Source organism: Curcuma longa, chromosome 5 (genome assembly GCF_044706935.1).
Source record: "Curcuma longa cultivar G26 ecotype Majalengka, Jawa Barat chromosome 5, ITB_CL_G26_1.1, whole genome shotgun sequence".
NCBI lineage: Eukaryota > Viridiplantae > Streptophyta > Magnoliopsida > Zingiberales > Zingiberaceae > Curcuma > Curcuma longa.
In genome coordinates, this window is record NC_133865.1 from 2,679,029 (window position 1) to 2,751,117 (window position 72,089).

General features: G+C 38.0%; 3 protein-coding genes, 1 long non-coding RNA gene and 1 pseudogene across 4 annotated transcripts in view; all 5 read right to left on the bottom strand.

The window, feature by feature from the left end:
• Window positions 1–17,993: 17,993 nt before the first annotated feature.
• Window positions 17,994–19,106, bottom strand: LOC141829158 (uncharacterized). Its single transcript, XM_074716573.1, has 3 exons — window positions 19,032–19,106; window positions 18,761–18,896; window positions 17,994–18,145 (listed from the first exon to the last, which is right to left on the bottom strand). Exons 1-3 carry the CDS (start codon window positions 19,104–19,106, stop codon window positions 17,994–17,996), a joined length of 363 nt encoding a protein of 120 aa, XP_074572674.1.
• A 9,849-nt stretch (window positions 19,107–28,955) lies between these two features.
• On the bottom strand, window positions 28,956–29,449 carry LOC141829161 (agamous-like MADS-box protein AGL62; annotated as a pseudogene).
• Window positions 29,450–39,967: 10,518 nt separating this feature from the next.
• LOC141829162 (oxysterol-binding protein-related protein 1C-like) lies at window positions 39,968–44,772 on the bottom strand. The gene is made up of 5 exons (XM_074716579.1): window positions 44,620–44,772; window positions 42,308–42,475; window positions 42,092–42,232; window positions 40,182–40,412; window positions 39,968–40,093 (listed from the first exon to the last, which is right to left on the bottom strand). Exons 1-5 carry the CDS (start codon window positions 44,770–44,772, stop codon window positions 39,968–39,970), a joined length of 819 nt encoding a protein of 272 aa, XP_074572680.1.
• Window positions 44,773–48,737: 3,965 nt separating this feature from the next.
• On the bottom strand, window positions 48,738–51,020 carry LOC141829242 (glycerol-3-phosphate 2-O-acyltransferase 6-like). Its single transcript, XM_074716668.1, has 2 exons — window positions 50,246–51,020; window positions 48,738–49,761 (listed from the first exon to the last, which is right to left on the bottom strand). Exons 1-2 carry the CDS (start codon window positions 50,861–50,863, stop codon window positions 48,859–48,861), a joined length of 1,521 nt encoding a protein of 506 aa, XP_074572769.1. The 5' UTR covers window positions 50,864–51,020; the 3' UTR covers window positions 48,738–48,858.
• A 19,223-nt stretch (window positions 51,021–70,243) lies between these two features.
• The window catches only part of LOC141828881 (uncharacterized), a 1,921-nt gene continuing 75 nt past the window's right edge, over window positions 70,244–72,089 (bottom strand). The window contains exons 1-3 of the long non-coding RNA XR_012601850.1: window positions 71,752–72,089; window positions 71,039–71,123; window positions 70,244–70,325 (exon numbers count right to left, since the gene is read on the bottom strand). The exon at window positions 71,752–72,089 is cut by the window's right edge and continues 75 nt beyond it. This is a non-coding gene — a long non-coding RNA (uncharacterized LOC141828881). The remainder of the gene's footprint in view (window positions 70,326–71,038; window positions 71,124–71,751) is intronic.

A 72,089-nucleotide genomic window follows, 5' to 3' on the forward strand; every position in this document is an offset into this window, starting at 1 on the left:
GCATCTGGCATTATATGGATACGTTGTTGAATACTACGAAGAAAGAGAAGCTTCTCAGAACTAGTTTTAACTTTTACGTTAAAAATATCAAAATAGTTAACTGAAACCCCAGTATTGGGGGTTTTGCGGATGATGCCCTCTTTCACAATTATTCACCAGAGCTGAGAAGGAAGGAGATCCCTGATGTTTATTTTCAGACATCAAAATGATTACTATGTTTGTTTACATTTTTAACATTTGAAACAATCTTTGCGCGTTTCACCCTTTGTAAAGATGCAGTTTCTGCCAAATGTTAATGGAAATCAACAGTAGGTAGTCAATAACGAGAGAAAAAAAAATACAACGATCATGTTTAAAAATGCCGTTTCCATTCTGAGCATTTAAGCAAAACGGCAAATTTGCTCGGAAGCATCATAGCCTAAATCGACATCCACTAAGTTAAGATTTATCTACTCTAGCCGAAACAACAAAATCAAAATCTAAAACCCGATGAACACGGCAAAACAAGACGAACATGCATGGCCAAAAAAGGAAAACTAATTCAGTGTTCGGACTGAAAAATAGGTGACGAAAATGGATCAACGAGATGGTTGCGCTCTTTACCACTGGAGGAGGCGGCGGCAGCGGATATAGAGGCGAAGAAGGGTTTGGACGAGCGAGACGACCACAGATAGTATATCGTTGATATGTATCTTTGGACAATTTTTGGATTCAAATGAGTATATCGTTTTCATTATATGACCCCCCAAATATGAAATCCTGGATTCGCCCCTGCCGGGACTACACATTAAATATAGTTAACTTAGGGTGTGTGACTCTTCATTTCTTCTTTTTTCCCCAACTTTCTTTCTCCATACCAGAGAGAGAGGCATTGTAGCCGAGCTCAACATCCTTCGGCGTGATTGGCGGAGTTCCTCGGCAACGTGTGACAGCGTTGTCCTCTGGCATTTTGCAGCGGAGTTCTACAATATCAATATAATATTATACAACAATTAATCTGGTCAAATGCTTCTCCCATCTTTAAGTTTTATTTGATTTAAATTTCAAAAATCTCTTCCTCCAGGAAGATACGCAAAGAATTATTTCCGGCTAAAATCTTTTTTTAAACAATTGACTTTTTTTTATATCATAGCGTGACTTTGCAGGTGTCTTTAAATCAATTTTGATCAGTTGTCTTTAATTTTTATTTTACTGTAATTTATCTTTTGAACTTTTTTTATAGCAACTTATATTATTATTGTTACTCTTTGTACATGTTTAATGAGATGAAGTGGGATCAGGAGAACAAAATGATCAAAAATATTAATTATTATTACGAGGAGAATGATGGTAGTTCAGATGAGAGTTCAGTTGATGAAGTTTTTATAAATAAGAATTGTGTAGTTATTTTTTGGATGATATCGAAGGATATGAGAAAATATATAGATAGGGATTAATTAACATGAGTAATCATATTTTGCAAAACTTAAATAGAGATAAAAGTAAAATTTTAGATAGAATATAAGTATAAAAGAGTGAGCTACTTATTTTGGTATAAAGAAAGTATTAAGTTTGTAGTTTAATATTTTAGTTGGTAATAATTTTATCATATTTTTAGACTATTTTCAAGTAATGTTTGTGATTGATAATTTTTTATTTATATTTTGATTGACAGTAATTTTGTAGTATTTATAAATTATTTTTAAATATTATTTGTTATCGACATTTTTTGTAGTTTAATATTTTAATTTATAATAATTTTATCGTATTTGTAGACTATTTTCAAATAATATTTGTGATTAATAATTTTTTATTTATATTTTGGTAGATAGTAATTTTATAGTGTTTGTAAATTATTTTCAAGTAAAGTTTGTTGTTGATACTTTTTGATTTTTAAAGTAATGTTGAACTATAATTGAATATTATTTTTAAAAATAGATTGATAATTCAAACTGTAGATTATATTTTGGTTAATAATAATTTTTTAGTTACCAAGATAAAATGAATTTTATTTTAAAATTCTAATGCAAAATTTACAAGTAGAAGAATATATTCAATTTTAATATTATTTTTATTCATATGATGTGAATTCCATCCACAGCATGAATTCCAAGCCACAGCCTTCTATAGCATTAGCCCCTAGGTTGAGAAGGATAGAGTATTTTGGAGAGTAAACAGTTTAATTTTCTTTCCATTTATCTAAGTAAACAGTTTAAGAGATTGATCCTACCCCATTCCTCAATCAAAGTAAACAAGCAAGCATTAGGATTCCTTCCCTTCCCACACCCCTAGGTTTGTTTCATTTGTCAATCGTCCCCTCCTCCAAGTAAATAGAGCATAAGAATGTGTATGTGGGATTTGTAATTTTTTTATAATCAAGATATTCAATTTTTACAATTCGATTAATCTTAGAGGGGATGGATTCAACCCTACAAAAGTTTTTCACCAATCATTAGGGTAAATTTGAAAACGCGCGCAGCTCCATGCCTAACAATCAACATTCAAGATTTTTCATCCAACTGGAGAAAAATACTCTGCAATGCATCATAGTTGAAATTTGAGTCGTGGATATTTGGATAAATTATTGAACACCTTATCACTGCATCATTGCTCGGGAGCCTTTCACAAGGTCAGACAATATAGTAAAAAGTAATTTCGCCTACCCCAAGGGGTTCAGTATCGCCAGCCCCACAGTAAAATACAAGCAGATTGATCCGGTAAGGATATTTAGCAATGACGTGGACATCGAGTATATGGGGGGATACGAAAGAAAATAAGTAAAAAGAAGCATTCATCAAGTTAGAAAGCCACGATCTCTCCTCATCATTAAGGTGAGCTTTATCAGATCTCGGAACGCGACTATAAGTATTGAGCTGAGCTCATGACTTGGTCCCGACTTCACGAGCTGACCTCATGATTTGGTCCCAGTCTCATGAGCCGACCACATGACTTGATCCCGGCTTCACGAGTTGACCTCAAGACTTGGTCTTGGTCTCACGAGCCGACCTCATGACTTGGTCTTGGCCTCACAAGCTGACCTCATGACTTGGTCCCGGTCTCACGAGCTAACCTCATGACTTGGTCCTAATTTCACACACCGACCTCAGGACTTGGTCCTGGTATCGCACATTTAGGTGAGCTCGGCAACATGCCCCACCTATAGGAGAGCTCGGCCATAGGCTCAGGTCAGCTCAGACACCCATAGGTGAGCTCGGCCACATACTCAGTTCAGCCTGGCCACCCACAGATGAGCTCGGTCATACACTCAGTTCAGTTCGGCCACATATCTTTCGACCTCATGTTGACTCTTTCTCCTTGGCTCAGGCTTATCAGCTCATCCAAAAGGATATGGATAGTGATCGAGTTCTCAGACTTGGTCCCTAACAATCCCAACCGCTAAATGAAGATAATTAACACTGCTAAGCTGTTGGATATTTGGAAATCGCCCGAGATCGGGCCGTTGATAGCGTTGGAATAGCCAATCACACGCGATGAGATCCGAAGATCACATTCCCGCTACTGCTATATGAACCCCGCAGGTATGAAGGAAAGACATATGAAATTCTTTACGCACACTACCACCTCTATTTTTTCTGACTTGAGCGTCGGAGTGGCTTCGCCGGGAATCTCCGACGCCCTGCTAATCTATTCGTTCAGCTCTTTCTTCCTCAGGTTCTTCTTGTCGGTGGATTAACAAACATTGAGGTGACATTTTTTTGACTGGTGGCCTGATCGTCGTCGGCAAAGAGCCGGAACATTTTGGCGCCGTCTATGGGAACGCTGAGCAAAACGCCACGATGGTTAACACTAAATACACCGCTAGCAATCATGACCCCGTTGAGGAAAGGAGCCAAGAGGAAACCGTTACAATGACAAGGAATGAGTTGCACCAAAGTGTGCAGTAGGCGATGGAAGCAGTCTTGCAGAACGCCCAGACCCAACCACCTTCAATACTTGCGATTCAGGTCCCAAGGGGGGGACAACGATCCTCGCCTATAGATGAAGCTTCGATGCCCACAGGCTCTACTAATCGAGATATGAGACTTACGGAAGATGATTCAAGCGGGTCTCAAGCCGAAGATGAAATCTGAGCTGCACATAAAGAGAAAGCTCCGACAAACTGCTCATCCGACGTACCCAAAACCCCTTTCATACGTGAGATCTTGGAGCAGGAGTTACCTCAAAATTTTTGACCTCCATAGGTGGGAGAATATGATGGGTCGATCGACCTAGAGGATCACTGATGAGTCAAGGTTTTTATGCATTTTTTAATCAATTCAATTCTGGATTTTTACATGAAAATAATTGTTAAATGAATTAATTTGATTATATTTATGTCATGTGGTATAATTGAAGGTTTAATTATAATTTCTGTGATTTAATGATAAATTTTACATTAATTACGTTATTTGATTTTAGGGCTCAAATCGGATCAAGTTCGAGTTCAATCGCAATCAAATCGAGCTAATCTGCCCAAATTGACTAAGCCAACATGGAAGACATGACCTAGATCGAGCCCGATCAAGATCTCTCAAATTTTTGGAAGTCCCAAGCTGCCCTAAAGCCCTAGATCAAGTCCAGATCATCAAATTCAGAACGGACGGTCAGGATTCATTGATTAATCAATCGGAAACTATATAAACAGATTTTAATTGAGGAACAGGGCGCCGTTACTGTGCTTCGTCCCGCCGCGCGCCTCCCCTGCCTCGCGACGTACCTCCACGGGCAGCCTCGTCCTCCCAAATTGAATCCATCGCACTCCCTGATCCCTGAAGAAGCTAAAGCCGGTCGATTGGGCATTTTCCGGCGGCTGGAGTTGAGCGGCGGAGAGGGTTTCTTCACCGGCCAAAACCTCTATTTCTGCGAGTTCCGATCGATCACAGCACAATCCGGCTTCACGATTCCTTTGAGGGGTTCTCCTAGGATCGTGGAGCCGCCCTATATCATCATCAATATGATAGGAGCACGAAGAAGAGAGGAAATCCAGTTTGCAACCTGACTTCCGCTGTGCAGCAACCTGTTCTTGGTCGGAGAGGGTTTTTCCGGCCAAATTCGCGGTGCTGGCAACGAGCAACCCACACAACGACCTATCCAAAGCTTCCAAATTGGATTCAAAGGCTGATTAACAACCAGCTGAAGGGGATTTGAAGGAAGACAAGGGAGAAGGATGAATTTACTGCTTTTACTGATTTCTGATACTGCCTGTTTCTGAATTTTCGATTCTGTAACCTCTTATTCTGATTGTAGTTAACAAATTTACCTACCTTTGAATTCATTTCATGTAGTTGATGCTAGGCTAGTTGTTTGGATTCAATCTAGTGATTAGCCTCAAATTCTTGCATTACAGCTGTTGAAATTTCGTCACTGTGCCGTGCCAATTGAAACTGTTCAGTGCCGACCAAATTCTGATTTCAGGGAAGGTTAGGTTACAGTTAGTGTGTGTTTTGCTTTCAGTTAAATGTGCTTTTGCTAGATAGAATGCATGGTTATTTTGCTAATAATGATGTGTCTTGCAAGAGAAATTTAGTCTTTAAGGATTCAAGTTTTGTTGTTTACTGATTTTTGAGTTGTGTTAAGCTTTAGAGCCTTGCATTAGGTCCCTTAGTTTTTGTTTATAATCTCCTACAACCTGAAGGTTTTAACTCTTGCATTTGGTAACTAGAGTAGATAGATTTTATTGTTAGCCATTTAGGTTTTATTGCTTGAAGTCAATTTGAATTGCATTCTTAGGTTAGATTAATACTTAGGTTTTCTTTCTTGCTTTCATGCATTTTTTCCTTTATACCTTGAATTTTAATTTACATTACATTTCAAAACCCCAAAAACCCCATCTCTATATTCGAAAAACCCAAAAGGACGACACGAAAAGCTTAATTAAAACAATTTGCTACTAGCCCTTGGAAAAATATGACTCGAGGCCCCTATACTTCGTTTGCTTGAATTCATCGTGGGTTTTCGATAAATTTATAAATCCTAATTTGGAGCCCTATCGTGACACTCAATTTAGGGCTTATCAATCACCTGTGTCGCTTTAAGAATGCCTCCTTGCTGCACCGATACACAAATAGAATCAAGTGCCGAGTCTTCCTCAACACCCTTTTAGGGTCGGCCCAACGCTGGTTTAATAAGCTGTCGACCTCCTCCATACATTCTTTCAAGGACTTCAAAAAAGTCTTTCTACACTAGTTCGCCAGCAGCCGAAAGCATCAGAAGACCTCGCTGAATCTATTTACAATGAAGCAGAAACTTCGAGAAACTCTGCGGGAGTATCTTCATCATTTCAATCGAGTTGTGTGGGAGGTACCATCGACCTCTTCAGAAGTTCTGACAAGTGCTTTCACTCAAGGCTTGCTCGAGGGTGATTTCTTTCGGTCTTTAGTAAAGAAGCCACCGACCAGCTACCAGAAATTAATGGAAAGAGCTACTAAATACATACACTTAGAAGAAACCCAACTGGCTTGGAAAAATAATTCTGGGTCGGCCCTACCTTCCGAAAGAAGACCTGTACCGCCCCTTCCATGAAGAGAAGTGCTGACCCAACCCCTCCAGAATGCTTCCACACGTCAAAATGAGCAACTACCGATAACCTCCCATATTGGCTGGGCAGAGGGATATAGCTTGAGTCGGACAGTCAACTTGTTTCTGCGCATATCATCGGTCAAGTGGGCATAACACGCAAGATTGTAGGCAACTCGCTCAAGAAATCAATCGAGTCATCAAGAAGTGCCAACGCGAGGAAATAAATCCTCCGATAATGGGTCGGCGCAGGATGGAAAGTTGTGGCATAAGAGATGATCAGAGACGACGAGATGAACCAAGACGGGTCGACCCAAGGCCTTAGCCTAGGCAGGAAAGGGAGCGCCGATCTCCTCCAGGCACGAACCCGTTGCCGCCCCAAATGGTGACCAACAATAACACCTATCTCGACCCAAGTCACATCCAGAGGTTCACCGAGACCACCACGAAAATCTAGACAACGTCGCTCATCGGGGGGAAATAAGTATGATAGCTGGCGGTCTTACGAATGGAGATTCTAATTGAGCTCGGAAGGCTCACGGGCGTCGGGTGAAAACTTACAACATCAGCACCAGCAGAAGCGCAGAACCGAGCTCTCCTATTTACTTCGGACCTCAAGATCTGGAAGGAGTTGTCATTCCTCATGATGATGCTCTTGTTATCCAAGCCACTATTGCTAACTACAATGTGACTCAAGTAATTGTAGATACTGGTAGCTCGATCAATATCTTGTACAAGGACGCCTTCGATCACATGCAGATTGATCGAGAGGAATTACAACCCATAGCGACCTCCCTCTTTAGGTTCTCAGGGCATGAGGTCCGACCTCTAGGACAGATACAACTTCCCTTGTCCTTGAGGGAGGAGCCTCTTCAAAGAACTTGCATCACCCTCTTCATAGTGGTAGACACTCCATTTACGTACAACGTCATTTTGGGGAGGCCAGCTCTTAGTTCTTTCGGCGCAGCAGTATTCACCTTTCACCAAAAACTGAAGTTCCCTGTGCATGATTAGGTCAGATCTGTTAGTGGAGACCAGAGTCTAGCTCGCAAATGCTATATAGATATGGTCTAAACTGACCTTAGAGCGGTTAGAAGGAAGCAGAATGCCAAGGTTAATTCAGTACAAGACACATCTCTCCCGCGATCCACCCAGGAGAAGATACCGATTCAAAAAGTACCTAAGCATCCCGATTGGATTACCTACGTAGCGGCTGACCTACCACCTGAACTAAGGGAGCGGTTAATTGCATGTCTAACACGGAATCACGATATCTTCGCATGGGCACCACAGAGATCATTGGTGTAGCCTCGACAGTAATGGAACATAAACTCAACCTTGTCCCCGGGGCTCGACCTGTCCGACAGAAGAGGCGTCATTTCTTATCAATTCAAGACAGGATAATCAGGGAAGAAATCAACAAGCTGTTGAAGACAGGGCAGATAAGAGAAGTACAATTCCTGACTTGGCTCGCCAATGTGGTCCTGGTACCCAAACCTGAGGGTAAGTGGCGAGTTTGCATCAATTTCAGAAATCTTAATAAGGCATGCCCGAAAGACTACTATCCTCTCCCTCGGATAGATCAATTGGTGGACTCCATCTCCGAGTATGAGCTCATCTGTATGATGGATGCGTATCAAGATTACCATCAGATTCCGTTAGCTCGGAAAGACCAAGAGAAGGTCAGTTTTGTCACTACTGATGAGACCTTTTGCTATACAGTCATGCCCTTCGGATTGAAGAATACGGGGGTCACTTATCAACAACTCATGGACTGGGTCTTCAAACAATAACTTGGGCGTAATATGGAGGTGTATGTGGACGACATTCTTATAAAGTCTGTCCAAGCTGAGCAACTCACAACTGACATAGAAGAAACATTCAACACTCTCCGACAATACGGTCTCAAGTTGAACCCGAATAAATGTTTGTTCGACGTCAAAAGTAGTTGTTTCGTAGGATACATAGTTATGGAGCGAGGAATCGAAGCCAACCCAGCAAAAGATCGAGCTGTCCAAGACATGTCTTCTCCACAGAATATTAAGAGGTGTAGAGATTGGTCAGACGGATCACAGCTCTTTCCTGATTCATCTCTCACTCAGTGGGAAATAGTTTACCTTTCTTCAAGATCATGTGTCGAGTGAGTAGATTTTCATGGGACGAGAAGTGTGAGCAGGCTTTTACCGACCTGAAGCAATACTTGGCCGACCTGCCCATCTTGGCCAAACTAGACTCACACGAGCTTTTGTGGGTTTACTTGTCAGCATATGAGGAAGCCTTGGGCTCAGTCTTGGTTAAGCAAGAAGCTCAGATACAGCGTCCAATATATTTTGCAAGCCATTTATTAAAAGATGCAAAGACTCGCTACACTTCCTTGGAGAAATTGGCGCTTGCCCTCAGTCTGATGACTCGGAAGTTGCATCCTTATTTCCTGACACACCCAATAACAGTGTTCACCAATAGCAGTTTGGGTCGGATGTTGCTCAATCCCAACGCCTCTTGATGCCTCATCAAATGGATCACCGAGTTGAATGAATATGATATACAATACCAACCTCGGATAACTATTAAAGCTCAAGCTCTAGCGGATTTTCTGACTGAAGTCATAGGCGGAGAATCGTTAGAAACATGAAAGATCTATGTGGATGGGTCAACCACCAAAAAAGGCAGTGGAGTAGGGGTCTTACTATGTTCCCCCCAAGGAGAAACAATGCAGCTAGTCATAAAACTACAATTCCAAGCCACTAATAATGAAGCTGAATATGAAGCTCTGCTTGCCGGGCTTCAAGCAGCTCAGCATGTCGGTGCCACCCGAGTTATTGTTCACTCGGATTCACAATTGGTGGATCAGCAAGTTAAAGGCACATTTGAGATACACAATGATCGGCTGAAGCGTTATTAACGTAGAGAAATTGAAAGCTCAATTTCAAGAAGTCACCCTTCAATTTAATACTTAACTTTGAACTAAGTTGTCATAATAAAAAAAAGAGGAGATTATTAACATAGAGAGCACTAGATAATCAAACTTATATTTTGATTATGACAAAGAGTTCAAGTTAGGAGTGTGTTGTAAACTGACGAGTTAATCTAAGTGTGTAAGTAGCACAGAAAAGTCCTAATTAGAGGCTAGATAAGTAAAGTCTTAGTTAGAGGCTAAGTAAGAAGTCTTGGTCAGTGTGACTAGGCAAGAAGTCTTGGCAGATCAAGGACACTAGGCGGGAAGTCTAGGCGGATTAGTGGATTGGACGTCTAACAGGTTGATGGGTCAGTAAGGATCAGACATCGAAAGGAAGTTTTGGGGGTCAAAGACCGGATGCTGAGCATAAAGTCCAAACATGTTTGGAGGATCAGATGTTTAGCAAAAGGTAACTCTCCTAAAAGGAGTAGGTGAAGACATATTCCCTTGAATAGAATAGTAGGTGTCGGTCTAACCTAGAGTTTCACAGGAAATTCAAAAGTTAAGACCAGACAATTGTAAAACTTTCCAAACTTAATATCCTATAGTGTATTTGTACTATACTAACTCTCTAATACATGCAAATGAGGTTAGAGGAAATCCAACTTTCGGTCGCCCCTATTGGATCCGAGTGCTCGAATGGTCCAGGCACCCCTATCTATTGCGGGTGCCAGGATGTTAATTCTTCGGGTCAGCAAGGTGGATGAGGTGACAAGTCTTGATTAGTCAAGACACCTTAGCTTTCAAGTGCCTGGAAGGAATCCAGACGTCTGGAGAAGGATAAGATGCAGCAGAGTCAAGGCTGATCCGACAATCGCCACATCAACATTTCAGGTGCCCAGAAGGAATCCAAGTGCTCGGAGATGTTAAGTCAGCTATTACAACGGATTGTATAGCTGCCGTGGGGGTGTTTGGAAAAGGATCCAGGCGCTCAGATTGGTCAATATAAGTAGTTGCGAACAGAGCCTTTGGAACAACTCTTACGACCATTTTACAACTCTTGTTCACAGGCACTATGCTCCCAAAACGCTGTTGCGACACTGCGATGCTACATTGGCATCACGCTCAACTTCTACTTTATAGTCGGTAACTAGTAGCTACATTATTTCGTCTATTTGTGCATAATTTTTCAAGAATGGTAGATTTGTTAACATGTCTCTTATTGAAAAAGGTGAGACTCTTTCTCATTGTGAGAAAGAGTCTTTTAGTGAATTGCCCATTGGAAGTAGTCAAGGATTGTGGGCTTTGGAGTAGTAGCCAAAGGCTATGAACTAAGTAAAAAATAAATGCATCTCTACTTTGTGTGTTATGTTTATTTTCTGCTGCATACTCTAAAGTTTTAAAATGATTTCAGAAAATAAAGTGAAAAAGTGAAGGGTGATATTCACCCCCTCTAGTACTCTTTTCTTTAGCAAAAGGTGGAATCCGTCACCCCAGCGGCCCTACACAATTGACCTTACAATCATTTATGAGGAGGTAAATTGAAAAGTTGCAGTTGATTATTACGAGGGAGGGCATTGTCTCGGCTTCGTCAAGATTCAACCCTTGCCCACTTTAGCAAGTTTGTCCCATACTAACCAACTCAATTATGCCCCGAGATTTTAGTGCTCTTTTCGATCCAATAGTAATTATTCAAATAATGTCTGATTTATAGCCAAATAATTATTGGGTAATGAGACAAATAATGATTAATTTCTAGTTAATAGATTATTTTCCTTATTTTCAATACTACTGTTCAAGTTTGATGAATAAATATCTATGGATTCCAACTTGGTAATGACATTTTGCATATGGTTGACTGTAGTTCTCCTAATGAAGATATCAGTAAAATGCTCATGACTTTGAGCATATATAGGAGTTACTATGGTTCTTTTGGCACATAAAGTGACAATTGACTTTGATGTATTTGATTCACTCATGAAAGATGGGATTTGAAGCAATGTGGATAGTCGATTGGTTATCACAATATAATTGATAAGAGGCATGACCATAGATTTCAACTCTTCAACTAGAGTCTTCAACCAAACTATTTCACTAGTTGTGGTTGTCATAACCCATATTCTACCTTGTGCTTGATCTAGACATCATTGATTGCTTCTTGCTTTTTGAGATATTACATTTCCTCCGACAAATATACAATATTATTGGTTATATTTATTAGAATAAATCTCATAGAATAGGTCCATAAAACTCCTATATAAATAGGGACTTGTATCTCTTAATGAAATATGTTTTCCTTTACTTTGATAACATGGTATCAGAGCTAAGAAATTAGGGTTTTATTTTTTCTCCTTTTCCCTTGCGAGAGGGGCGGGCGCCGCGCTCGCGTGAGGAACAGGAGAACCCCCTTGCCGCTGTTATCTTCTTCCTCTTCTTCCTTTTTTTTCCTCTGCTCACGACACGCCGCCGACCTTCCCGATTCCACCGGATTTCGTGGGAGAGAAAGAGAGCGCAAGGAGGAGTTTCGTCTGCGAGGTTTTAAGAATCGCGATTCCATAAAATCGTGATTTCTTCTTTCTGTTTCTCGCGACGCCGATCTCGCCGCTCGCCACCAACACCGTCCTCTGGTTCTCACGAATGCCGCCGGCCTTCCTTCGGTCACAACATAAGGACGCCGCCGGCCTTCCTTCAGTCACAGCAAGAGAAGACACAATCAAGAACGCCGCCACTTCTGCCCTAACCCTAGCCGCCTTCTCCCACTGCACGTCGCCCTCTGCCTTACGCTCGCGATCACCCCTACTGTGCTCGTGATCGTTGCCCTTGTTTCCCACGCGATTGCTGTCGATCACTCGCGATCGTTGCTGCCGACAACCCGTCGCGAAGCCATTTGCCGCGACGCATCCTGTGGTTTCTCGCGAATGCACAGAAGCCGCTTGTCTTTGCTACTCGTGCGTTCGCCGGAGGAAAGGTAGAACCCTAGCTTCCCTGCTCGCGATCGTGGCCCTCTTTGCTTCCCGATCGCAAGTTCAACTCCGTTTTCTATTTTGTTGTGCTCTACTGTGCTCTGCTGTACTCTGCTGCAAGAGAGACGATAGCGGCGGCGACGACTGCTGCGGGGATTGCTTGCTAGGAGCTTATTCTTTGGAATTTTTCTTCAAATTTGGGGATCCACAATATTTAGGAGTCCAGAAACCTATACAGAACCTAGATACAGATATTTTCTTGAAATTTGAAACATTCTAGTTCTTCGTCTCACAACAACACCAAGTTCGGTGTTTTGGAGTTGCATATCTTTGGACTTCATTCTATCGTGATGGATAAGGTGCTTGTCTCTGCAGAAGAATTTGCCAAGTTCTCTCAATATCAAGAATCATTTAAGTCTTCATCTTCCTCTATCACTGCTATTGCTGATTCAGGTAACCACAATACATGCCTTCTTTCCTCATCCTCTCAGTGGGTCATTGATTCTGGTACCACGGATCATATGATAGGTAATTCTAATCTCTTTTCTACTTTCACACATAAATTCAACACTCCTATTGTTACCTTAGCTGATGGGTCTTCATCTTGCGTTCGTGGGTCTGACACTGTCAATCCCACTCCTTTGCTTTCCTTAACATTTACCTAATTTATCCTTTAATTTGCTCTCTGTTAGTCAATTAACTCCCAATCTTAACTGTTGCATCACATTCTTTCCCGATCATTGTTTATTTCAGGATTTTTTGATGAAAAAAATTATTGGTAAAGGACATGAAAATAGAGGTCTCTACATTCTCGATTCATCTGTCCTAAAATCTCTCGTTTGTTCAGGTGTGAATTCTCCTTTTGACGCTCATTGTAGGTTAGGACATCCATCTCTTCCATTGCTCAAGAAACTCTGTCCACAATATAGTAGCGTGTCTTCATTAAATTGTGAGTCATGTCAGTTTGCAAAACATCACCGTCTTAGTTCAAGTCCAAGGATAAATAAACGTGCCATTAGTCCTTTTGAGTTAGTTCATTTTGATATTTGGGGTCCTTGTCCTATTCTGTCTAAACCTGGTTTTAGGTATTTTGTCACTTTTGTGGATGATCATTCTCGTGTAACTTGGTTATATTTAATGAAAAATCGTTCTGAGTTATTTTCTCTATTTTGTGTTTTTTATGCGGAAATTAAAACTCAGTTCAATATGTCCATTCGTACTTTACGAAGTGACAATGCCAAAGAATATACGTCTAGTCTATTTCAATTTTATATGAGTCAGAATGGTTGAAAAACCCTAGATTAGGTGTCACGATAGGGCTTCAAATTAGAATTTATAAATTTTATCGAAAACCCATAATAAATGCAAATAGATGAAGTATAGGGGCCTCGAGTCGTGTTTTTCCAAGGACTAGTAGAAAATTACGTGAATTGAGCTTGGGTGTCGTTCTTTTTGGGTTTTCTATGAAAATGGGGTTTGGGGATTTTTGGGAATGAAATGCAAATGAAAATGAAAAATCATTTAATGAAATAGAGTGCAAGTTTGCAAATCTAGTGCTAAAACTATTAAACCAAAGTATCAACTAATCTATAAATGCAACACAATTCAAGAAAACAAATCAAAAAAAACCAAATCTAATCGAAGGACTAACAAAAACAGGAACCTGATACGTAACAGTAAACCCATGAAACAAAACAGCAACTTAAGAATTCAGATTCAAGTATTCCTAAGATTCTTAGCTCAGGAAAATTCCTAATCAAACGAAGACAACATTGCTAAAACAACATCTAGACTAATCAATTCAAGAATTGTTGAAACAGATTTGATCAAACAGATTTCCAGATACAAAATTAACAGAAACAAGAAACAAGAAAAACGGAAATCAGAAATCAGATAAACAGATTTCAGTTCTTCCCTTCCAACTCAATCCTCCTCTTGCCGTCACACAAGAGCTGAGAAAATCCTCAGAAATCCCAGAGAAACACCTATCAATCTCAGCTTGGCTTGAACGAAATCAGCTCCACTCTGCGCAGCTCCGAAACCCTCAAGAACTCGAAGAACAGAGCCGAAATCAGAACTCAGGAATCCAGCCGAAAATCCTTCAAATCGTTAGCAATATAATGCTCAGGAACGCTCTAGAACCCTTGGAGAACCCCTCCTAAAGTTCTTTACTGCTCCAATTCGGTTGACTTGAAGAATCAAGCTGAAGCACAGCGGCGGAACCGAGCTTCTGGCGAGACCCTCACCCTCGATTCCGGTCGCGATTATCACCAATCTAAGGTTGTAGAAGCCTTCTGGAATCCGGAAATTGATTTGGAAGAAGAAGAACTGAAGTTCTGGCTGCGCGCGACGATGGAAAAACTGGAAAAACGCGAGGAGGAAGACGGCGCTACAGTGTTCGCGATTTTTGTACTGTGCATTCCTCGCTCGCTAGGTTCTGTCGATTTGAATTGAACCGGGTTCGGCGCCGGTTCAGCGCTGGTTCACCTTGGTTCAGCTCCGGTTCAGCAATGGTTCAGCCTAATTAGCCCCTGATTCAGCCCAATTTAGCTCCGGTTCAGCTCTAATTCACATGGGTTCAACTATAATCGCACTTGAGTCTTGATTCGTGAGATTGGTTCAATCACTTGGGTCAATTTTGGTTGGATTTGGTCCCAATTTGGCTTGATCTTGGTTCCACTTGAGTCCTACAAAGAGTTAAATTCAATTAATACCAAATTAACCATTAAAATCACATAAATTATGATCAATCATCCAATTATACCACATACCACAAATGCAATCAAATTATATCCATTAAGCATTTAATTTTCATGAAAGAACCCAAATTGAATCAACAAAATACGAAAAAATCCTAGCTTATCAAATTCCCCCACACTTACCCTTGAGCGTCCCGCTCAAGTCAATAAAATAAACTAAGGTCGTACCCCCCTAGATCATCCTCAATCATGATTAGAAACAATTAAAAGAAAATTATCTAAGCTTGTAAAGTCTCAAAAACTTAAGTCCATGGACTAACCCTTGTATTTGGTTAACCGCATAGTAAGTTTCACCTTTCATGACTAATTGAGAAAAATGCATCACACTGAATCTCACGAGGTTGTTTTCAATAGATAGATCAGTGGCTCTCATCCTAAAGTCTAATTCATGATCAAAAGGGAATGGAGCTCACTCAAGCAACTTAGGTTTCATGCATTTCCATAGGCTTGCTTGTTTTCTACTCTCCACCACCATTCATGATTTGGAATCCACATATACTAGGCTTATTCAAGACACAAAGGAATCATGAAATGAAATAGATGAAATAAGAATTTAGAAGTAAAATTTCAAGAGAAAAGGATTTCAAGAAAATAGAGTAAAGGAAGTAAGAAACATGGGTATAGTAAAATGTCATCAATGAACCCTTGCCCTTTTCTGAAGGCTTCCTCTTGTATTCCATTTCTTTAAGTGTGTTTTTCAGATTCATGAAGCAATTCTGAGCTAAATCCTTGAGGTTCCATTCCTTGATACATTCTTCCTCTTCTTTTCTTTTCTTTTCTTTTTCAACCCTCCCAAATGTGTCATTTTCATATTTTCCTTCCAATCAAGCTCAATCCTTTCACATTTAGATTTCACAAGAGATAAGAAATAGCATCCAATCATCAGACATCAAAATTCAGTTCACACGAATCCGCAAATTCAATGTATCATTGGCACGTTTAAATCTGAAAATTACTGAAATTGAATCTGAAATTTGGCTTGTTCTCTCTTGTTTCTTGCTGTTTTTTCTCCATTCTTTTTCCATAATGAAGCTTGATTGATAAGGTTAATAGCCATGCAAATTTCCATGAAATTCAGATTCGGAGCAGTAGCAGAAAAATTGGCTAAACCAGCTGAAAAATAAAGCTGAAATTCTGGTTTTTCTGAATTTTTCTCAAAATGAAATTCTTGCTTTTCTTTCTTGTTTCTTGCTCTTTTTCCTCCCTTCTTTTTGCATCATGAAGCTTGATTGATAACGCTAATATCCATGCAAATTTCCATGAAATTCGAGCTCATATCAGTCCCAGAAAAATTGTAAGAATCGCTGAAAAAGGAAAACTGCATTTTCTGCTTTTTCTGAATTTTTCTCAAAATGAAATTCTTGCTTTTCTTTCTTGTTTCTTGCTCTTTTTCCTCCCTTATTTTTGCATCATGAAGCTTGATTGATGAAGCTAATAGTCATGCGAAGTTCTGTGAAATTCGAGCTACTAAGAAATAGACCTAGAAGCTAAAAGAGGGTATCCTGAGCAATTGCAAGAATTGGGTTCATTGATATTCCTGGTATAGTAGATGCTATCACACATACAGTCATACTCAATTCGATGGAATTGTTTGATCTTAAAGGAGATCTTTTATAATTTCGCACGTAAGGGGTTATTTCTTGATTTCGTCCAGTCATTAATAACTTGATTACTTTTAGATAATAGTAGATGGAAACAACGCTCGTAAGGAGTCCTATTGAAACCAAGAAATATAGGCCTGCCTGCCATCCACACCAGAATAGATGGAGTTTTCCGAAAAAACCTGCTAGTGGGGGAAGACCCCCTAGGGATAAGAGACATAGGGCTGAAGAGAGAGCCAAAAAAGGATCTTTCGTGTATAATCCTGCATAATCTCGAATGTTATCAGTTCCGGTACGTAGACCAAATAATACAATGCAAGCAAAAGTTCCTAGATTCATGGAGATATAGAACAGCATATAAGTTATCATGCTTGCATATCCATCATTTGAGTCTCCAACAATTATTCCAATAATTACATATCCGATTTGACCGATGGACGAATATGCAAGCATACGTTTCATGCTTGTTTGAGTAATAGCAATGGGATTTCCAGAAGAAGATGCCATTCGTTTGATGAGAAATAAAAAGGAATATCGAAAATTCGCGTGGCTGAAGCGGAAGCAGCTACTTTCGATGCAGTAGTGGTGGAACGGCTCCGAGTGAAGATTGCAGAAGAGCCCGACACATGCTCAATCTGTCTAAACATCTTCGACATAACAACTCATGTTTTGGAGATGTCGTGTCGTCACATATTTCACAATGAGTGCTTGAGGGAGTGGTTAACTCGAAGCAATACTTGTCCACTTTGTAGGTTTACGCTCATTAACGCAAACGCAGAGTAGCTATGATAGTAGATCGGAAAGTAATTTCTCAGTTCATTCATTATTTGATTCATGGTGTATTTCTCAGTTCATTCGTTAGTTGGTTCATTCATTGGTTGGGTTTTAACAATCTAATTAACAATTGTTAAATTCCAAGAAATTATTATTTCAATTAAAAGTTTTAACTAATTTCGTTCACTTCGATTTAGAATTTTTTCCTCCAAGATAATTTATTAGGTTAGACAATCATTTGTCAATTAGATGACTACGAAAAGAAGAGCCTAAACCCAGTTTATATCACTAAACATATTGAAATAAAAAAAAACAAAATGTACATGAAATCTCATTAATATTTATACATATCCAATATTATGTTAGCATTAATCAAGGACACCAAATTAAAACAATCAAACTACAAAAATAAAAAACTAATGAATGAATGGAAAATCCAGTTGCTACTTTGAGTTGTCGGGGAGTGAATCTACAGAGTGGATAGGTATTACTTCGAGATATATAGTCATTTCCTCAAGCACTCTTTGTGACGATATGTTATCTCCATAACGTGAATTGTTGTGTTGAAGTCGTCCAGACCGATATATTGAGCATGGATGGAAGGAGAAATCATCCGGAGGCAAAACACAAGATCAATTGGGGTGGTGGGTCCACGTCCTACAAATGACATTGTGTCTATTACTGACTTCACAGTGGAAAATTTATCATGCGCGTATGCGCATATTTCCTTCAGTATTTCTAGGGTTATATTTATTCTTTTTCCATTTCCAGCCCACCCCATCCAGTCATTGAGCCATCGGTTTCTAGAATTATGTAAGCCCCTTCCGGTGGAATATCCAGGTTAGGCAAGGTTTTTACTTGCTCTTTGATCTATCTCACTAGTTCCCAATCGGATACTTTCATCCTTTTGTCCCCATGAACTGATGTTTTCTCATACAAGAGACCTAACTTTGAGCTTAGATTTGATATATATGTTCTGGCATAGTTTAATATGCCTTACCATGAATTAAGTCCTTTCTTTTCTCTGAACTGATTATCTTTAACCTCAGTAATTTTCTTAATTATATGAGGTTGGATCTAAGTCTTCGTTCTCCTATCTCAGCTCCTAAGAATTCAATCCTTGGTACAACAAGTTTACATTTTGTTGGAGATAATACTAGTCCATGTTCTTGACATAAATTAAGCATAATCTCAAGATGTATAATATGTTCTGACTCAGATTGAGAGAATACTAGCATATCATCAATATAAACTGCGATAAATCATCTGTACCTTTGAACACGTGATCTATCTTTCGCTGGAAGACAGCTGGCGCATTCTTCAATCCGAACGGCATGACCAGCCATTCAAAAAGTCCTTGTGGACAAATGAATGCTGTCCACTCCACAGATTCCGAGTCCATTGCAATCTGGTGGAAACCCAATTTCAAATCAAATTTGGAATAAATTTTGGAGTTGCTAACCTTTTTAATAATGGTGTTTATCCCCGGCAGACTATATTGGTCTTTAAAAGTGTTGTCATTAAGGGTATGGTAGTTGAATACCATTCTTTTCTTCCTCTTAATCTCTTTGCCAGTTTCTGGATCAACTGATCTTCCGGACTGGACTATCATGGCCATCATCCGATGTTTGCTTTAGAGGGTCTGATTACCTTCAACTTTAGCAACTGATTCACATGTTTTTCAAAAATAGACTTTAGCTAGTTCCGCCTCCATACTAAGGACATAGCTGTTTGTATTAGCTTCCACCTGAAAACCTCCATTGACAGAACATCGTCAATAGCGGTGTTGCTCATCGAGGTGGAAGACTCCATGAAGAAAAGAAGATGGTGAAAGGTTTATCGAAAGACTCGAATGAGATGAAATAAAATGAAATGAAATTTGTTTAATAAATATTGCTTCTGTTTCTAATAATTTTCTAATTAATTAATTTAATGTTTTTAATTAATTCTAAACAAATGAAGCTCCACCAATCCTGATGTATTGCTGCTAAATTCTCAAATTAATAATTTTTATTCTTGTTTATTTTTATCTTTATACTCGATAAATTATTTTATAGATGGCTAATATTTAAGTATTTAATAGTGATTATTTATAACTATTCGAGAACTTAGTTATGATTAAAAAAATTATATAACGTATTTTACACTTTTAACTTTTTTTTTTAAAATTAAACATCAGCGATTAACTATTGCTTATAATAGCGTAATGATCAAAATAAAAAAAAAATCAACATATACATATGATACGTTAAAAACAGTGTCGACTACCAAGAAATGGAGCTAAAAAAGCATTTCAGTCACATGCATCTATGGCTGCATGATAAGTTTTCGCATGATACTTCAACAGTTTCAAGTAACTAGGAACTTCGACACTTGAGTTGCTGAGGCACATTTCGATCACACTTAAAACCAATTTTGAATCTGTCTTCCATTCATATGCAGGCGAAGGATGTGATGAAGAAGAAAGAAGATCTTCCATTGTGCAAGGAACAAGATGTGATAATGGATCAGCTAATAGAGTTAACAAGCAAAGGATGTGGTTGTTTGCTTGCACCATGCTCAAGGAGTATGGTGCAACCATCTTCAACCTCACAGTTGGTGAGATGTGCAACAGGTATTTTCTGTTCTCTAATGTTCAATATTTCATGATGTTTTTCTCAAGTTTCTGAATTATTATCCCTTTAGCTGCTTATATGGATATTATCTTCTTTTATCGACGACTGTTCTGATGTGTTGCTTTACAATGCTGATTAAAAAAGTTCTGAAACAGGACCCCGAGATCAATCAACCCAAAAGCTATGGCTGTCGAGACAATGGAGAGGATGGAATCGCCCCATTCTGTCGTACAATTCTTACCTGTTTTGATGCCCGCAATATTGTGATTGGTAACATCACCTTGCATGGGTTGGTTTTAGTAGGCTTGTGATCTTAATTTGCTGCGAATGCTGGTGTAATACTATTGTGGAAATAAGAAAAAATCATCTTTGATGATCCATTTTGTATATAAAAATGTTCCGCAATTGAAGTTTCCATTTATAGCTTTTAGATATGAAGCCCATATTGTAGATAGAGTAAGTACTTTTGGATGTGGCAGATGACTTGAGAGCAACAGTTTAGGTTCGATAAAGTTTGCAGTGATGATGATTTCGTAAATGTCTTGATGGAAACTCATCGGTATAGCTGGAAAACACTACTGATTTGAGATCACAAGAGCTCCATGCAGATTGTTAGTTTTATCTGATTTGAGCACTTGACATCATGAATATTAAAGAGAGTGATTCTGAAATAATTATTTATATTTGACATTAGAAATAATTTTACCAATGAGGTGTGAAGACACCTAAAAATCCCAAATAAATGAGATAATATGAGTGGTCATCATCATTATAATCATGAGTTTAATCTTCCATTTTTTCTATAAAAAAAAAATCAAAATCTCAGCTTTATGATGAAAATTAGGGACCATTGCTTCAACTGAAGTTCTTCAGATATTTAGGTCCTTTTCTTCGGCAATCAGATTCAACACAATTAATGGGAAAATGAGCCTGAGCATGGTTTTTAAGTTCAACAACTGATAAGCTACACTATCATCATCAAGCATCTAAGATTTCACTCTTATTCAACATAATATTATTAGAGTTGCACCAAAATGGAAATTACATATAGCATTACACGACACCGACCAAACTAGAAAGAAAGGAGCCACCAATTCTACCTACAAACACCTCACCTAGTTCCTTCTCTTATTACCATCTTCAAATTACCATCTTCAAAAGCAGCACTTGCAGCCAAAACTACTTTCTGTTATTTGTGAGCTAAATCACAGCATCGAGGTTCTTGCCATTCTCTCTGTCATCACAACAGAAGCTTCCTAAGGAACATACCCCCTCCTTTTTGTTTCTTTGGTAGAATAATAAGGCTTTCAGCATTATTGCTACTTGGTGACTTCACTGGTGACAGATTCATGATACTTTTTGCTGAACCTTCATGCGAGTGTTGGTTCTTAGAAGCTGCAGCTGTTGGGTGTTTTGGTGGTTCAATGTGTATGATTTCCTTTGTGTTTGGAGATTGCAGTGTTACCTGATCCTCTTCTCTCATATGATCAACTAACTGAAGTCGGCGTTTGCAATTTGCAGTGGCAGGAGTGGATATGACCTTGTTGAATAAAGGTGCATCTTGTGGTGATGCCAATGCTTTCAACTGTTTCCCCAGGTTTACAATCGTTTCCTGGCAAACCGCAAGCTTTTCAGAGCAGCAGCAGCATGATCATAGTGTAATAAGTAGCTGAAAAACAATTCGAGTAATTATCAAACCTTGATCCATTATCCTTACCGCCTGGATTTGCTTTTCTTCTTGTTGCAGAACATACTTTGGAGCTTCGTTGGATGCAACACTTCCACATTATCAAAAATTTTAGAAGGTTAATTAGTTACAAGACTATCTAGAACAAAACTCAAAACTGGAAAATTGTTCACACCTTTCGATTTGAAGCTGCAATTAGAGACATGCTGCCTCCAATTCCTCACAGCAATTGCTTTTCTCTTCAAGTTCAAGGGATGAGAATTTTTGATATGCCTCTTTCAATTCAGTCTTTGCAATTGAAAGTTGTGTCCTAGAGTCGAAGCTACTTGAGCAGTAAACCATACCCTAGTACAGAAACTAATTATGCACCTTAATTATTTCAGCCAACTGGTCAACTCCGTTTTCACCAGGGAATATAGGCTGTTTGGATGATAAATCAATTCATTTAATAATTGTACAAACAAGGAGAAACTAGAATGACAAGTTATGTAATATTCATATGAATACTATCATAAATACCTGTCCTAGCAATAGTTCAGCAAGAACACAACCAGCAGACCAGATGTCAATTGCTGTAGTATACTCAGTTGCCCCAAAAATAAGCTCTGGAGCTCTGTAGTACCGAAAACAGATGTATGATATGTTTGGTTCCCCTTTCACCTATGAGGAGTGCATGATAAATCAGTGTTCAAGTTACTGAAATATGGAGAATCTGCAGTACAATTATAGCCATGAAACAATTACCAAGACTTTTGCGCTACCGAAGTCACATAGATTCAGCTGATGAGTATGGGGATTGACCTGATTCAGAACGAGTAGCATAGATTAATAAAGAGCATCACTTCTAAGATGGGAGTCTACCTTGAAGATTTGCAGGCTTTTCCAACAAAAAACTGATTTTCATCTTTCCAGCTGGGTGGCTTTTCCCAATCTTTTCCTAGCATACTGCTCCTTGGTGAGACGCCTGGCAGCCATTAGGGCAGCGACAACAGTGTCCCAAACACCATCTATATCGATGCCGAGGTGACTGGAGCAAGGCCGAAGGGGCAGAGCTCGCGCTGGAGGGGAAGGTGCGCTGGAGGGGCAGAGTCCACGCCGGCGGAGGTGAGGGAAAGGAGACGCGCGCCCTTTGCGCGGGCGCAGGGGGCAAGGGCGAGAAGCTCCTCTGAGGCGCCGAACGTGGAAATGAGAATGAGGAGGTCACCAGGGAAGACGCCGCCGAGGTCTCCGTGGAGGGCGTCAACGGGGGATAGGCAGGCGGCACTGGCAAATCCGAGGGATGCAATGGTCTCAGCGATCTTTTGGGCGACGATGTCTGACTTCCCGACACCTGAGCAGGGGACGGGCCAAACACAGCGAGACGGAGAGGCGACGGCGCCGCGAGAATAGGAGGAGAGCAGAAGCGGAATCGCGAGAAGAGGAGGCGAGGAGAAGAGAGCAGGATCACGCGGCAGTGGGTTAGGGTTTTGAATCGCAGCAATTGGTTTGGAATCGAAGGGAAGCGGCATTTTCCTTCCACGCGCGCGGCGTTCCCAGCGACGTGGCTGCCAGATCAGCGGCGCCCAAGCGTCGCCCAGCATAAGTCGCCCAGGTGAACATTTCTCTCTATATATATATATATATATATATATATATATATATATATATATATATATATATATATATATATATATATATATATATATACAGAAATGATATACTGCGCAACTCATTTCCGCGAGCCGTCCGCGACATCTGACGTGGCGAGAAGTTTCACTGTGCATCGTCCACGCATTGTCCACGGTGGCCGGCGAAACGAAGGAAACCCTACAAAATCCCGCCTCTCCCAAATCGCGCGGCCAAACCTCAAAATCGCGGCGCTTCAATATATATCTTATTCATAAATATTTCTGTGTTTTCCCTAAGGATGCAACCTAAGTTTTGAAATTCTAAAAGGCGCACCATACTTTATTTTTTTACCATAAGATGCATCTAATTTCAATACTATTCCTCCCATCAACAATTATAACACCAATTCATTTTCCCAAGCATCTGAGCTATAAAAGTAGTATTGGATCTTCAAAATCAATACTATAATATTTTTATTTCTCGAATCCTGCAATACATTAGGCTTGAATTTTAAAAATCAACATTAAAGTAGTGTTGAACCTTTAAAACCAACCCCACAATATTTGGATTTCTCGAACCCAACAATATATTGATATTGAATTTTAAAAATTAAAACCAAAGTGATATTGAACTTTCAAAATTAGCATGAGAGTATTCTGATTTCTTGAACCTAACAATACAATGGTACTGAACTTCAAAATCAACACCAAAGTGGTACTGAACCTTCAAAATTATCATATTATTCTAAATTTTCAAATCCAATGACATAGTGATGTTGAACTTTGAAAATCAGTATCAAAGTGATCCTACACATTCCAAATCAATACTATAGTATTTTGATTTCTTAAATGCAGCAACACATTAGTTTTGAGTTTTGAAAATTAGTAGCAAAGTGTTGTTGAACTTTTAGAATCAATACAACAACATTTTGATTTCTCAAACCCAGTAACACATTGATGCTGAACTTTGAAAATTAGAATCTTACATGAAGTTATGGATATGTATCAATTAGCACACAGATTGGATTTTTGTAAACAAATTCTACACAGATAAAAAAGTTATGAAGCTAAGGCTTTAGGATATAATAGGATTCAAGGACAATGCAAAAACCTCCTAGACTTGGATTGATTCCAATCAAAGTTGGCTAAGGTTATTAATGAATTTTGGCTGAAACTCATTGATAAAAATAAAGGATCTAGAATATTGAAACTTGGGTATGAAGTGGAAGAGGGGAGTATAGAGAATCTAGAAATGATGTGCAATATTACTTCTGAACCTCCTACATAAAGTTATGACCACTATCCCAATTGGTGTTGGGAATCCTATGCGATAAAACAAAATTTTACAGTGGAAAATAGGATCCCTCGAGCGATCCATGTGAAAAATTCGTACAAGTTTAGATCTATGAAATCCTTTGATGCGTGCCCTTCGCTTATCATGCTCGTCCAAAAGTTTTTGGATCTCTAGCACGTTCAAGTGTCTGTGCCTCTATGCGTATATACACTAACACTCACCTTTAGGGAGAAACTTCGTTGTGCTAGCAACCTTACTTGAAGAGCTCGACCAAGAAGAAGAAGGGGAAGAAAAATGAACCATCATTGAGTTTTTACAAGAAAAACTCTTTTATACTCATGCCATGAATACCAAAGGTTTTTAGGCTTTTGGTATTCTTTCATCAATGCATGATTAATCCTGTTAATCATGCATGATAACTTCCATGCATGTAACTTCTTCTTCTTAATTCATTGCATGATTAATCTACATTAATCATGTATGATGAATCAAAATTCAACTTGGTTTAATTTGAGTCTAACTCAAATTCAACCAACTTGAGTCTAACTCAAGTCTAGGCTATCCATGAGCTTAATTATTTCTTTAGTCAAACTAAAATGAACTCATCTTCAAATAAAGTGTTATTTGTGTGTGACCTAATATGTTCTCGTAACGTTGACAATGTCTCTAAAATCCATTTTAGAAACATAAGTAATGAGCGGCATCTAGTAATGCATCATTGCTACCCAAGTGACAAGAATATTAAGATCCGACATAACCTTCGTGACTATGATAATGTATGACCATGTCCTTTTATCCTCGATATCTAGATTGATCAATGAGGCATAGACCGTGTCATCCTCTTATCAATCTTTGTGTTTTTTGATTCTCAAGTAGACTCACTTAAGCAAATGAGCTCAATATCTCATATTGACTCATTTGAGCATGACCATGCATTTCGTGGTCCTACTCTATCAAGAGGCCGCAAGATATTACTCCTGTTATATGAGAGGGATAGATCTCATCTACATCACTTACATCCCTCCACATAATTTGTTACATACCTAGTGATTGCCTTTATAGTCCACCCTGTTACGAGTGATGTTTGACGATACCAAAGTACATAACTTCTTATGGAGTGGAAGAAGGGAGTGTAGATAAGATATAAATGATGTGTAACCTAAATTTTGAGCCTCCTGCATTAAGTTATGGTTCCGTGTCAATTGATACATGACTGAGTTTTTGTAAATAAGCTCTACTCAGATAAGAAAATTATGGAACTGAGGCTTTAGGACATGATAGGACTCAAGGGCAATATAGAAATTTATTAGACTTGGATTGAGTCTAATCAAAAATGGATAAGGTTATCAATGGATTTTAACTGATACTTATTGATGGACTTAAAAGATTTGAAATATTAAAACTTGGACATAGAGTGGAAGAGAGAAGTGTAAAGAATCTAGAGACGATGTGCATCCTATTTCTGAACCTTCTACATGAAGTTATGATTTTGTGTCAATTAATGTACAAGTTGAATTTTTACAAACAAACTCTTCACAAATTAGAAGGCCATGAAACTAAGGCTTTAAGGCATGGTGGGACTCAGGGGCAATGCAGAAACCTCTCAATTTTAGATTGGATCCAATCAGAGCTAAGATCATCAATAAGTTTTAGCTGAAACTCATTAATACCTAGAGGATTTGGAATATTAAAACCTAGATATTAAGTGGAAGAGGGGAGTACAGAGAATCTAGAGATGATATACAACACTACTTCTGAGTCTCTTATATAAAGTTATGCTTCTATGTTAATTGATATACAGGTTGAATTTTTGTAAACAAGCTCTGCACAGATAAGAAGGTCATGAATATGAGATTTTAGGACATGATGAGACTTAGGTGCAATATAGAAACTTACTAGACTTGGATTGAGATCAATTAGAGCTGAATAAGGTCATTAATAAATTTTGATCGAAACTTATTGATCGACCTAGAGTGGAAGAGGGGAGTGTAGAGAAGGCATAGATGATGTGCAATTATAATTCTGAGCCTCCTATATAAAATTATAGTTCTTTATCTATTGACACACATGTTGAATTTTTGTAAACAAACTCTATGCATATAATACAATGAAGCTAGGGCTTTAGGGTATAATGAGACTCAGAGGCAATGCAAAAACCTCGTAGTATTGGATTGGATTCAGAATACTATGGTTTGAGAAATCAAAATTATGTGGTGTTGATTTTGAAGGTTCAATAACACTTCGGTATTGATTTTCAAAGTTCAACACCACTATATTGCTGGGTTCGAGCAATCAGAATACTAGGGTGTTAGTTTTAAAGGTCCAACATCACTTTGGTGTTGATTTTCAAAGTTTAACACCCCTATGTTACTGGGTTCAAGAAATCAGAATACTGTGATACTGATTTTGAAAGTTCAACACTACTTTGATGTTGATTTTAAAAATTCAACATCATTGTGTTGCTGGACAGAACACTGTGATATTAGTTTTAAAGGTTCGACACCATTTTGATATTCGTTTTCAAAGTTCAACATAATTATGTTGCAAGGTTCAAGAAATCAAAACATTATGGTATTTATTTTAAAAGTTCAATACTATTTTGGTATTGGTTTTCAAAGTCCAATATTACCGTGTTGTTGGGTTTGAAAAAATTATGTTGCAAGGTTCAAGAAATCAAAACATTATGGTATTTATTTTAAAAGTTCAATACTATTTTGGTATTGGTTTTCAAAGTCCAATATTACCGTGTTGTTGGGTTTGAAAATTTAAAATATTATAGTATTGATTTTGAAGGTTCTAAACACTATTTTAATATTGATTTTCAAAGTTCAACGTTATTGTATTACTGGATTTGAAAAATCAAAATACTATAGTATAGATTTTTAAAATTCAATATCATTTTGCAGGATTGGCCCTAGGTCAAGGCAACCAGGGCGACTACCCAAGGGTCACAAATTGATAGGGCCCTAATTTTTGGACGAGGAGGGGGCCGAGAGGGAGGGGTTGGTGGAAGTGGAGGAGGCGGGAGGAGGAGGTTGAGGGAAGCGGCGATGAGGGTGTAGAGGATTAGGAACTCTATGAGGAAGGACCAGGTGGACCCGAGGGAGTGGGCGTGGCTCCACCGGAACCCGACGATCGCCGGCTGCTCCGCAAGCCAATATGTGATCCCGGCGGCTGCTCTTCCTCCTCCTCTAGTTCTCCTCCTCCCTTGCTAGCGCTGATGCTTGTGGTCAGGCTGCTATTGATCGCCATCATCTCCATGGATCTTTTCCTTCAAAATCCAAATCAAAATCGCAACTTGAACGCGTACGCTCATTCGATTTCGTAAGCGTCGGTGCTGCCGTCAATGAAGGAAGATGATTGATCATACATAAAAAGATCCTTTCCATTAACTTCCGTAATCATAATAATACTAATAAAATAGTCGATAATAATAACATAGAAAAATTATTAAATTTTATTATCATGGTCAACCTTTTTTTCAATGAGAAAGACTTCGGATTTCATGTTCAGGTCATTTCATTAAGTTCTGTACCAACATCTGAAAACGATATTAAAATTTTGCATTTGTGGTGATTTAGTTTATTTAAGTTGTTGTTTTTATATATTTTCATAAATATATGACCTAAAATGAAATTATCCCTTTCTAGAAAATATTAGGGGGCATTTGGTTTGAAAATTTTTTTTCTATTTTCTATTTTTCTATTTTTTTTATTTTCTGATCTAGTTTTTAGAAAATATAAAATGTGTTTGGTATGATATATTATTTTTTATTTTCTAGAAAAAAATTTAAAAAATACGTTTGGTTTGTTAATATGCAAAATTATAAATAAAATAATATTTTTTAATAAAAAAACCATCTTATTCATGAAAAAGGAAAAATCAGGCCAAATCTATCATTCTAATATGCAATATAAAAAAATATCTTCCATTGCATAATGTCGACATATGAATTTATGCACCGCATAACATGCAACTAAAATTATGCATCAGAAGAGTAGTGTTTCTAATGCTTCTTTGTGTCTTTGAGAAAGTGGATTATCTACGACCAACTCTTGCCCCGTGCCATTAACTTCCATTTCATCATGCTAATTCATCTCAATGCTCCTAATTTATTTGATGACGAACCAAGAGTCATCTATCTTTAGTATTAATTAAGCGAAATTCGAACACTTTGAATTATTTTAAAAAAACTACAAGTGACTTTGGATTGTAGAAACTATCAAATTATTACAAAACACAACCGAGATTAAGTGATACAACACTAGAAGCCATAGCCTTGAGGTGCACATCCAAAATCCAACAAATTTGGAGCCGCCACCGTGGCGGGCGGCGGCAAGAAAGGCAGCTGCGTTGATCGCCACGCTCGATGGTTGCAAAGCCTCGACGGCTAGTTGCTCCTGCCCTGCCCGTCGCCTCCGCTTGCACCCGCTCCAGCATGCTCTGCAGCAGGCCAAGCTTAGGCAACCCGAGCGCCTCGACGTCGGCATCCAGCAGGTCAGCCACCGAGCCCCACGGTCGAAAAATCGCCGCCTCAAGCGCCGCCTTCCTCCTCCTCTCCGCCTCGAGCCGCTCCGCGAGCTGCAACTCCTACCGATCGAGCGCCCGAACTAGGGCCCCGGTGAGGGGGTGGTGCCGAGGGGGAGCAGGCGAGGCGGAGAGGAAGTGGGCGAGCATGGAGTCGACGGAGGGGTGGGCGAAGGAGAAGGGCTTTCCATTGGGGGAGAAGGCGAGGACGGAGAGCTCGTTTGCCTTCATCGCGATCCTTTGACAGCCTCTGCTGCGACATCGGCTTGCTTGCGGGAAAATCGAAAAGGAGCGATGAGGTTTGTCGGGGAGAAATTTGGAGTTGGGCATGCAGCGTAGTGTGTTTTCGTGTTTTCTAATTGTCGGCCGCATTTTCCATTCTCCACATAAAATGATATTTTATCATTTTCTATTTTTTTAGAAAATAACTTCTCATTTTCCAGAGAATGAGATTGGAAAACACAAAACAAACAATAATTTCTAAAAAATAAGAAAATAAAAACAAAAAATGATCAAACCAAACGCCCCCTTATTTTTATGCTGTGAATCTACTAATTAACTTCTATTAAGCTGCAAATATATAAATTAGTGTCTTCCAAAGTAGCACGGAACTTTTAACGAGTGACTAGTTAATCAACTTTTTCTAGTAGTCCATATGTTTAATTTTTGCGTGATAAAATTATTATCTCATACCAATACTACAAAAATACAGCGCATTTGTAATAAAATTTTACAACGAAATATTTTCGTCACAAATTAGGGACGAGCGCATTTGTCATAAATTTACAATGAAATTTATGTCGAAAAAAGTTTAGTTGCCAATTTGGGATGAACAAATTTTTGTTGCCAAATTCGTCGTAATTTAGCGACGAATAAATGGATTCATCGTAATTTTGGCGATGAATAAACGCATTCGTCACCAAATTGGCGACGAACATTATTCGTCGATAAAATTGCGACGAAAAAGTGATTCATCGCCACGTTTAGCGACGAATTCAAGAATTCATCGTAAAGATGGCTAGATTTAATAACTTAGCGATGAAACCTGCATTTTGTCACAAAATGGCGACGAAATGTGTGTTTCGTCAATGTTGGAAATTTGAATGAAAATAAAAGGTGGTGGAAGGAGAAGACTCCTTTGTGAATGGGAATATAGTCCCACATTGGAAGTTTCAAGGCATAGTTGTTGGTTTATATTATGTCACAAACATTGATGTTGTGAACAAAAGCATGAGAAGAGGCTCTCTCTCACGCATGGGTGTGCAGGGGGGTGCAAATCCAGGGCCCGGATTGCACTACCCGCAAGGCAACTTGTGTGCGAGTGCGACCTGCACACATCGAATGTCGGACCGGTCAGGACAAAATTTGTCCAAGCGAATGAACCAACATTTTGCCACTTGAAAATATTTTTATGCAATTTAATGTTGCATGAACGTTGATGCAATTTGATGCATAAACGTATAGAATGCATAAACGTATGAGCATTAATGGCATAAAAGTAACGTCTAGCATGAATGTAACGTCTAGATGAGAGAACCTATATAAGACTCCTAGTCTTAAGCAAAGGAACTCAATTCAAAGGAAATCCACCTATAGTCCCCTCTTTCTTTCCTCTCTGTCGTGATAGCATTCGGGTACTATCTCAGTTCGCCGCGATCTGCCTGTGCTTGGTGGTTAGCGCGGTTCTGTCGTTGTATCCTGGGAAACAGACGTCCGTCGTGACCTCTAAGCACCGCCGGAGGGGACGAATCTGTTTTAAGGAAACTGCGTTGAACGCAGGCCTCGACATCATGACTCTCGGCGACTCGGCTCTCGGCCACTCGGCCACTCGGCGACTCGGCCGACTCAGCACTCGACAACTCGGCCGACTCGACTCTCGGCTCTCGGCCACTCGTGACTCGGCACTCGGTGACTTAGCCGACTCGGATCTCTGCTCAAGAAAACACCAGAAAAACACCAGTCCCTGCTGGCAGCTTGAAATTATCAGTTCAAGCCATCTCTACAGATAAGTTGAATTGTATTGTAATTCAGTAAAATATTAATCTCTCCGGCAAAGATTGTCCAACAATCTTAAAACAGATTCGTGTTCTGTTGACATGGCCACAGAAAAAATTGAGGTGCAACAGACTCAACCTGTGACGGCCCCCTCCGCCCCGATTGGTAATGTTCCAATCGCTCATGGGGAAAGACCAGAGAAGTTCACTGGGTTGAACTTCAAGCGTTGGCAACAGAAGATGCTTTTCTATCTGACCACGCTGAATCTGGCTCGATTCTTGACTGAGGAACCTCCCGAGCATGTTGAGGATGCAACTGTAGTAGAAGCTTGGAATCATTCTGAGTTTCTATGCAGAAACTACATCCTCAATAGCCTTGCCGACTCGCTATATGTTGTGTATAGCATGAAGAGAACGGCTAAGGAGCTGGAGGATGCAGGGGCTAAGAAATTCATTGTGGGCCGATTCCTGGACTACAAGATGGTTGACTCTAAGACTGTAATCAGCCAAGTCCAGGAGCTTCAGGTGATCCTGCATGAGATCCACTCGGAAGACATGGTGCTAAGTGAGACCTTCCAGGTGGCAGCGATCATAGAGAAACTCCCTCCCAGCTGGAAGGACTTCAAGAATTACCTGAAGCATAAGCGAAAGGAGATGAATGTGGAGGACCTTATTGTCCGACTCCGAATCGAGGAAGACAATAAAAGTTCCGAGAGAAAGATGTTCTCTCAGGCTACTGAAAAAGCCAACGTGGTCGAGCACGGTCAAAGCTCGAAACGGAAGAATTCTAAGTCTTCCAAAATTGGACCCAGAGGAGGCGTATCCAAGAAGAAGTTCTCTGGGAAATGCTTCAACTGTGACCGAGTCGGTCACAAATCTTCGGAGTGCAGAAAGCCGAAGAAGAAGCAGGAGGCCAACCTGAACGAGGGACTAGAGGTGGACGACCTCTGTGCTGTGATCACCGAGCTGAACTTGGTATGTTCAAACCCTCGACAATGGTGGATGGACACTGGTGCTACCAGACATGTCTGCTGCAACAAGGAGCTGCTCCACAACTTTGAAGAAGTCAAAGGGGAGAAGCTGTACATGGGGAACTCAGCAACCTCGGACGTAATGGGCCAAGGAAAAGTGGTGCTGAAGATGACCTCGGGCAAGGAGCTCACTCTGAACAATGTGTTGTATGTTCCGGAGGTTCGGAAGAATCTGGTCTCCGGATCACTTTTAAGCAAGCATGGTTTTCGCATTGTATGTGAGTCGGATAGAGTTGTTCTATCCAAGAATGGAGTGTTTGTAGGAAAGGGCTATGTAACTGATGGACTGTTTAAGCTCAGTGTAATGGCTATTCGGCCAAAAATTAATAAGAATGAAAGCTCTTCCACCTATATGCTTGAGTCTTCATGTTTGTGGCATGGTAGACTAGGACATGTTAACTACGATGTACTGCGTAGATTAATTAACATGCAAAGCATACCTACATTCCACCTTGACCCGAAACACAAATGTGAGATTTGTGTTGAAGCAAAAATGATAAGGTCATCCTTTCAACATGTTGAAAGAAGTAATGAACCACTCGGCCTAATCCACACCGATGTATGCGACCTTAAAGGTACACCAACACGTGGTGGGAATAAATACTTCATCACTTTTGTAGATGATAACACAAAGTATTGCTATGTGTATCTTCTCAAAAGTAAAGATGAAGCTATAGAGAAATTTATTCTCTATAAGAATGAGGTTGAAAACCAACTTAATAAGAAGATTAAGGTGGTTCGAAGTGATCGAGGTGGTGAATATGTATCACCATTCGCTGAGTTGTGTGCTGAACATGGAATCAGACACGAAACAACAGCTCCTTATACTCCTCAGCAAAATGGTGTTGCTGAGAGAAAGAATCGTACTCTGAAAGAGATGATGAATGCTCTTCTATTGAGCTCTGGATTACCAGAGTACATGTGGGGGGAAGCTGTGTTAACGGCTAACTACCTTTTAAATAAGGTTCCCCGAAAGAAAATAGAGAAGAGCCCTTATGAGTTATGGAAAGGAAGACAACCATCCTATAAATATTTACGAGTGTGGGGGTGTCTTGCCAAAGTAATGGTGCCTGATCCGAAGAGGATCAAGATAGGACCAAAAACTGTTGATTGCATATTTATAGGATATGCACATAACAGTTGTGCCTATCGATTCCTTGTGTATGAATCTCAAGTACCGGAGATACACAAGAACTCGATTATTGAATCAAGAAATGCTTCATTCTTCGAGCATGTGTTTCCTTATAAGACCCGAGAGGAAGGAAGTTCCTCAAAACGGATATATGAATCACAAGAGGAAGAAGAAGTAGATGAACCAATTGAGGTTGAGCTTAGACGGAGTAAACGAGCTCAGGTAGAAAAATCCTTCGGAATGGATTTTATCACTTTCATGTTGGAAAGTGATCCCCAAACTTACTCAGAAGCAGTGAACTCTTCTGAGGGTCCTCAATGGAAAGAGGCAATTGCATCTGAGATTGATTCTATCTTGCAAAATCATACTTGGGAACTTGTGGATCTTCCCCCGGGGAGTAAACCACTAGGTTGCAAGTGGATTTTCAAGAAGAAAATAAAATCAGATGGCACAATTGATAAGTACAAGGCTCGATTGGTAATTAAAGGTTACCGACAACGTGAAGGCCTTGATTACTTTGATACATATTCTCCGGTGTCGAGAATAACTTCCATCAGAGTATTGTTGGCTATTGCCGCTCTATGGAATCTGGAAATACATCAAATGGATGTAAAGACCGCCTTTCTAAACGGTGATTTAGAAGAGGAAATCTACATGGAACAACCTGAAGGATTTTCTGTGCCAGGACAGAAAAATAAGGTTTGTAGATTGGTAAAGTCATTATACGGCTTGAAACAGGCACCAAAGCAGTGGCATGAAAAGTTTGATAATGTCATGAAGGAATGTGGATTCACAATCAATGAATGTGATAAATGTGTTTACATGAAAGACACAGGAAATGAATATGTCATTTTATGTCTTTATGTAGATGATATACTTATTATTGGGAGTAATGATAAGATAATCAAATCCACTAAAGATATGTTGAATTCAAGATTTGACATGAAAGACATGGGCCTAGCTGATGTGATTCTAGGAATTAAAATTCTTAGAACAGCTGAAGGACTTGTTCTTAGTCAGTCCCACTATGTGGATAAAATACTTGAAAAATTCAACAAGAATGATACTGCGTTGGCACGGACTCCGATAGATATGAGTCAACATCTATCGAAAAATCGAGAAAAGAGTAGCTCTCAGATAGAGTACTCTAGAGTGATTGGAAGTCTGATGTACCTAATGAGTTGTACACGACCAGACTTAGCATACGCAGTAAGTAAACTGAGTAGATACACGAGTAATCCCGGTGTTGAGCACTGGAAAGGGATAACAAGAGTACTGAGGTACTTGAGATATACTCGTGATTATGGACTGCAATATACTAGATATCCGACCGTAATCGAAGGATATAGCGATGCAAATTGGATATCGGACATGAAAGACTCTAAGTCTACAAGTGGATATATATTCACTTTGGGAAGTGCAGCCATATCTTGGAAATCTTCAAAGCAAACCATAATAACCAGATCCACGATGGAATCTGAGTTTGTAGCTCTTGACAAATGTGGTGAAGAGGCTGAATGGTTACGACAATTTCTAGAAGATGTTCCTAGATGGCCGAAACCTGTGCCGACAATCTGCATACATTGCGATAGCCAATCAGCAATTGGTCGAGCACAGAGCCATCTGTATAATGGTAAGTCTAGACATATACGTCGTAGACATAATACTATTAGACAACTACTCTCAACAGGAGTTATCACTGTTGAGATTTCGTGTTCCAGATACTAGAATAATTATCCGACGAAATAGACTCATCTTGATAGAGATGACAGAACTATTCTCTGTATAACAAGTCACACACTCATATTCCGGAGATACCGAAACAAATAAATTCCACGGTCGAACTACCAGAATGGTCTAGAAATCAAAGTTTTAAGTTTAAGTAAAGTAATTTTTTTTTTAACTAGTACTTTATAGTTCTTATTAAAGTTAACTCATTGCAATTCCATCCAGTAAAACGGAAGAATTATAAATTTCCAAAATAATAGATAGAAATACCGCAAATAGGGCCATAGCGACCCCCATTAGTGGTGTAGTCCCCCAGCCCGGAGCTACTTTACCATATTCCGAATTCAGTGGTTTCAATAAATTCCCTACGGTAGTTCGTCTTGGCCCAGATCTAGAACTATCCTCAACGGTTTGTGTAGCCATAAATCCTATTTATTTAATCATTGGTTGAGATCTGTTGACTTTGTATACCATTTCGTTGTAGTTGTAAATAAACGATCTTATTATAGATCCATTGTATTGTGATCTTGAAATTGTCTAAAAATGGAAATAGCAACCCTAATCGCCATCTTTATATCTGGTTTACTTGTAAGCTTTACTGGGTACGCCTTATATACCGCTTTTGGGCAACCCTCTCAACAACTAAGAGATCCATTCGAAGAACACGGGGACTAGTTGAAGTAATGAGTCTCCCTATATGGGAGACTCATTACTTCAATTGAAATAATGAAAAATTATTTTACTTTTTTAGTTGGAACCTTAGGTGGTTCTCGAAAAAAGATAGCGAAAAAAATTATCCCTAAAGTAGAGACTAAAAGGAATGTATAAACCAATGCTTCCATAGATTCGATCGTGGTTTACAATTATAGCTTCCACACCTATTCATTTGGCATCATTTACCATATAGTATAAAATATAAAGATAAAGAAAAGGAAAAGAAAAGATAGTGATTCAAGTCAAGATTTCTTAAGTACTCTAACCCTATGTCAAATAAAAAAAAGAGGCGAAAGATACCAGAGCAATCTTATATCAGACTACTTGTCTCCTTGTAGTTGGATCTCCTATTTTTTGGAATGTTCCAAATTCCACTTGAGCATCCAAATCTGGATCAATACCAGCAAAAACATCTCTGAACAAGGTTCTAGCGCCATGCCAAATGTGTCCGAAAAAGAAGAGCAAAGCAAACGTAGCATGACCAAAAGTGAACCAACCCCTTGGACTGCTACGAAAAACGCCATCAGATTTCAAAGTAGCCCGATCTAATTCAAAAATTTCACCTAATTGGGCACGTCTAGCATATTTTTTAACAGTCACAGGATCACTATAACTGACTCCATTGAGTTCGCCACCATAGAACTCAACAGTTACACCTACTTGTTCAACACTATACTTTGATTCTGCTCTCCTAAAAGGAACATCGGCTCTCACAATTCCGTCTCCATCCACCAAAACCACCGGAAATGTTTCAAAAAAAGTAGGCATACGACGTACAAAAAGCTCGCGCCCTTCTTTATCTCTAAAGACAGGGTGCCCTAACCATCCAACAGCTATTCCATCCCCGTTATCCATTGACCCTGCTCTGAATAATCCCCCTTTTGCCGGATTATTACCAATGTAATCATAAAAAGCTAATTTTTCGGGAATTTTAGACCAAGCTTCCGATAAACTTAGATTTTCGTCTAGTCCGGCACTAACTCTTCGGTATATTTCTTGCTGAAAGTATCCTTGATCCCACTGATAACGAGTGGGACCAAATAATTCGATTGGAGTTGTTGCTGAACCATACCACATAGTTCCAGCAACAACGAAAGCTGCAAAAAAAACAGCGGCGATACTACTGGAAAGTACAGTTTCAATATTGCCCATACGCAATCCTTTGTATAGACGTTGAGGCGGACGGACACTAAGATGGAATAAGCCCGCTAATATGCCCAATGTACCCGCTGCAATATGATGAGAGGCAATTCCTCCGGGAACAAAAGGATCAAAGCCTTCCGCGCCCCATGCAGGACTTACAGGTTGTACTTTTCCGGTTAGTCCATAAGGATCGGACACCCATATTCCAGGACCATACAAACCTGTTACATGAAATGCGCCAAAACCAAAGCAAGCCAACCCTGAGAGAAATAAATGAATTCCAAAGATCTTAGGCAAATCCAAAGAAGGTTTGCCCGTACGTTCATCGCAGAATATTTCTAGGTCCCAATACACCCAATGCCAGATAGCTGCCAAGAAGCACAAACCAGAAAACACAATATGTGCCCCTGCCACACCTTCATAACTCCAAATACCAGGATTCGTTATAGTTCCCCCTGAAATACTCCAACCACCCCACGAATTGGTTATTCCTAAACGAGTCATGAAGGGTATAACGAACATACCTTGTCTCCACATTGGATCGAGAGCGGGGTCAGAGGGATCAAAAACTGCTAATTCGTATAAAGCCATCGAACCGGCCCAACCAGCAACTAGGGCTGTATGCATTATATGGACCGAAAGTAATCGACCAGGATCATTCAATACGACAGTATGAACACGATACCAAGGCAAACCCATGGAAATACCCCTTTATCAAAAAAAAAACTAGACACTATGTCACTTTATTTTATCGCATTGGAATTGGAAAAGACTATACTATGTACCTAACTTTTCAGTAGATTCTGTATGAGAAAAGGTTAATATTTATTCCGTTCCATTGAAAATAAGGGAAAAATTCTGTTCGTAAGAACAAAGAGAAGCGGATCTATTCTATACCCGATAAGTACCAATACGCAATGGGAGGATTACTCCTACTTTCGGGAAACAAATACATAGATACTTGTTTATCATTCCAACGATTGATACGTTAATTAAATTTTATCTTTATTCATTCTGTCTTACTCTATAAACCTTTCAATCTATGTATAAAAATCTATGTATAAAATACAATAAAGAGAAAAAGAGATAAAGATGATAAAGCCATTGTTACGTTTCCATATTAACGCGAAGTATAGTACTCAATTTTGTCTTTAAATTAATGCCCGTTGGTGTTCCAAAAGTACCTTTTCGGAATCCCGGAGAGGAAGATGCAACTTGGGTTGAGTTATAGTGCGACTTGTCAGACATATTGAGTCATATGGAATTTACCCGTTTTCTCCCCCGATCGAGATATCCTCTGTTTCGCCCAAGAAATATTGTATTGAGGGAAGCATCAATCATTCGGAGCGTGAAGTGTAATTAGATCAATTTATTTATATTTGCATTTTGGGATCCATATTATCAATTAGGAGGATTTATGGTTCACTTGGAAAAATAAAAATAAAGTATTCAGGCTCCGTTCAGAAAATACCAAATTGGTAATATATGTATGATTATTACTTGTATTATAAAGGATTCTTGTCCTTACTATATTACTATAAGTAAGATGAGTTACTATAAGAGTGATTTCAAACGTCCAACCAATAACCAACAGAATAGCATGATGAATACATCAAATAGTTGAGTTGGGAAAAGACATGAAACGAATTGAAAAAAAAAAGAAGTGGTACTGAGATTATTTGCCCTATATGTGCAAATAAAATTCGGACAGATCTTTTCCCGGAGTAGAACATGAACCTAAAAGAAATGCAAGGGCCCATTCAGGAACAAGAAAATTGCATCGTGATTTGAATATCGATGAAATAATACATCAATGAAAGAGATTAGTTCAATTTCAATAAGTTCAATAAATTCTTTTTTTTTTATAGGTAAGGAAGCGAGAACACATCTCATGTTTTTTGAAAATGGAAGAAAAACGTTTTTTTTTAGAAAAACCTATTAAGTTAAAGAAAAAAGAAATAGAACAAGAATCGACACATTGATTCTTTTTTCTCCATTTCATTTTGATTTTGAACCGTATGCATCCAAAGGTGCGTGTACGGCTCCTAAAGGACTAAAGGATAGGATTTTGTCCTAATCAACCGACTTTATCGAGAAAGATTACTTTTTTTAGGACAAGAGGTCAAGGAGGAGATCTCGAATACTATTGTTGGTCTCATGGTATATCTCAGTATAGAAGATCAGACTAGGGATCTTTATTTATTTATAAACTCTCCCGGCGGATGGGTAATATCAGGAATAGCTATTTTTGATACTATGCAATTTGTGACGCCCGACGTGCATACAATATGCATGGGAATAGCCGCTTCAATGGCATCTTTCATCCTGGTCGGAGGAGAAATTACCAAACGTCTAGCATTCCCTCACGCTTGGCGCCAATGAGTTTTGATTTGAAAAAAAAAGAAACACTATGCCTTCGCCATATTGAATATGAATAATAAGTAATAATAGCATGGCACTTCGAGTTCGATCTAAACAAACCATTATTTTATTTTATTGTTTTTTCATAACAAGAGATTTTGTATCGAGATAGTAGTATGAAACAAAGGGTATTTCCGATTTGTTGATTTTATGTGTCGGGAGTACATTTCAGCGTCACAAACTTTTTTTCTTCCACACCAGAAGTCTCTTTTTGATATTCATCTTATGAAAATGAAAGAGTACGAAAAAAAAAGATAAATTTTCCTTATTTGATCGTATCAGAAGGGAACTTTGGGATTGCTAAATCATAGATAAGATATCTATATAAAGCAACAGAACCATCATAGTATTTTTTACTCCTACGAAAGGAAGGGTGGTGGCTTCGTGAAGTTTCAAATTTCAGTTAGTTTTGGATGGCTGAAAAAGTTTATAGGCAGTTCAACGAATGGTCATAAGCAACGTAGAAAATCAAAGAAATGAAACAAACAAAGAAACTTTGACATAAAAAGGATAATAAGGGTGAAGAACAATTGGCTCCCCACGAGCAATGACTTCCACATAAATTACCATTTGTAAAGGAATATATTCAAAACCTAACCTGGCGTTGTCTCTGTTCTAGTCTCAATTTCTCAGCATTTGCCATGTCATACTCCCCGTTCTCCAAGCACCTTTGATCAGGCCTCAGCCTTGAATCAGTTGGTGGCAATAATTCCTGCTTGAGATTGAGGATAAGAATAAAAAAATAAACCAAAACTTAAGACAAAGGATGCATGCATAATAAGAAAAACAAGGATTGTAACCTTTAATCCTGGGGTAAGCTCATTCATTGTTATTGCGAACCGTGTGAGATTGTATCGAGTGGGAAATTTAGGGGGCTTGCTACGTTTCCACAATAATTGGGCTTCAGACAACGATTCAGATCCTTTGCCTTTTCCAGAGATATCTCCATTTATATAATGCATGCTCTCATCCCATTTTCCAATGAGTGTTGCTGCAGTTTTGCCATTGCGATCCTGAACTACGCCTTGCACCTACAAATATATTGCACATGGTCATTACTATTCTGTTGGCTGAAAAGCAAATAAATTAACAGTTAAATTTAAAAGGAATTTTAAATGAGAAATGAAAGTGTTGAAAAGCATATGCAAGCAAGATGTGTTTGGATCACCACATAGCGCATAGTACCTTATGTGAGCGAATATGTCATCATATTATAATATTTAATAATAACTATATTTCACCTACAAATAGATTGCACGGGGTGACTTCTATTCTATTGGCTAAATAGCATACAAAAGCTAACAGCAAACTTCGATTAGTTTTAAATGAGAAATGAAGGTGCTAAAACTGCATAGGGCATATACATTAAGTGGTGGCGAATACATGATCATTATTAAAGTACTTATTATTAACTATATTGCAACTGCAAATAGATTATACATGATCATTGTGGCTGATCACTACTATCATATGTGCTGAAAAACAAACAAATCATTAGAGATGCTAAATTAGCAAGTAAATTTGATTAGAATTTTACATGAGAAATGAAGGTGTTAAAAAGCACATGCAGGTAAGCTGGGGCCGCATCACCACATAGAGCATATATGTTATGCAAGCAGATATACAGTCATTGTAATGATATCTATTACTAAATATTGACGAAACAGAATTATCCTTAAAAAATTATAATATAAAATTCACATAAAAGTGTTAACCAAATGCAAATAATTAATAATACTTAAGTTTCTGATACTTAACCTGCACATGAAAACTTGTACAGCATTTGCAAAGAACCAATTTTTTCTTTATGCTTTTCTTTTTCATTCAAGGGAGATTGTCTTCTGATGATAATTATACATTCTTATAATTGTGACAATAATCAATATCTTCAAATTCACAAACGATTCACTAATGCCATGTTTCCCACCACAAAGGAAGGCAATGACTAGGGAAAGAAAGAGGCAAGGAAGAAAATTTTGAAGGTCAGAAAGAGGCAAGGAGAAATACAATCATTTCCTTGGAGGGAAGGAATAATAAAATTTCAAAACTGTTTTTGTTAAAAATATTAACAAAATCATAAAACAAAATGGATTTTAGAGAATAACTTTTAAATTTTGAAGGTCAGATTTGAGTTCCATAAGCACGTGAAAGTGAAGTGAGTTTTTCTTCAAATTGGATAAACGTAATACAGAGAAATTTGGGAAAAGATTTTCTGAGAAAATTTGGAAAAATATTTTCTGCTAAAGGCAGTGAAGGGTAAGAGCAAAATTATGCAAGGATTTAAATGAGAAATGACAATGTTTCTAGAGTAAAACAAACAGGAGAGAAGAAAAAAAAAGGAAAGGAGGAAATTGAAAGACTAAAGATTTGATATTTAATGTCTAGGCATTCAAGTTAAACAAACATAATGTATGATTGAATTATCCTCCTGAAATTGTGATTCTTTAGAAACTTCTGAGTTATCTTTGTTCAATATGATAAATGGTTATTCAAAACACCAGAGCAAACTTGTGATTCACTTTGAGGTTCAACTATAATCTTATAGCAGCTAAATTACCTTGCTCAACTAGCCCTAGAATAGAAGAATACATAGAAAAGCCAAGCAATGCAATAATAACTGAGGAAAAAGATGGGGGATATAGCATCTACTGTGACACCATCATCATCATTACAAAGAGATTTAGGAAGAACAAGGGAAAAAAGTGGCAACCTGATGTGGGTTGCGATCGATTATTGACTGCTCCTTGAATTTTAGCTTGCATGAATATTCACAATTTCCTTGTATGCGCATGGCACCATAATGATCACAATAGAGTTTCCCCAATATAAGATTGTAAATGGAAGTCGTTACCTAAAACAGAAGACTCAAAATCTATATATAGAACCAAAACCAAACTTTTTAAGTAATTCATGCAATACCTAATACCTTGCTCCACTGAAAAATTTCACCATCATCAAATTCAAGGGTGAGTACACCAACTGGATCAAGCTGAATTGAGCGACCCCAAAACTTGCTTTTCAAATTGCTATCTCCCCAGAACTTCCATCCCTTTCCCTCACAATGGCATGCAACAATCATAGGGTGATGACTGACCTACATAAGTCATAAAGAATAAAATTATAACTAGTCCAACCTGTTATGATGCACAGCAGAAGAAAAATAATGGGGAAAAAAACCAAAGGGCATGTGACTTGTATTAACTTCCAAATCATGTTGAATATCCAAGATTAGTCCATCAATAAAAGGAAAATGAATCAAAGTAGAATACACATTTCTAGTCGACCAATTTGAAGTTGGTTTTTGTGCTTGTTTGCCCTTTTCTATTTCTTTTTTTTTTTTTTTGCAATGACTGGTGCATGGATCTAGCAGAGGATAATTCAAACCACACAAAAAAAATCATTCAATTGATTAAAAAGGGAGTGTATAGTCCCTTGTCTAAAATGCCTACGTGCCTGCACTTTTTAGAAAATTATAAAATTTAAAAAGTTACCTTACCATTGTACATTAAACATAATGATCAAATTAATTACAATTGGTATTAATTATCATTTTATCTAATTTTACATTTGTATTGGATCTATTGATGTCACATGTTATAAAAAGTTTCTATTTCTATTGTCATATTATTCTTATTATTGAATCATTTTTTATGATATAATCATTATAAATAATCATTTTATTATAATGAATATTCTTAGGAAGTCAATATCAATTGATAAATAAGTTAATTAGTTAATGCATTTGTTTTATAATTAAAATACTAATTAACTAAATGATTTAATTGATGGTTTAGGCCCAAAGTGGACAATATCATACCATCGTGGAGATGCAGACATCCTTGGAGACCTACAAGTGGTATCAGAGCGAGATCGTTCTTCACCGGACTAACCACCGGAAGAGCCATGATCCAGATCTAATCATGTGGGTTGAACGTTAAACAAAGGAAGTGAATGCTCCCGTGTCTGAATCAAGAGGATCAGACACCAGGCAGGAAGTCCTAGTTGCGGCTAGGCAGGAAGTCCTAGTAGGTCGGATAGACCGAGGGGCAGGAAGTCATAGTTACGGCTAGGCAAAAAGTCCTAGTAGGTCGGGTGGACCGAGGGGCAGGAAGTCCTAATTGTGGCTAGGTAGAAAGTCCTAGTAGGTCGGGTGGACCGAGGGGCAGGAAGTCCTGGTGAGTCAAGAATTCAGACATCAAACAGAGGCTTTCCGTTTAAGAGGGGACTGTGGCCCTTTGTTTGAGAGGGGGATTATTGGGTTGCAAGGGTGTAAACATAGTCCCACATCTAAAGCACATGGAAAAGATCATGGATTTAAAAGGATGAAAGATATCTCCATTGGTATGAGACATTTTGGAGAGAGCCAAAGAACAAAGCCATGAGGGTTTATGCCTAAAGTGGACAATATCATACCATCGTGGAGATGCGGACATCCTTGGGGACCTACACGACTAACTAGACCATGTTTGGCGATCCAGCCTTCCATCCATAAGGGGTTGTGTGTGTGCTAGTAGCCTGTTGCGTTAGCTCTGACGCATCGAGGTCCAGTGCCACCCCAAATCAGACCTTGGAAGGGCCTGGACACAAAGAAGCTCCAAAGAAAAATAGTCCCTCCTTAGCAGAGCAGCTGCGTGGTTACGAGAGAGATATTCTGTATATGACTATTGACTTTTGACTCAACACATCAGCTTACCTCTTGACTACAAGTGCCACGTAGAAGCAGTAGCATTCTGTCACATCACAAGCCTCTCTTTTAAGTCCAGTCGAAAGAGGCATAGATCGATTGACTGGACTGTGCTGAGTTATATACAACCCCATAATTTTGGCTGAAGGGACTATCATAAAATCAAGCCCTGGCGAGGGGCTAGCAAAGTCATGGCCTAGCAAACTAAGATGTTGAGATGCTGGGTGGTTGAGCTGTTGAGATGTTGAGATGCTGAGATGCTAAGATGTCAAGATACCGAGCTACCGAGATTCTAAGTTGCTGAGATGCAGAGCTACTGAGTGGCTTAGAGTTTTGGCTGAGTGGCTGAGAGGCCAAGAAATTGAGAAGCCGAGTAGCCGAAAGGCCCAGTGGTCGAGAGGTCATGGCCGAGTGGTCGGGAAGCCGAGAGGCCGAGTGGCCAAGAAGTCGAGAAGTCAAAAAACGGAGAAGCCGAGTGGCCTAGAGGTTGGGAAGTCAAGATGCAGAGTGGTCGAGAGTCTTGGCGGAATGGTCGAGAGGCTTGGCTGAGTGACCGAGAGGCCAAGTGGCTGGGAGGCTGAGAGGCCAAGTGGCCGGGAGCCCGAGAGAGCGAGTGGCCGGGAGGTAGTGTCCAAAGGGTCGGCAAGCCGAGAGGCCAAGTGGCCGAGAGGTTGGGAAGCCAAGAGGCCGAGTGGTGGAGTGGTCATGGCAGAGAGGTCAGGAAGTTGAGAGGTCGAGTGGTCGAGCGGCAGAATGGTCAAATGGTTGAATGGCCGAGAGGGCGAGAAGTCAGAAAGCCGAGAGGCGGAGTGGTCAAGAGGTCATGAAGCGGAGAGGCCGTGATCGCCAAGAGGTCGGTAAGCCGAGAAGTCGAAAGACCGAGTGACCGAGAGGTCGGGAAGCCGAGAGGTCGTGGATGAAAGATCGAAAAGCCAAGTGGCCGAGAGGGCGAGAGGTCAAATCATTAGCATAGTGGTAGGAATCCAGGTCTATCGTAAGGAGGAGCTGCTAGAGAGGAGCTAGGAGGGCTAAGAGTGTCAGGTCTGACAGGAAGGTGAGTTGCTAGCGCAGGGCTAGGAATCCAGGCTTGTCAAAGCAGAAATGCTAACGAGGGGCTAGGAGGGCTAAGAGCGTCAGACCTAACGGGAGGCCGAGTTGCTAGCACGGGGCTAGAAATCTAGGCATGTCATAAGGCGGAGCCACTAGTGAGTGGCTAGGAGGGCTAAGAGTGTCGGGTCTAATGGGAGGCCGAGTTGCTAGCACAAGACTAGGAATCCAAGCCTATCGTAAGGCAGAGCTACTAGTAAGGGGCTAGGAGGGTTGTTAAGGTGGATTAGCCTGAGAACACTGAGCCATCGCAGAGTGGGGCCGAGAGGGTTGTTGAGACGAATCGGCCTGAGAACATCGAGCTATCGGTGAGTGGGGCTGAGAGAGTTGTTGAGGCGAATCGGCCCGAGAACATCGAGCTATCGGTGAGTGGTGCCGAGAGGGATGTTGAGGCGAATCGGCTTGAAAACATCGAGCTATCAGCGAGTGGGGCCTAGAGGGCTATTGAGGTGAATCGACCCGAGAACATCAAGCTATCGACGAGTGGGGCCGAGAGGGCTGTTGAGGTGAATCAGCCCTAGAATATCGAGCCATTGGCGAGTGAGACCAAGATGATTATTGAGGTGAATTAGTCCGAGAACACCGGGCTATCGATGAGTGGGGCCAAGAGGGTTGTTGAGGTGGACGATTAGTTCTGCGATCCTGAGTGAGAAGACCGAGCCAGTCAACGAGTGAGGCCAAAAGGGCTTGCTGAGACGGAAGATCGATTCTGCGATCCTGAGTGAGAAGACCAAGCCGTCGATGAGTGACGATTTGCTGAGACAGAGGATCGATATTGCGATCTTGAGTGAGGAGATTGAGACATCGGTGAGTGAGCCCTCGAGAGGGCTTGCTGAGACGGAGGATCAATTCTGTGATCTTGAGTGAGGAGATTGAGCCGTCGGTGAGTGAAGTCAAAAGGGATTATTGAGACGGAGGATCGATTCTGTGATCTTGAGTGAGAAGATCGAGTCGTTAGTGAGTAAGGCTGAGAGAGCTTGGTGAGACAGAGGATCGGTTCTGTGATCCTAAGTGAGAAGATTGAGCCGTTGGCGAGTGAGGCGAGAGGGTTTGCTGAGATAGAGGATCGATCTACGATCCTAAGTGAGAAGACTGAGTCGTTGGCGAGTGAGGCTAAGAGGGCTTGCTAAGATGGAGGATTAGTTCCAATCTTGAGTGAGAAGACTGAGGCATCGGCAAGTGAAGATGAGAGGGCTTGCTAAGATGAAGGATATTCCATGATCCTGAGTGAGAAGACCGAGCCGTTGGCGAGTGAGGTCGAGAGGGTTGGCTTCTCTTGAATGGGTCGTTAGCGAGTGGAGCTAAGAGGGTCATGGTGTCGGGCTTGTCGGGAGGTTAAGTCGCTAGCACGGGCTAAGAATCCAAGTTTGTCATAAGGTGGAGTTGCTAGCGAAGGGTTAGGAGGCTTGAGAGTGTTAGGCCTATTGGGAGCCAAGTCGCTAGCACGAGGTTAGAAATCCAAGATTATCGTAAGGCGGAGCCGCTAGGACTATGAGGGCTTAGAGTGATGGACCTATCAGGGAGGCCAAGTCGCTAGCACAGGGTTAGAAATTCAAGCCTGTCGCAAGGCGGAGCCATTAGCGAGGGGTTAGAAGGGATATTGAGGCTGGTTAGCCTGAGAACACCGAGTCATCGATGAGTAGAAGTCAAGAGAGCTATGTGGATCTTGCTTCCTTGTAAAAGAACATTTATAAAATGAGTGATGAAACAAACAGGAGAGGGACATAAAATAGTAAAATTAGGACTAAATGCAATAAGGCCTCGGATAGATGGTGTTCCAGGATTTTTTTGAGCTTATTCTGTTGGCAGTCAGCCAAGTAGTATGATCCACTGACGGTTTGCTGTAGGCAAGATGGAATGGGGCATCGTAGTGCTTGGACCAGTTCTGTTGGTCACTTTCTCCGATGGAATCATGATTGTTGATAGTTATTTTAGTATTAACTATCATGTCGTTTCAGCTCAGTTTTCCCACAGACGGCGTCAATTTGTTTCGGTTAAGCACCGTGGATGGTCAAGCCACCAATCAACAAATGATCCGATGTGCGCGACTTCCTGGAGGAGCTCAAAGGAGAAGATGACGAGGACATGAAAAGCACTTCAACAGGAGGTTAGACTGGCATAGGAGAATCTCGGCAGACCACTCTAACATTCAAGTTAGGCCCCTCACTAAAAGAGAGAAGTCTTTCCTCTTGGAGAAGAAGAAGATTAGAGTTTTTAGAAGTAAAATCCAACCCTTACACAGACCTTGCCCTCAAGTTTTTATAGTCGTCTTCCAACATTTCCATGTTAGAAGGGATGGAGGCGTCTGGGTGCCCCTTGAGGAGACCAACTTTGGCAGATTTTTTTTTGGCAGCATATGCAAAAAAGAGGGTATCTGAGGGGATCGGATATGAAATCCTTATACCCGCCTATAGAGGGAAGGGGTATCCAAGGAGACTGGATCTGAAATCCTTGTACCCACCTACAGAGGCAAGGGGTATCTGAGGAGACTGGGTCTGAAATCCTCGTAACTGTTTGCAGGTGAAAGGGGTATCTGAGGAGATCGATTCTAACAGTCTTGTAACCTCCTGCTTATTCTTCTGTTGCAATGTATCCCTAGGAATATTCACATTTTCCTACCAGCGGGTGCTTGGATGTCAGAAGTTCATACATTTTACAAAAGCGGGATTCAAGACAAAAGTGGTGCTCGAGGTCGAGATAGGGATTGAGGCGGTACAGTCAAGTTGAGACTTAGAACTAAGGCGACCGAGATATGACTCGGGACTGCTTGGACGAGATGTGACTCGAGACTGCTTGGCTGAGATTAGCTTGGGACTGCTTGGTTGAAATGTAGCTCGGGACTTTAGTTAACTTGTATTTGGCTTCCCCTCGAACAAAACCATTCCCCTTGCATTCTGTTGACCTTGACTGTCTCGCTGTCTTAGCTTGATTCTTGACTTTTGCCCAAGTAGAGGTCATGCCATCCACCATATCCACATCACAAGCCCCTCCCTCAAGTCTAGTCGAAGGAGGCGGAGTCAGTCTGACTAGACCGTGTTTGGCGATCCAACCCTTCTATCCGCAAGGGTTTTGCGTGTGCCAGTAACTTGTCGCATTAGCATTGACGCGCCTAGGTCCAATGCTGCCTCGGATTAGACCTCAGAACGGTCTTGGACACGAGGAAGCTCCAAAGAAAAATAGTCCCTTCTTGGCTAAGCAGTTGTGCGCATATGACAAGGATATTCTATATTAACTATTAATTTTTGACTCGACATATTAGCTTACCCCTTGACTACAAGTGTCACATAAGATCAGTAGGATTCTGCCACATCATTCATCAAAAATCGAAATTGAAATTTATAGTTGGATATCTTATTGTTTATTTTATAGTTGGAGGATCATAATCAGTTGCCTAACCACTTGAAACAGCTATCTTATTGTTGTCTGATAATACTTCCACCCACTCTTGGTGCTTGTTTAGTGATGCAAAGCAGTTCGATTTTGTTTTCCAATTGGATGTTGTTGTTGTTGTTTTCTTTTTCTCTCAAGTCAATTAGGTGATAGTAAAAGATAATTAACAATACGATAATACAAAGAGAAAGAAGAACTATATGGTGAATAAGTATCAAGCCAACAAATACTTGTATTATCCAAATATCTCCAACGCATCAATCCCTGCTACTTAATTAATTAGACTGATTCCATTATCAAGCCTTGTCCTGCTTTTGCTTCTCCTCCTCGTTGCTTTCCTTCTTGGAGGAGACCCGACCGTCGTTGCCGGCGAGCAGACCGTACTTGTCCTTCCTGGTGTAGATGGTGCACTCGAAGCCGAGCGTGACGGCGAGCACACGCTGTATGTAGTTGGCGACTTCGATGGGCGACTTGCCGCCGGCGCAGGTGAGCTCCCTCGGCAGCTGGTTCAAGAACGTGATCTCGTAGACGGGCCTCGGGTTCATGAAGAAGAAGTAAGGATCGAATAGCTTCCACCCCCTGGCGCTGGTGCCGTGGAACATGCTCTGCTTGGTGTTGATGGCCACGGGGACGATGCGGTCGGTGAGCTCGGCGAAGAGGGCGCTGAAGCGCAGCAGGAAGGGCTCGCGGCAGGTGGTTCCCTCGGGGCAGATCACCAGATCCCCCTCCTCCAGCAGCCGCCGGATGTGGGCGGAGTCCTTGTCGCGCTCCCGCGTCAGCGCCACGGTCTTGATGGGCGAGATCAGCTCCGAGAACTTGCTGATGCTGTAGGTGACGCAGCTGATCTTTCGGCGCAGGGCGACGGCGGTGACCACCGGGTCCAGCATCGTGCGGTGGTTGCAGACGAAGAGCACGCCCGGGTGACCCTTCTTGGGCGGCGGCGGCGGCGTGCCCTTCACCACCAGTTTGATGCCCATGAGGCGGTAGTTGTGGAAGACGATGCGCTCCGGCAGGGGAAGGTTGATGTAGACGCGGACTAGCGAGAGGAGGAAGCCGAAGGGAATCCACAGGAATGTGACCAGCGCCACCGTCGGCGCCGGCTTCTGGACGAACCGGCCGTCGTGGAGGATCACCCGGTTCAGTAGCTGGTTCTTCGGAACCGGCTTCTGTTTGCTCATGTGCGGCACCATGTACGCTTCCTGAAAATAAAATAAAAAAATCTGAAATTACTAATTTAACCTTAATGTAATATCTTCATATACGTACACATGCCCTCTATTATGGCGACGTCTCAGTGTTTTTATCATTTGTTCCATAAAAAATACTAATATAATTTGAATTTTCCAACATAAAGCTACAAATTTGAATTACAATCCATAGTCAGTTATAAGATATCAGTGTAAAATTGAGAAGGATTATATGATCAATATATGAAAAAGTAAATCAAGAAGTTATAATTAATCATGATAAAGGAAGACATTGTCTTAATTTCGTAAATTTCGAAATTCAAATTCGTATCCATTTTTACATTTTTTTACTTTATCCACTAATCAACTCAATTATATCAAAAAAAAAAAAAAAATACAGATATCAACTATTGAAACTTAATGTAACTATTGTTTTGGTGGAATAGTTAATAATTTTGTATATACAAAAAAAAAATCGTGAGGAATATAATCAGACCTTGCAAATGGACATGAAATCGAAGTCGGTCTCGCGGTCGCCAATGCCGACGTCCGGCGAGGCCGCTCCGAACTCTCTCTCGACCGCCTTCCTTTTGAGGTCGGCGATGAGCACGCCGGGGCTCTTGACGAAGCCGGTGGCGCGGCCGGACTTGGTGACCTCCAGCTCCGTCCCCAGCACGGCGTCGGCCCCGAGGAACCCCCGCACGAAGGGCTCCACCATCACGGTGGGGTTGGCGGTGACGACGCAGCGCCGGCCGCCGCAGGCGCTGAAGACGCGCCACGTCTCCGGGTGGACGTCGTCGGCGTAGAAGCGCGGGAGGACGGAGCGCGCCACCATCTCGATGTCGCGGAGCCTGAGGCGCGCGAAGGCGATGAACACGAGGGTCTTGATGGCGAGGGACTCGGACAGGAACACGTAGGTGAGGTAGACGAAGGGGACGGAGAGGAGGAGGAGGAGGCCGCGGAGGAGACTGCCGGCCTCCACCGCCACCAGCATGAAGTAAGGGAAGGCGCTGCGCGAGAGGAGCAAGGTGCCGTCGAGATCGGCGGCGACGGAGTGGCCGGACCGCCCCTGAGAGCTGCATTGCTCGATGGACTTGAAGCGAGCGGATCCCATGGCGATCGATCGGTTCGATCTCCGGCGAACTGAATGGATTTGATGGCGGCGAGAGGAGGAGGAGGAGGAGTGCTTTATAGAGAGGCAGTAGGAGCAACTCTGTTGTCGGAGCGAGCTCTGTACAATCTCGTTGGTTCCTTCTCTCGCGGCGGTAGAAGTAACAGCAGCCGCAGCACTGCGTAGGAATACTTCACAGATTAATACTCTCCCAACTATTTGATATATAATTAAAAAAGAAAAAGCAAGTCATTCATTTAATGCATCCTGTTCTGTCACTGGAAGAGCAAGTCATTCGTTTCGTATTGAAAACTTTTTTACTTTAAAAAAAAAATTGGGACAGACATGGCACCTATCTCTTCTCCATTGTGGCCACCCTATCGTTATTTTTGTTACACTTCGAGAGAATGCATTAAGTCGCAACCACTCAACGCACTAGAAAAGGGGAAGGGACGGAGACAGAGAGGATTACTTGGTTGGCACGTAGAAGTAGATTTAGAAACGGAGGCATTCTTAATTATTACTCCACATGCTTCCACGGCCTTGGTCAATACTTCAAGTTATTTTCCGATTATTTTCTGACACAATCGAAATTCCACTCTTCTGTAATCAAAAAAAAAAAAAAAATTTGTCATCCTAACGATTTTACACGGTCGGTCCCACAATCATTTATGAGGAGGTAAATTGAGAAATTGTAGTTGATCACGACAAAAAAGGGTATTACTCGACTTCATCGAAATTCAAACTTATTATTTTTTTTACAAATCTATTCCATTGTAACCAACTTAATTATGTCCCAAGGACTACAATCGAACCACTCAACGCTGAAACATTATGGGCAAAATCGAATCAAAATCACAAGATTTGTTTTGCATATATATCGACCGTACGTAGTCGGTGAAAAACGTATAAACATTTTCTTGAAGGTATATAGCACTGACTAAAGCACTGACTGTTAGACACGGCTCCTTTGTTTGTTCGGTTGGTCACCAGACTCATCATACACAAAGACTAAATAAGGGAAAATGATGCTGGTCACGAGTTAACCAAAAATTCGGCCACTAAATGCGATGGGGCAGTGAACAACAAGGACTTGCGATAAGATCCAAAGGAAGGAAGGACGAACAGATAGAGACATCGGCGTACGTACGTGGCCTCTTAATCGCGGTTAGGTGAGGAGGCTTTGAGTACATTTATTGTAAACAACTGGTCCATTTAATGCATGCACATTATAAAAATGAAGGGAGATGAACGCCTTCAGGCAAGAAATTAATTAAGACTACGAGACAAAGATACATGAAGTGTGAAATGAAATGAGATGGTTAATTCCAACGAGATGAAAACCCAATTCCGTGGATCTACCTCATCGGCACCTATGAATGTGTATATTGCTTTTAGCTAGCGGTGGCTTTAATTCTCTCGTCAGCAAAGCAAATTGATACATGCAAGAAAAGAAAACAGAAAGTTGAATTAACAAACAAAGTACGTACATGGCACTGAATTGAAGATATGAGACATAGCTCTTGAGGTGATGATAACAGATTTGTAGACAAGGAGAGTAAGAATTTGAATGTCGGAGAAGGAAAATTACTTGGATTTACAGGCAAAAGTAAGAAAATTTTGAAAATAATATCCGGGTATTGCATCATGTAACCAATTATAATTTCTCGATTTAGCTCCGCCATTAGTTGTAAAATGGTCGTGCGCTCAAGCCGAAATAATACCTTTTCTATTGTAACTAATTGTAATTTTCCACCTTTTACACCAGAAAATTAAAAGAGATCGAGGCACTTTTTACAGCAGCTGTGCGCATGCATAGTGTTAGCGTTGAGATTGAATTGCGAATTAGTCGAAAACGAACTAATCAATTTGTTTTGAACAAATGCAGCCGACAAAAATTTGCAATTAAAACCAAACATATAAAAAATCGATTAATTTGATAATTAATTGATTGAATCCTCCACGTTCATTGTTCCTGCATCAAGTCGACTGTTAAATTTATTATACTCAATTTGTGAATATCAATCAATTATATGGTATCATTCGACTATTAAATTCACTGTGTGAGACATTTTTTATCACGTATTTGAATTAGTAGTCAATTAATCCTTACATATCAATCAATTGCCACATTAAATCAGTTCAATTTAATCAAATTTTAAAATTTTAAATTGAGATATAATCGAATAAATCGATATAACTGAGGGTTTTTAAAAAAAAAATGAATTAACCTAACTGAATTTTTAAATTAAATTAATTGGATCCATTATTTCAATTAAATCAAAATTTTACACCCTAATCTATCAACAGATCGATCGAGCAGTTAATGAGGCCACAAAATGCTAATAATCAACCGCTCACTAACATGCTTGTAATTAACGAAAGAGCAGCTAGCTAAATGCAACCATTCACAAATTGCTCCAATTAACATCAGTTGAGGTTTAAAGCAGCCGATCATTAATGATGCACTATAGCCCCAGGGCATAATCGAGTTGGTCACCACGTGATAGATTCGTAAAATTGAACAAGGGTTGAATTTCGATGAAGTCGTGGAAATACTCTTCTACGTGGGGGCTAATGGTGTGAGGTCGTCATGGGGATGACGAATTTCATTTTTTACAGAATTAATGATGCACTATAAAATGGAGGTTAAGAGTATTTCAGTATATATTATAGGGACCTATGGATGAGCTAGTCAAGGTCTAAGAAGAGAATATCAATTGGTTGCTCGGTACAAACATTCATTACTTTGCAACTTTGTCCATGATCCTTTTGTGAATTCTAGTTGGTAGAAGTGAGGTGAATCTATAAGAGGTAATGAATGAAGCTATTATGTATTACTTAAGGTAGAAGAAGAAGGTAGTTGTTTAGATTTGGATGAAAGTGTAATAGTTACATTTTTATAAAAAAAAGTGAAATCCGTCACCCCAACGGCCTCACACGGTCGGTCCCACGATCATTTGTGAGGAGGTAAATCGAGAAACTGTAGTTGACCACGACGGAGGAGGACATTGTCTTAGCTTCGCTGAGATTCAAATTCTTGCCTATTTCTACAACTCTGCTTTATCATAACCAACTTAGTTATGCCCCGGGGACAAAATGTAATAGTTACATGATCCAAGAAGGGGTAGCCATAAGAGTGAATATCTCCGCAATGCTAATCTAAATTCAAATTCAGATATCTTGAGGATGTTCAATGCTCAAATGTATTTCAAGTGGCCACCCTAAGAGGAAGAAGAAAAATAAAATTTTAAGATTGTAATGATTGTAACTATACCCTAGAATTATTTTAGCACATAGAGTATTAGATTTTATCCTATTTGATGGACTCACATGCGATTTATGACATATGGATCTATGTCATAAAAGGAGCCAAACTTACTTAGGTGATCTAACTTATATTTATTTATATGGGTAGAATTTGTTAATCTAAACCATTATCATTAATAAACTGATAATGGATGAACTCATATATATAGGGTATAGTCTCCATTGGATTAGGACTTTGACATATCTCTACGCTCCTCATCTTTGAAGAGACTGGCACAGGTATCCTTGTTCTTCTTCCTCTTCCGCAGGATTTCTGATTTTGTGGAAACGGTTCACATAAAGACGATGGCTCCATCATCTATTTCAATTTATGCATTTAATTTCTGGTATAGTTTTGTGATAATACTAGATCCTTGTGCTTGTTTTATTTTATCGAGTTCATCTTGTTTATAATTCATGCGGTTAAGAAATTAAATAAGATTTCCATCGTAGAGTACTACCCCAAATTTCTTTATGTTAAGCAATCATATCATATAATCATCTTAAAAATTTTAGACTAGTTGTGAATGAAAATTTTAGAGGATATTTTCATTGAGTATATATATATATATAGTGTTTGACCTGTTGGATTTGTGGATTAACCACTTGATTTTCTTTTCTTGCTCTAAAATTTATGATTCTATAAATCCTCCACAAGTATTTTAAAATATTTTTAACACTTAATAAGGCTCATAGGCTATTCAAGTACTCATATAGCATATGTAAAAATACAAAGGTGTTTTACCTTCAACTTCAAGCATAATGGACTATTATGAAGATTTAACCTTTATCATGTAAAATATTCATGAAAATTACAAAATATTTTCAACCTTAGAAGTCAATAACAACCAACTCAGGTTAGTTAATGACAAGCTCAATATTAAAGTTAGAATTGTCAAACGGGTCAATCCAAGATGGATTACGAGTTAGACAAACTAACCTACGAGTCTGTCAAAAAATAAAAAAGTATAAAAAATATTAAAAATTTTAAATTTGGATTACAGTTTAAAGGGTCAAGTTAAAAATTTTTAAGTTTAGATTGCGATTCAACCCATTGAGTTTTCTCTTTTACTTTTAAAGTACTTTAAAGAAAAAAATTAAGTTTTCTAACCCACGGACCGACCCACGCGGATCGTTGCCTAAGTGGATCAATCCATCTGAATTCATCTTAAAATGAATTGATAAAATTTCAATCTAATATATTTAAATTATTTGACTGAGTGGATCAATCCGATCCGGTTGTAAATAGGGCTTTTGAGAAGTTAGTGTTGTGGCACTGTTGAGGTCAGCTAGGCTTTTGAAGTCATTGGTAAATATTAGTTTGAAAATGTGGGGTTTACATATGTTTTAATAATAAGAACAGAAGATTTAATTTATATTTACTTTGGAAAGAATTCAAATTCGTAGATTAGAGGAATCTTTCGTCCATTTAATTTTTTATCTTTGCTAAATATTTTTCGGATGAACAATAATAACGCTATTTTTTCTTCTTCTAATTTTGATGTAGATAAATAAACTGCACATAACCAGAGTTTGAAATGGACTTCGACTATTTAAAAAATATCGAATCTTAATCTTTAAAGGTAGCTACGGTTCATAATTCAAAACCATTTTACTATAATTTAAAATTATTTTAAAATAATATTTAAAAATTTTAAAAATTAAAAAAATGAACTTATTTAAATTGTTTATGTATCTCTTTAAAATATAAGAGAATTATAGTCCACATAATTCCATTATTTTTTTATTTTTATTATCTTAGAAAGTAATGTATTATGGGTATTGCCTAGCTTCGCCAGGATTTGAATCCTTGCCCTCTTCTACAACTCTACTACGTCGTAATCAACTCAGCTATGCCCCGGGGGCAATGTATTATACTCTTCTGCAACTCTGCTACGTCGTAACCAACTCAGCTATGCAATGTATTATACTCAGTTCCACGCATAGTGGTAGTTTCTTTGATATCGAATCTTCTATCTCATTCTTTAAAAATGTATTTTTTGTATTATTTTTTAGTTTGTGTCCAATTATCAAGTAATGTTGGTGTTTTGAAGGAGTCGAGAGACAAAGTAGATAATCTTTTGTTTAATATAGTACCTTCAGAACTAAATATTTATTCCACAACAACGGTTGATACTAGATAAATTAGAAATTTATTTGCTATGATAAAGAGAATAAAAGAACTCTGAGTGTTATGCGACCACTATCGTAAAATATTAAAATTTATTTCACTATCAATTTCACTGAAATATAAAAGTTGTCAAATAAAGTTATTATTTGGAACTTAAGGATTTTCGTGGAGATTTCTTTAGTTCTCATAATAAAAATTTTATTTCATTAGTTTTTGACATCGAATAAAAAATAATTATTCTTGAGGCTCGTTTGTACAATGGAATTTCATAGAAGACATCAGATATCACCAAATGCAGTGAAGCCATCTCTAGATTTAACTGAATAAAATTAATTCAAAATAGAAGATAATACTTTAATAATAACTAAACGAAAGTATAAATAGTCTTAAAATCTTAACGATACAAAAGACGAAAATAACTCTAATATAATAATAAAATTATTTGAAACCTCTAAAAAGATTTTAAATGATATTTTTTAATCTAAAATTGGATCCTTATGGGTTACACTTGATAATCAATTATAGATATCTAAACAAGCTTCGATTTAATACTCAAAGCTAAAATCCCTTACATCAATTTTAAATTATTAGTAATATTAATATTTTATGTTTCAAGTGTATTATCTTCTAATTTATATTAAACTATAATATTTATAAATAGCATATAGATTATTTTTAGTATTTTATACTATAAAAGCAAGATCAAATCTTTAATAATGGAATTAAAACATAACTAATATTTTATGTAACATATTTAATTTTAATCTATCAGTAATCATGAACATATTAAAAATATTTTTTTATTTTATTTTCTGAAATAAAAAATTTATTTATAATATATTTATTTAAAAATAAAATTATATTATAAAAATTCCTTATAACTAAATGAGAAGTAGATAATAAATATTATATAGTTATTCAATTACATCATTAAATATTTTTAAAATTTTATAAATATTATTATATATATTTTCTTTATGAAAAAATAAATATATTAATATTATTAATATTTTATTAAAAATAAATATAATAATTCTCTATATAAAAATAAATCTTATAATAATTTAAATATTGAATTTCAATGTATTGATATTTCATGTGAAATTTTTTAAGTCTCATTTTATTAATATGATTAAATCTAAGATATCAACATAAATAAAAAATAATAATTTTAATCGATCTAATTTAATTTTTAAAGTTCTTAATTCATCTTCAACATATAAATATAAAATATTATATACATGACGAATATGAAAAAATAAATCACTAATAATAGTAAGTTAACATATAATTTTAAATTCTTTGATACTTGTAATATATTAGAATTAATATTATTAAATGATATTAAAAATATTTTATAAGGTAATTCATATTTTAAAATTAAGTCTATCAATTGGGATATGTCATGAGTGGTTCGTCAAAAACTCGATACACTAATAAATTTTTTTGGATTGACCAAGAGTTGTCAAACCAATGATAAGTTACACTCATTTAAAGACGAGTTTATCAATGGTCATTCCAGATATTAGAATATAAAAATACTTTATTATTTAATTTATTAAATTATTAAATTAATTATTCTTATCGAACTATTTTTTAATTGTAAGAGTGAGTATAGTTTAAGGAACATATTTAACAGTCGGGTTAAATGATTATTGGTAAAAATCCTCAAATATATATTTAGATCTAAAATTAAAAGAAAATATTAGATAAAAATAAATCTAATTAATGATTCTCTTAATTTTATATTAAAATATTTAATATATTAAAATTAGTATTATTAAATGATATTAAAAATATTTTATAAGTTAATTTATATTTTAAATTTAAGCATATCAATTAGGACATGTTTTGAGTGGTTCGTAAAAAATTCAATATGCTAACAAATATTTTGGATTGACCAAGAGCTGTCAAATCAACGATAAGTTACACTCATATAAAAATGAATTTATCAGTGATTACTCCAAATATCAAAATATAAATACTTTATTATTTAATTTATTAAATTATTTAATTAATTATTTTTCTTATCTAACTATTTTTTTAATTGTATGAGTGAGTATAGTTCAAGAAACATGTTTAACAGTCAGATTAAGTGATTATTGATAAAAATTCTCAAATATACATTTAGGCTTAAAACTAAAGGAAAATATTTGATAAAAATAAATGTAGCTAATGATTTTCTTAATTTAATATTAAAATATTTAAATCAACTAGAATTGATACATCTATTATTCAATAAAAATTTAGATAGTTGTATTTTTGATCGTTCAACTCCAAACTCAATTGCGTTCTTCAATTCGATGTGTTGCTTCAGTGCCCCACAATCATCACTCGATTATAATTTATAAGAGGTCTTGCAATACTTATATTATACACGTATTTCTCTAAGCGCAAGATTAATTTTCTTAAAATTTTTAGTAAAAATAGATAATTTTAAAGATAGAGTATTCTGAACTTTAGAAGTTTCAATACTTTCTTGCAACTCAACTATAAGAGGTTGCTAGGTTCATCAATAATAAATTAAATATTGTCGAGATCTAAATTTGAAATTGTTATTTATTTGCCTTATCCAAAACTAAGATAAGCTTTCTTCTATTTGAATTGAATAATTAAAATTAAAAATAATCGAAATTTAAGAATTAAGGGATAAAAGGAGAGAAGTTGATATACAAATAATGAACTGAATAGTCTTTTTATAGAATTTAGAGAATAATGATTAATTAATTATAGTTATTGATAAAAAATAATTAAATAATTTTAACTGTTTAAAAAAACTTGCATATGTTAAAATCCAACTATAATAATAAAAAAAACTACTTGAACTGCCGGTTCATAATGTTTTGGACTTGAATCGTAATTTGATTATGACCTATTTACACATGTCGAAGTAATGTCTTCCTTCGTCGTGATCAATTACAGCTTCTTGATTTATCTCTTCACAAATAACCGTGAGATTGATTGTGTAGAGCCGTTGGGATGACGAATTTCAACTTTGCTAAAGGGATTCAGTCAGGTCTGGACAAAATCCGTGGTCACGGCTACAATAGAGACTGGGAGAAGAGATAATGCGTAGTCAACCAGATTATGCCTGAGGTAAGCATCAACGGCGAGTTCACAGTTCGAAGGGCAGCACTTGTGGTTACGAATGCTTTCTGTTTCTGGCATGGTATTTTGATGGCCCAACCAAATGTTGAGCTCCATTCTTAGTCTTCGTTCCTCCATTCCCATCTAATGGTTTCCAGTGAGATGAGCTGCTACTCTTCTTCTTCTTCTTCTTCTTCTAGCTCTTTTGATTTTCACCTTCAGATCGTTCGAAAGGACCTCTAGAAAGTTTGTGTTCCAATTTCATCTCACCAACAAGCAGCTCGTTGTTTCAACAAACAACGAAGGTGCCTTAGAAACTCGATATCAGTCTATTGTGGTTAATTAGTTTCTTTTTGGGCGCTAGCTCTATATGTTCAAGGACATTAGCAAGACTGTTGTTTGTGGTAAACTTGAGCAATTGTCACTGGTGCATCTGCAACAATAATGTCTGTTATTTCCTCTCGGCTAGCTGCAACAAATAGAGCCAGGAATTTATGTGAAACTCTAACCAATGGATGCCTTTATGCCCAACTTTAAAACATGTTCGTCAGAGAACAAGCTGCCTTTATGTTTTTAATAATTAGTTACTCGTATTGAGAATATTCAGGTTATTGGTTGGCAGTTTTTTAGATCAACTGAAAATTGGTCGTTTTGGGGTTGGCAATTCAAAAACCCAAGTTGTATTGTTGGAAAGTTGTATTCTTATAAAGGAAGCATGCTTATAAGTTCAAACACAAAGAGTTAGGTTTTTTTTAGTAATCTAGATATCCAACTTTTACAACTCGATTAATTCTAGGGATGAACGATCGACCCTATGAAAGTTTTTTAATAATCATCAAAGTAAATCGAAAAGTACAAATGGATCATGATGGATAATCCAAAGTCATAAGTTTTTAAACTTCCTCAAGTGTAATGTGTCATGAGTAAAATTTGAACTTTTGTCGTTTAGAGAGCTCATCTCATCTTTTACCATCACATCATAATCCCGAAGAAAGGGAATGAGCAACTCAAAGAGATAATATAGCAACTTCATTCATGTAGCTTGTAATTATGAAGAAGATTAGAAAGAGGGTGAGTTTCAGTCTCCTTGTTTTGAAGTTGAAGTCGTTTGTCATTGTTTGTGGAGGAAGGAATTAGGAGGAAAAGATGAGAGAGAGAGAGAGAGAGGAAGGAAAGCCTTTATGGGTCATCTTAGTCACTCATCTTCATTGCTCGCGAAGGAAGGATCCGACTAATCGCATTAACTTTTTGGTGACTGATGAGTTAGGATTTTTATGCACTTTATCGATTCAATTTTAATTTTTTTCATGAAAATAAATTACTTAATGATTTGATTTAATTATATTTATGATATATTACATAATTGGATGGTTGATGATAATTTCTATGATTTAATGGTTAATTTTACATTAATTAAATTTGATTTATTATAGGACTCAAATTGAACCAAGATCAAGCTTAACCGTGATCGAATCGAGCTAAGATTGACCCAATTGATTGATCCAACCTCATGAATCAAACTCAAGTGCGATTAGGATGGAACCTATGCAAACTGGAGCCAATTTAGAGCTAAATTGAGTGAATTTGGTTGAAACAAGCTAACTCGGATCGGACTGAGGTCAACCGAACCAACTGCTATAGTAACCTAGCTTTAACGAGAAAGCTACAGTAGCAAAAATCGCGGTTACTATAGCAGCACTATAGCGCCATCTTCTTCCACCTGCTGTTCTTCGTTTTAACTTGAAAGAAGCTCGAATTTCTTCCTTCCAAAGCAATTTTCGGATTCCAGAGGACGACTACAAGCTGAGATGGGCATCAAGCGCGGTCGAGATCGTGCGGTAAGGGTTTTGCCAGCGTCTCGATTCCGCCACTGATACCAGCTGAGTTCGTCGAATACAACCTAATCGGAACAACCAAATTCATTCAGAGGGGTTCTTTGAAGGTTCTTGAGGGGTTCTGAACATTCAATTGCAAGCGATTTGGAGGATTTAGCTGGATTTCATTTAATCTGTTTTGGTTTTGTTTGGAGGAGTTCTTGAGGGTTTCGGGCACTTCTCTGATTTGCTCCGATTTTAGATCAGTTCGAGCTTGGATTGGGAGTCTTTCTACTGGGATTTTTGATCGTAGATTGGATCTTATGTGACGGCAAGATTGAAATCGATTTGGAGGGGAATCTGAGTGTTTCAGTTATCTGATTTCATTTCTGTTTTTACTGTAGTTTTGTTTCTATCAATTTCGTTTCTGAACAATTGATACTCTTGATTGTTGAATTCACTTTGCTTGGTTAATTCATCATGTTTGTATGAGTTGTCCTGGTTTGTTTGTGTAATGGTCCTAATTCTTGCTAGCATTTCTTCTTGTTTCAAGCTGTTCAACTGTTCCATGCCATTTGGTAGTGCACTGTTCCATGCCATTTGAATTTCGAGTATCAGCTTGTGAAGTTTGATAGGTTTAAGCATTGGTCTACGGCTAGCTAAGCAAGATTGGATAGTTACATTTCATATTTGGTTAGCAAGTTGGATTCGTTTCTTTAAAACCCAATTTGATGTTAGCCTAGTTTTTGTTTTTTGTATTTCTCTAATTGCATTACATTTCAAGCTTTTCACTTCATTGCGTTGATGATTTTTAGAGCTTTGCGTTAGGGTTTCATAATCATTAGTTTTGAGTTCTAAATCCCTACAATCGGTTTTACTCATTGAAATTGAATTGAATTGCATCTTTAGGTTTGCTTTGATACCTTGGTTTAATAGTTTCATCTTTAGATTAGTAAATTGCATTCTTCATTTATTCACTGATTTTGAATTGCATTTCATTTGAGAACATCGACAAATCCAAAACCCATTTCATTTACAAAGAAAATCCAAAAAGAACGACACGCAAGCTCAATTTACATAATTTTCTATTAGTTCTAAAAAAAATACGACTCGAGGCCCCTATACTTCGTTTGTTTTGTATTCCTTGTAGATTTTTGATAATTAAATCAATTTGAAATCCTAATCGTGACATATCAATTTTAGGGTTATCAGTGACTGAGATAAGCACGATTCAGTAGGTATCAATTGATGGAAACATGAATCTACAACATAGTATTTTAATTTGTAGGAATACAAAATCAGATTCATGCAAAAGATTTAGTTTTATCAAGATTTTATAGCAAAATAAACAAAAGCAATCGATGGCACAAAATTAAATAGAACTTGATTGCAGCGGAAATGACATCGTCTCAGTGTCATTTGCTAAATCTGAAGATCCTGCATAATGGACGAATCTTATTTCATAGGGTGTTAGTCGTATTCTTCTCGCCAACGGGAGGCATGAAGCTGTTAGAATACTTAATCCTACGTGAACCACATCCTATATATAGTGGTAAATTCAATTATGTTATCAGCCAATCATTAATAATATAATGGATTAATAGATTTCACACATGTAAATCCACATCTAATAATTCAAACTCGTAAATACTTTAATTAGATCACTTTATCGGGTTTGAACCAATATGTCATTATTGAGTATGTTATTAAATCAACATGTAAACCCACCAACAAGGAAGTTAAGTCCAACAATCTTCCATTTGAGTTGTATGTGATTCTATATATAACACACAACTAGAATTCCTTATTTGAGCTCAAAATGCCATAAGTTGTAAAACAATCTTGTCCATTAATTTCATTGATATAGACTAAAGCGGTCATAATTAATATAACTATAATAAGCCTTAATAATAATCACAATATTAATGATATAGATTAGATGTCGATGATGTATAATATGAGAATTACATGAAAAATGATCTATACATGCTAATTCTCAACTGATTCTCTTGATGACCCAAAGAGGTTTTAATCATATTTGTAAATACTTTATGCTAAACTACAATAACAAATCATGATCTAAAATTTATGATTCCAAAAGGAATCCAATATCATATTTACAAATATTATATGCTAAATAATAATAGTAAATCATAATAACTTTATTCAGAGTGTCAAATGAAATATACACACATATCAGAAAACTTAAGTTTGTACGATAACAAAATACATGTGTTTATCAACATACAACATTAAACAGTAAATACAAACTATCATTAAATGAGTACTTCATCCATATAAAGGTCCCATACTCATCACATAATGATGAAAAATTTTAGTTGGCAATGCCTTGGTAAATGGATCCACCAACATTGAGTATGTCTGAATATGCTCTACAAATATTTGATCACTCTGGATTCTCTCTTTGAACGTCACATACTTTATATCGACGTATTTTGACTTTGATAAATTGCGATTGTTTTTAACATAAAGTTCTACAATTTTATTATCACATTAATCCTCAATGGTCTATCAATGTCATCAACGATCTGCAACGCTGTAATGTAGTTCTATAGTCAAATCTCATGATTGAATGCTTTATAGCAATCTATTGACTCTGCCTTCATAGCAGAAGCAGCTGTTAGCAGTGCTTAATGCTTTTCCACGAAATAACCCCTCCAACAAGCATATAGATATAGTTTGAAGTGGACATTCTGCTATCTAAACATCCAGCAAAATCAGAGTCTGAATATCCAATCACCTTCAAGTGATTAAACCTCCGATACGTGAGTATAAATCCTTTGATTTTCAGCAAATATCACATAACTTTCTTTATTGCTTTTAGTGATCTAGTCTAGGGTTACTTAAGTATTTGCCTAATATCCCTACCATATATGCAATATTCGGATGCATATAGACTTATGCATATATGAGGTTCCCCACAGCTGAAGCATAAAGGAGTTTATGTATTTCTTTTATCTCAAGTTCAAGTCATGAACATTATTGTTACCTTTTGGCACAAGTGTATCCTTAGGTCCACAGTTCTACATGTCATACCGTATGAGCACCTTTTCAATATAGGACTTTTGTGAAAGTCTAAAAATATTCCTTGAATGATCACGACATATCTATATGTCTAATCACCACCAAGATCTTTCATTTCAAAGTTATCTGATAGAAATAACTTGGTCTTATGTAGCAGTTGCTTACCATTGGCTTGCACCTTTATTTCTTTTGTTACCAAGATCTTATGCAGTAATTGCTCACCAAGATCCAAATATGTCCATTTGTATTAGTTCTAAGACATCACTATATCGACTTGAACACTTATTTCTTTTGTTAGTAGTTCTTTCGTTTGATATATTCAGTGTAAACTTTAAAGTCTGACATATCAAGAGAATAAAAAATTCCTTATAACATTAATCTTTTTAGGTGTTGGTTAGATATGTGTCTTAAATACTTATGCTACAAGATAGATGGATTCTCATTAGTTAAATTTCACTTTGTACCACTTATATGTTAATCTGTATAGCTTATCAACTAAGGAACCAATACCAATCAAAACTAAAATTTAAAAATATTAAATATTCTATTTCCAAATGAACAAGAATAACCTGATTTGTCCAAACAAAAAATGAATATCTAGTTTCGTTTAAAAGATGGTACTTGATAGGATTTTATCGTATTTTGATGGTTCATTTTGGGTCTTTGTGTGAATAATTAAATACTTTAATCGACATAATTGGATTGCATTTATGACATGGTGTATTTTTGGATGATTGATATAATTTCTGTAATTTTGATGATTAATTTGGTATTAATTAAGTTTAATTCTTTGTAGGATTCAAGTGGAGCCATGATCGAGCCAATTGGGACTGAGTCAAGCCAAGATTGGTAAAATTCTATTGAACCAAACTTCGTGATTATGATTCAATTGGTTTAGAGTTGAACCAGAGCCAAATTGGAGCTGAACCAGAGCTAAACTGGCAGGGCTGAACCAGATCAAATCAAGGCTGAACCGGGTTTAAACAGTACTGAACCAGTCAAAATTCAAATCCACGTTTAAACGAGGAATGAACAGTAGCCAAAAGTCGCGTCCACTGTAGCTTCGCCCTGCGTTTCATTTTTCCTCTGTTTCGTCGATTTTTCGTAGCCAAATCTGCTGGTTTTCCTCTTCCAATTGATTTCCTGATCTCTAAGGAAGATTACAAGCTATGTTCAACCACAATTTCAAAGGAATATCGGCTGGTGAGGGTTTTTTCAGATCGTTGTTGCCGCCGCAGATACCAATCCGAGATTTTGAGCTCTAAGTCGATTGGAGCTATCAAAGGCAATTGAAGGGGTTCTTTGAAGGTTCTTGGTGGTTTCTGAGTTAAATTCATAGGCATTTAACCTCGGTTTCGCTGGATTAGCATCAAATTTAAGATGGATCGGCTATGTTCTGTGCGCTAGCAAGGAGGGTTTCCGAAGCTGTGTTGAACCGAATTGATTCAGATCCATTTGAGCTGAGCTTAGTGATATTCTTGTGGGATTTCTGATCTTTCATCAGATCTTGAGTGACAGCAAGAAAGGAATCGAAGAGGAAAGGGAAGATCGGCTATCTGATTGTTGTCTGATTTCTATTTTTTCTGCTTCTGTATTTGCAATTTTGAACTTCTTGTTTTGGTTTCAACAGATGTTAAATTTTGATTACTTGGTTAATACTTTAGCTATTGTTAGTTGTTTTTATCTCTTGGAATTCTTTAGCCTTAATTCTTGATCCGAATTGAATTTGATTGCATTTCACTGAAATTCTACATTCTTACTGTTCAGTATCAAGATTGATTTCGTGTATCAGTTTGTTAGGTTTGCTTGGCTTAAGCATTGTTCTTGTTGTTAGATCAGTGGAATTGACTAGTTATATTGCATCATTAGTCCTACAACTAAGATTGGGTATTGGATTTCACATTTCCTTTAATTAGATTCTTAGATTTAAGTTTAGTTCTTTGCTTCACTGATTTTGAGTTTCATATCCTAATGCTTGAGTGATTTTAGAGCTATTGGAAACCTAATCTCATCTCCAATTGTTAGAATTTCAGAGATATTGTTTTTGGAATTTTTTTACAGTTAGTTTTAATTCTGTAATGTTGCATCATACATTTGGTTCAATTTCTGTGTTTACTGAATTTTGTATCCAAACCTAAGTTTGTTAGCAATACATGTTCTTGGATTTTTGTATTAGTGTTTGCTAGGCTTTTAGTTTCAATCTCTTATTCTTGCATTAGTTTCTTTCATTTACATTCCAGTTGAAAAACACCAAAACTCCATTTTTATAGAAAAACCCAAAAATAGTTTCGACATCCTAGCTTGATTCATACAAGTTTCTACTAGTCCTTGGAAAATAAGACTCGTGGCCCCTATATTACATTTGTTTTGTGAGATAAGGGTTTTTGATTATAAATTCTAATTTGAGGCTCATTCGTGACACTAGCGTGGGCTCTATCAGTACTATAAACATATTTTTTAAATTTAGAAATATATTAGTTTCTAGATAAAGTCTAAAAACACCTATCACCCCCACTTTAGCCTTTTTGTCTTTTTTTTTGTATAAATGTGTCTTTTACCATCAATTGACAATCAACTTATGAGATAACCATGCATAATGACACTTATGTGGGTAGCAGTATTAGTATCTATCTACCAAGTATCGTTAGGTACAATAGTCAAATTGACTTCTAAGTTAATAAAATTGAGAATATACCACGTTTAATACATCAGTTGACATACTTGTGACAATCCTTTTTTCAAATGACATTTTCTATTACAGAAGAAACAAGTGGGTTCTTGATCTAATTATTTCTTTTGCACATTATGCCCTGAAGCCCTAGATGTTGTAGTTTGTTTATCTTAATCCTTATTATAGGTCCTTTTTGATTTTTTTTAAAAAAATTATTATCGATTAACAATAGCATATTATTGATGTTGGCCATTACAGATTGTATTGAAAATGAAAGAGAGAAACAACAAAAGCTCACATTATTGCCAAGACTATAGATAGATTATAATAGATAATACATTTAATATGTATTTTTTAAATTATGTATAAGCATTAGATGTGATATCAAGTACAATATAACATTTAGTCTTTAAACTAGAATTAAATTTATTAGCGATACTCTCATTTCTAATTCATGATAATCTTCGTTGGTCGTATAAAATGTCTTTCTTTGGATAGACACATTATGCACATAACTAATAAAATCACCATTTATATGAGCTATCTTTGTCTGAGTCTATGACTTACAAACCTTAATCTACTGCACATCTTACTTTGGGCTAACATCTTGTGTGCATGATCAACAAGACTTGTTCTTTATATGTAAGTCATCTTTAAACATATATTTGGCATAAAAATAAATTTTTTTGGGCTAATTATTTTTAGCATAAATAATCATCTTGTTAGAACCCCAAGTGGTTTGAACCATGACTATTTTGATGTGTTGTCAAACTAGTCTAAGTTAGGTCTTGCTTGTGTCATTAATTTGTATGTCTATGTAAGTAGAAACTTAGGAGAACACACAGGTATCCGATAGATCAAGGTTCAGTGGAGCATGGTTAGGAACCGGAAGGATGAGGAGCATTAGAGATGGTGAACCTTGGTAGAAGATATAGTGAGTGAGAAGGATGACACGAGAGAAGAGTTAACATACTAAGTGCATTTAAGGGACAAGGAGTTGTGGAAGAGCACTCCGGCATCCGAGCCACGCAAAGCCATGTGGAAGATTGAGTATGAAGTTCAAACTAGTGGATTGGTCTACCGAATGTTATGTTAGAAAATAGTCAAACAAGGACTGTTGAATGGATGACATCGTTAGTCTGCCATGTTAGCAAACGATCGTTGCTCCAGATGAGGATTATTCGCCATGTCAGCAAAATAGTCATTGCAACAAATAAAGATTATCCTCCACATTAGTTTCCATGTCACCTAGATCAGTAGATCGATTTGCTTAATTGGTCTACCGAACATGCCACATTGACACTTCAAATAGTGGCTATAAAAAGAGACGAGGAGTTCAGTTAAAAAACACACATTCTAACTACATTCTTTGTTCTATTCTTTTAACTACATTATTGTATGCAATTAGTGTAACATGCTTCTCCACCTCTAGGACATTTTCGAATAGGAGACTTTAGTGCTCTTTTCATAGTCTTGGACTAGCAACCAGTTGGTTGCAAACTAAGTAAGACAACAAGTCTCTTTCCATTTATGTTCATTTTATTTTGATTAATATACATGCGTCCTTGTTAAGTTGTTAACAAGAGAAAGATGAAATTTTATTTATAGATTGTTATTCATCCCTCCCCTCTAGCGAGCAAAATTGCTTCCGCTACACTAATATTGATCAGAGTAGGACCGCTCAAAAGCATTAATCGTCAACTTAGCAACTAGATCGGGAGAAATGGCCGGGGCGAACATCCATCCATCAAAGTTTGAAGGTGAATTTACCACGTGGAAGAAGAAAATGAAGATATTTTTTAAAACTGACTTTGAAATTATGATTTGCATAAAAAATAGTTTTGATGTGCTCAAAAATGAAGATGAAGAACTTGAGTAACATGTATGGATCAATAAGTAGCGAGATGAATTCATGCCAATGTTAAGGCAGAATTCCATTTACTAAGTATGTTACCAGTGTAGGAACTTAACCAGATTGGTACTTACAACTCTGCCAAAGAGTTCTGAAAAAAATTCTTAGAACTTCATGAAGGTACCTTAAAGATAAAGTTAGCTAGAAGAGATTTTCTTAAAAATCAATTCAGCAACCTAAGGTTAGAAAAGGGAGAAATAGTGACTCAACTACATGTGCGACTTAAGGAGATATTAACAAGTCTCCATAATCTCGACGAAAGAGTATCAAATCAGGACACTTTGAGGTATGCATTGTTTCTTTAAGGCTAACAACTTTGGCATGAAGCAAGCATCAAAATTACTAAAATGAAATCAAAAGCGAAAGATAAGATGCTTCAACTATGCTTTGAGAATGACTTTTAAAAATTATTTAAAAAAATCTTTGAAAATGCATTTCAAAATTACTTTCAAAATAATTTTAGTCTTTTGATTTGAGTCAAACTCTGAGACACTTAGGTAAATATTCCTTGCGGTTAACAAGGATTTCTAAAAATGTGTCAAGAAAAGGGGAGGTCTTGATTGGAAGAATAATAAATATATTTTTTAAAACATCTCCTTTGAAAATCTTTGGAAAACACTTTTAAACTTCGTTTTGAAAATCCTCTAGAAAAATCTTTTGAAAACCTTCGTTGAAAATTATTTTGCAAAATTAATTTTGTAATTTACTATGGTCTTTCAAGAAAGGGTTAGACTAAGTTTTGACTATAAAAAATTCATAAATTATTGGTGCAAAATCAAAGGTACATTATTTTTAATGATTAACAAAGGAGGAAAAGGGAACCTTATGTTAAAGAACTAGTAATCTCCCAAACTATTGAAACCCTTATGACCTATAACTTAACTTAAAAAAATTATCAAACATAAAAAAGGGAGAGATTGTTAGTGTAGTCTACTTTCAGAGTTTCGATGTTTGATAATGTATCTAGGTCAGATTAGTTTGATCAAGGGGTGATCTAAACATGATCTAATGTTTGGATGTGGGTGAAGTCTAGTCAGGTCAAAGTTGACTAGATAATTAGCAAAGGAAGTCCTAACTGTAGGTTAGGAAAAAAGAAAAATTCTAGCTGGAGGTTAGACAAGTCTTAGTTGGAGGTTAGGTAAGGCAAATTCCAACTGGAGGTTAGACAAGGAAGCCTTAGCGTGATTAGGGATACTAGGCAGGCAAGTCGATGGGTCAATAAGGATCGGATATTGAAAGGAATGTCCTGGGGGTCGAGTGATCAAAACCTGGGGGTCGAGTGATCAAAACTGAGCAGAAGTCCAAATAGGTCAAGGGTGATCAGATGCTTGACGGTGAGAAGTTTATCGAGCGACTAGTCCTAACTAGAGGTTAGATAAGGAAAAGTCTAAGTAGGTCATGCAAGTTCCCGAGGCTCTTTATTCTAAGTTCCACCACAGCACACACTTCGCATCGTCTCTGCCGCCTCCGCTACTCAAATTTTTCTTTGCCCTTATCTGCAGTACAAGGGAAATAAAACTATAAGCATAAAGCTTAGTAAGTACCATCCTACTCACAAAACGATGCATATTTTAAAATCATGCTTTTGAAAAATATGAAAGGAAATATTTTCATGCTTACAATTTATTGCTACTGAAACATATAAGCTAGATAAATATCATGGTATACGCATCATAACAAGCACATGGACTAAAATCATAACTGAACTAAACATGATATTAAAAACTACTTTCACTTCAAGTTAGTAATGAACTTTTGAAAACTTATACATATAGTAAGTGAAAATAATAATCATCCTGCTGTGGGCCCGGCATTGTGCTAACTATGCGCGCATCCCTAAATAGATCCGAGGTAGCTAATCCCGAACCCATTAGGGTACTACTAGGCGATCTGAGCCTAGGGGCGATCTAGGAGCCCACCCATGGACGATCTGAGTCCAAGCACATGCCACATAAAAGTAAAATACTTTCTTTAATCATTCTTTTCTCTTTAACCTTGCATATACTAGGCGATCTAGGGCCTAGGGGCGATCTAGGAGCCCACCCATGGACGATCTGAGTCCATAATTACTGAGGCAAGGTAAATTATTTTCATAAACATTCTGTAAGAGAAACAATCTCCACATACATACATAAATTTTTGAATAACTAAAACTATGGATTTATGCATACGAACGGAGCTACTTATACTGCAGGTGAGAGGTACTTACCTTGTCCGTTCACTAAGGTTTTAACGCTAAGGTTTATGAAATCGGAGACCTTCTCCGATGTGCTCTAGCATCTTCTTCGCGGGACCTAGCAAAAATCATAACTATAGCTTAATCGAAATCATTAACCTAATCTAATTACTCAATTGGGTCAAGAGTTAATCTTACCCCAAATCAACTTACCATTTCCAATTAATCTATTTAATTTGATTACTTCATTAATCCTTCACCACTAAACCTAATTTAACCAATTCACTAAGATTAATGGAACATTAATTAGTTAACGGATTAATTAATCAAACTACTTAACTACTTAATTAGGTTAACAAGTAACTAACTAATTAAACTGATTAACCAAATCATTAATTAGGTTTATAATCCAATTAACTAGATTAATTTTCTGAATCATTGATTACATCAACATTCATTACTTGATTAACCTTCACTAATGAACCAATTAATTCGATCACATTAATTAACCTAAATATCCTAATTACCAATTTAGATGAATGACCTTATTAACTTACCAATCAAATACGTTAATCAACCCCATAATTATACCTAATTAACTTACTGGTTAATTAACTAATTAATTAACAGATTAACTATTCTAATTAACCAGCTTAATCAAATGAACCTTAATTCATTACCTAATGCTCTTAATTAATCCTACTTAATTAATTAACCTAATTAAAATCCTTTAATTAATTACTTACCTTGGTTAATTAATCCCGTTAATTAATCAGTGGTTCTTCCTCGCGTGAACAGGGCAACAGAGGCTCGGGCCGGCGGCGTTCGGCGTCTTCACGGTGGCGTCAGCTGAGGCAAGGCAACCGGCGGCGACAGAGGCGGCGTTGGCGGTCGTGCTTCTCCGGCGGACAGCGCAAGGGAGGCGGGAGGCGGCGGCTACTCTGCGTCGTCTTCTCCTTGCGCGGACAGGGCAGTAGGCCACAGGCGGGGCGCGGCTGGGCTTGGCGCTCGTGCTTCTCCGGCGAACAGCGCAAGGGAGAAAGGGAGGCGGTGCTGGCGCGCGCGTTGGCTGGGCGGCGGCGTC

Bases quoted from the DNA above. Each gene is read 5' to 3' on its own strand.
- LOC141829158 (XM_074716573.1), bottom strand. From the start codon at position 19,106: ATGGCCATGATAGTCCAGTCCGGAAGATCAGTTGATCCAGAAACTGGC. The intron at 18,897-19,031 runs GTATTCAACTAC...GGTTTCCACCAG, and splicing joins TTAAGAGGAAGAAAAGAATG to ATTGCAATGGACTCGGAATC. The intron at 18,146-18,760 runs GTACAGATGATT...TGTCATTTGTAG, and splicing joins GATAGATCACGTGTTCAAAG to GACGTGGACCCACCACCCCA.
- LOC141829162 (XM_074716579.1), bottom strand. From the start codon at position 44,772: ATGACCACTCCACCACTCGGCCTCTTGGCTTCCCAACCTCTCGGCCAC. The intron at 40,413-42,091 runs GTTGCCACTTTT...ATATATTTGTAG, and splicing joins TCGATCGCAACCCACATCAG to GTGCAAGGCGTAGTTCAGGA. The intron at 40,094-40,181 runs GTTACAATCCTT...AATCTCAAGCAG, and splicing joins AGCTTACCCCAGGATTAAAG to GAATTATTGCCACCAACTGA.
- LOC141829242 (XM_074716668.1), bottom strand. From the start codon at position 50,863: ATGGGATCCGCTCGCTTCAAGTCCATCGAGCAATGCAGCTCTCAGGGG. The intron at 49,762-50,245 runs GTCTGATTATAT...TTTTATTTTCAG, and splicing joins ATTTCATGTCCATTTGCAAG to GAAGCGTACATGGTGCCGCA.